The sequence below is a fragment of the Rhipicephalus sanguineus genome, chromosome 2 (genome assembly GCF_013339695.2).
Source record: "Rhipicephalus sanguineus isolate Rsan-2018 chromosome 2, BIME_Rsan_1.4, whole genome shotgun sequence".
Lineage (NCBI taxonomy): Eukaryota > Metazoa > Arthropoda > Arachnida > Ixodida > Ixodidae > Rhipicephalus > Rhipicephalus sanguineus.
The window spans coordinates 74,546,382-74,618,470 of record NC_051177.1 but is presented as its reverse complement, the minus strand read 5'-3'; the positions used below and the strand labels follow the sequence as shown (position 1 = coordinate 74,618,470).

General features: G+C 46.5%; 1 long non-coding RNA gene across 1 annotated transcript; it reads right to left on the bottom strand.

Annotated features, from left to right (window-relative positions):
- Positions 1 to 36,950: 36,950 nt before the first annotated feature.
- On the bottom strand, positions 36,951 to 65,639 carry LOC119383180 (uncharacterized). Its single transcript, XR_005181618.2, has 4 exons — positions 65,515 to 65,639; positions 62,360 to 62,414; positions 41,581 to 41,673; positions 36,951 to 38,890 (listed from the first exon to the last, which is right to left on the bottom strand). It is a non-coding gene; the product is annotated as an uncharacterized LOC119383180 (long non-coding RNA).
- Between the last annotated feature and the right edge of the window lie 6,450 nt (positions 65,640 to 72,089).

Sequence of the window (72,089 nt, the reverse complement as noted above, 5' to 3'; positions counted from 1 at the left end):
TCGAACAATGTTCTTTGCGCGACCCTAAAAGCGATCGTTAAAAGACAGCGAGCGACATACAAAACGGTGTTTCTGAATGAAACGGAGCGACCTTGATAACAATGGTCAGGCAGCGTGCGAAACAAGAAATCTGGGCCGCTCAATCAAAGTGAACGCTTGTCCCGAAATGCGCGAGGCAGGGTCCCGTCTAAGCGCGAACAAAGCGCCGCGTATATGGATTGATAAACGCTACGCTGAATGCCGAAACGAATGTCGTGTGTCATTTTACGGCTGCTCCTCGCCCTTTTAACGATCGTTGTGAAGGCCACGACATTTTCGCTTCGTTCTGCGACCACGTAGGCACATGAGGCTTGTACGTAAGGAAGTTACTAAACGTGGCAAGGCCGGCCCCCTTCGTTCAACGAGTGGGAAGCGATGACGGATGATGCGATGATGCATGGTATGTTAAAGGTCTTGGCCTTAGTGGTCATTGCAGCGAGTTACTGCATTCGTCAACTTCATACCTGTGCACTTTCAGTTTGACGTCTTCATATCAAACTTGTGCTGTTAACGTCAACGTGTTTTGATATGCCGTATTTCGCACGTGTGAGTCGCAGATGCGGAGGGGTTGCTACATACATATTAAACATATTTGTCGACCAGATTCTTTCACTCTCGAACCCGCGTTTAGAGCTGGCGTACATACATAAGCGTGGACAGTTGGGACAGTGCAAAGAAAAAGACGCAAGAAGGGACGAGCCACAGCGCTGCCGTTTGTCCTTTCTGTTCTTGCGTCCTGCCATTCGAGGTGTTTACCTGCAATAATGTTCAGCACAAACAGTTATAACCTGTCGGCGCGGCCAGCACAGGAACAGCGAGCTTAGGCCGCCGTGGCCGGGATTCGATCCCGCGACCTTCAGGTCAGCAGTCGAGCGCCATAACTACTACACCACCGTGGCGGGTTAGGCTGCCAAAAATGAAAGATTCTGGTCTATAGAAAGCAAGGTTAACGACAGAATGATTCTTGAAGAGTGAATGGTGCTCAGTGATTTAAGTAAAAAATGCATATGAAGAACACACACACACACACACACACACACACACACACACACACACACACACACACACACACACACACACACACACACACACACACACACACACACACACACACAAGCTGGAAGTATTTGGGCAGAGAAAGCAAACCTCACATGCTCACATATCTCAAAATTTCATGAAGCTGAAAAGAACAACAATACCCTTCTAACGTGAACGAATTACTTTTGAGTGCATTAATTCCTTGCACTTTGCTTGTTTTTATTCGACGAATTTTAGCGTGGCAAAAGGAACGGAATGATCTCCATGAACGTTGTTATCACGTCGCGTAGCTCTCGAAGGTATTAACGGTTTGTCCATTACTCCGGTGAACCGTGTCACGACAGATTACGTCCCGCGAAAGTGAAATTATAATCGATATTGTTCAAGTGCGATTACGTGCTCATGAGTACCCCAGAGCCTCTTTCGTTCGGGATAAGAGTTGAACAAGAGAACCGATGCGCTCAAATGCAAGTGAAGTGCGACGTGCGGCGGGTGCAACCAAACATTACGATCCCCCCTATTTTGTTTTACAAGACGTGATTGGGCATTACTTTCCCCCGCCGCTACAAAGACGTCATCAAACGGTCAAATAGCCCTAATAGTGAACACTGCCAGACACCTGAAATGCTATAGAGCACATAGTATCGGATTACCCGTGCATATAGACAGACAATGATATAGACTAACAAGATGGGCGCTGAACAATGGTCAGCGTTGGCGGGCAACAACTTTGGAGGCCGCTATTTTCGATTCAGACTTACGGCGATTGCAAAGCCTGCATCGAAAGCGTTACTATAAAGTTATCCCTTATGTTGCCTACCCGAACGGCTTCAGTATGGAGGCTGCCTAATGTGCATAAGTATTCACTCTTGTACTTCCTCGTCATCCATCCGTAAACTCCCATTATTTTTCCTGCATCGCCAGTGCAAAGTAGCTCACTTCAGCAAACCAGCCCAGAACACCCTCTCTGCATTTCTAGTATAAATAGTTTCTCTCTCTTTTGAGAAGCTGATGCCCGAGTCCACAGTCATTGTTCCGCCATATCAGATGCTGACCCTTCCCGATGACGTCATTGTAGGTCTTTAGCCTATCTTGAGAAAGTGCGCTACAAATAAAATCGAGAATTTCCCCATCCCCTTAATCACGACACGTGGGCATGGCAGTAAAGAACATCAGGCGGTTGACTCGGGCGCGACTGAAGTGTACGAGCACAGAAACATGGGATATATATCGCTAACGTCGCGTTAAATTAAAGGAGAATGTGATTTGCATTCCTCTGCATCAACTGCGTAAGGTGTACGCTTTCACATTGCTGCAGATTTTCATTTAGAGGAGAACAAAAATAACTCGCAAACGTGCAGTTTCTGTGGAGATCCTCGCCGAGGGTTGAGATGGAAGGCACGAATGCGAGCGCAATAAAGCGCGAGCTCTGAGCGGGACAAGTCACTTGTAAGGAAATGAGAAAAAGGCTCGCCTTACACTAAAGGGGGCGTTAGGCATGCATAAGTAAGTAAAGGCTTGGAGGTGGTAGGCGGAATGAATTCAGTGCCCGCGCTTCGCTCTCTATCTGCTGGCTTCGCTATGGCCCTGCTGTATACGCGAGTGCCGGGCGACCAAAACAATCGAGGAACGAAAATGATAAAAAAGAAAGAGAAGTTCGACAAAAAAAGGGAGGTAAAAGAAAGAAGAGTACCGACCAGGAAGAGTCGTAAGAGGATGTCGTCGAGTGTTGAGCAAGGCGGAGACATCGTAAAAACAAGAAAGATGGATTGACATAAAAAGCTGGAGATTGTAAATGGTGGCCGAGACAGAGTCGAAGGGCGCCGAAGCGTGCGAGCAAGTGTGTGTGTACGCATTGGAAATCGATGCTGACGCCCGCTGGGACGCCGTCGTTTCGGCTAAACAGCGATTGAGTTTCCCATTCGCGTCCGACGTTCCGCGCCTGAACCGTCCACACGCCGGTCGGGCGACCGTCCGGCCGGCCGGCCAGTCGGACGGCCGGTGGCGCGCCTGCACTGCACTTCTACTTTCTACGAGCGAGATGACGACGAAACACTTCGCCACCGCGACACAAGCCCGAAACACGGACTGGCGCCGTCACCACGCCCCCTTCACTTCTGTCTTTCTTTTTTTCGCGTCTCGTGACTGTGTTGTCTGACGTCTAGCGATCGACTTTCCAGTGTTCTGTTCCCTGGTTGCACCTAACCATACAACCCCGTTCCTTACTTTTGTTTACATTTACTTTCTTGGGGTGTTTCATGCTTGCGATTGCTTACTTACTTTTCCTTTCACTTACCACCGTGTATTCCTGTAGTTGCGATGAAATCAGCTACCTCTCCGCTAGTCGTCGCACGGTCGAGAAAACAGCCCCGCTGATGGAATGTGCGTGGCTCGGCTCGTCGTGCTGCCATCCGCTGCTGGGCGTTTCTCTCTATATTGTTTTCTTGTTTTTTTATATTTTCGTGACCAACACACAAAAAACAAAGCGGAATGATGAAACTGCAAAAGGAAAAAAAAAGTACGTGGACTAAAAGAAGAAAAGGCGGTACTCGTGCAATGGCAGGTAGCAGTCGGCAGCGTAGACCTCTTGATGTCAGCGCCCTACACCGGATAGTCCTTTCTTTTTTTTCTCTGCATGGGTTCTCCCTGGTGTGAAGTATTTCCGACGACGTGCCAGATTAAGTTTTGCTTGCTCCACCGCTTCCTTTCCTCGAGGGTACCTTATCCGGCCCCTTTCCTGCCGCGTAAGGTGGACGGTTGTTATCTTGTCGTCTCCGCGCCGTCCTGTTCTCGCTTTTCTGAGCGCTCTCCCATCCTAGCGTCCAAGTGACTCTTACCGTACGGAGCCTGCTGCAAGTCTGAGGTCTAGCATAAGTTTTCACATACTAAGTTCTCTCGAAGCAGGATATAAGTGGTGTATACTTCACTTCAGTTGGCTAGGGTATGAGTCACCGAACAAACGCGTCATAAACTATAACGTGGACGCGGATAATGGTAAGGACAAGAAGCATGGACGGGTTCCAAAAGTTCGAGGCAGTGCATTGAGTCTGCAGTCGCATGTAGAATAAGCGCAACTCGAAGGCAGCTTACGCGAGTCCAGGTAGATCAGTATGGGGAGAATGTAACGACAGAAGAAGGAGAAACATCAAGAAAACCGGAGACTTAATAAATTAGCTGATTGGCTGATTGAGCAAGGTTGTGGTTCCTGTTACTCGAGAATATGAGCGCTTAACTAAACATGGACAGAAAAAAACAAGGTCTTGTCCCGTTTCCTTGTGTTCTTGTTTAGGCGTGCTCGTATTCCTTAGAAACCAGAGACGCTGACCGAGCATTTCAACGTTATAGGCAAATTGCGTCTGGAACCCATCACGTCTCCAAAACTCGAAGAACGTTAATCTGACTCCGCACAAGACTGTATTTCTAAATAAGTGCAAACACTTTCATTCATGCGGAACGTGCAGGTCATGCGGAACAGCAACGAAGCTCGTTTTCAGTCATAGCGGAGAGTGAGCGGCATGCAACTTTCTACTCCTGTATAGACATGTCCTGTGACTTGTTGCATGTTTTCTAAATGCGTATGTGCCGGTCTTCAAAAGTCGAGTCACGCTGTCTGTAATTACACGCATGACTTCGTTCATCGCTATACGTTTAACTGAACACTTGCGTGCAGAGTTAGGTCTCAGACACGGAAAAAGCGGAAAGCACAAGTGCTAGTTGGTTATAGTATAAGAAGAGGGCAATGGCTTTCGTGTAAGAGACAGCGCAAAGCGCAAGAACGTGGCAATAAAACTTACGCCATCAAAAACGCTACATGCGCGAGTTGTACTATCAGTAAAATTTCGTAGTCATAGTCACGAGAGCCCGGCTTCCTATCGAACTGTTCTTTACTGTCAGTTCAAGCTTACATGTGATGTCCAAGCTAATCGGGACGAACAATGTTTCATTACCGACTCGGCACCCCTTCAATGAAAGCGAGTCCGCTTGAAATCGATGCAGAATGCCAACGGTGAGATTAGAAAAAAAAATTGTCGCTCACTTCTATCCTGCGCACGGATTCTTCCTGTTTATCCTTTTAAAACCATTTTGTTCAGGCTTTCATCATTACTCATACTGTTTTCTACAAGTAAACATCTTCACCTCACGCTCTGCTGCCATTCACTCTTTCTCACTGCGTGGTGCCCCAAACGACAGGGAAAAGAGAGCGAGAGGGAAAGTGACAAAGCATTAGCAGAAAATGATCCACGTGCCGCTGGGCATCACTCACTCCTTTGCTGGGGCCGATGCATCGATTTCCAATGTGTTTCGTGGCTCCTAATGTAGTTGCGCGAACTAATCTTTTTTACGCTGGGCGCAGTAGGAGTCATATCACCGCCTTTCTTGTTTTAGCGTTTGTTTTGTTTTCTTTTTTCTCGCGTTCTCCGTCTGCGTGCTTCCCCTTGGTCCATTGTTTTGTGACAACACGTGTCACTTGGGCGCCTGTCGCTAGGTCGCTCTTGCGGCAGCTGGCGCGCTTAGCGATTGCCTTCCCCTTAGCCGACGCAGATGGCGTGGTGTCTATCGTGTCGTCAAAGCCGACTTCGTCCTCGTCGTTAACTCGAGACGAGCGGAATCGACAATACCACCGCCTCTGAATATACGCAGTCGGGATACTCTCCTTATATCTTTTCATTTCTTTTTTTCGTATAGGAAACAAAGATAAATGGAAAAAGAGGGGCAACAGGGGAATCGATGTGTTGGCCCCGCTCTCATTCACTTGTGCTGTTCGCTTCCGCTTCCGGTGTTCTTGAGGCATTCCTCCTCTCTCGTTGATGAAGATTCATCCCTCCCTCACTGCTGTCTTCCTCGCCCGTACTCGCTTGCCTTTTACTTCTTCATCTTTAATTTGTCATATCCACCAAATTTCTTAATTTTTTGTTATCCCTCCGACGGGAGAACAAAAACGAACGCGAGCATTTCTCTTGTGATGACAAGAGGCTGGCGTCTATACATACGTGCAATACTTTGCTTTCTTGCTCCAATGCTGTTTTCGCAGAGTGGGCAATTCCAAGATAGCAATGTGTACCAAGGACGCTGAAAAAAAAAAAGAATCGAAGTCTGCCTCCCAGCGTACACCGCAATGTCGGAAGGATTTCCAGAGTCCAATGATGCGACGGCTCGGCAACAATCGTTAGAGGCTGGTGGATGCCTCGGCCGCTAAAGAAAAAAAAAACACGAGGCAGAAGAAGCAAAGACCGAATGGGGCGTAGAGACGTCTGGTTGGTCGTTCGACAGGTTGGCCGGCATCGAGAGAGAAAGTCCAGCGTACGAGCCGAAGATGGGCGGGATTCTTGTGACGGGCGGCGGCAGCAAAGAGGAATTCGGTGTCGCAATCCGTTTTAAGTGACGTGGCCACGACCGATGGCGCCGCATCGCCGGTTAGGGTTGCCGATATTAACGTTCGCCTTGTCTCGACTGTTTTGTGCTCTCCCTAATACCACCGGGGCGCGTCGGTTATCCCTCTTATCGTTCTGTTCCCTTCGTCTCGATTCCCCCAATCACTATCGCACCCTTTTTCTCCCAGGCTCACGTCTTTTATTTTCTCTTTCTCCGATCTCGATCCCCGCTTCCGCGCCAAGCCTACGGATCTTTGATTAAATCTCGATTAAGTGCGATTCGCGCTCAGTCGTCCGCCATTGGCTGTTTTCGATCATGACTTTCTCCGCTCTTGCCTTCAGGCTTTACCCTCTTGCGTCTCTTTACATTTTTATCTCAAAGAGCGTGTCTTTCGTTTTGTTACGGAGCTTCGAGTGCTGTTGCAGACAGGCACGACCCTTTCCTAGAGATCCGCTCGCTGGACGTTCGTATATGACGCGGATGCTTCGCTGCCGATTTCCTATAGAAATGACTTTTTCTTCTTCTTTTTCTACTGCGGTATTTATTCTTTCACGTCACTTGTCTTTTTTTTTTCGCTTGCTCTGCGAGGGTAGACGGATTCAACGTGTCCTATATGGGATTTTATCTTCGTGACTCGACATTGCCATCTATTCTTTGTGTTCGTACTGCTTGATGCCGGCTTCATCTGTACTTCTTTCTTTTTCATTACGAAAATTCCTTTTTTTTTTACATCGTAGCAGTCATTTCCACTCTGGCTGTAGTTAAAGTCACTTTTTTGCTCAGCCATGTCAATATTTCTGTTTTTTTTTTCTTTCTCTTTGAAACTTCGGCGAGGTCTAGTTTAAGTAAGGTTACGAACGAATTGCTCGTAAAAACTACTAGCCTGAATATTTAAATTCGTTAAATGCAGTAAAGATAGACTAGAATGCGTAACAAAACGGAAAATTCCGTGCGTAAATTGTGGTAATTTTTGTAAGTTTATCGTGAACAATCTTGATCTCAGATATCATACAGGAAGCCAGACCGTCACAGAAAACATGAGCTGTAACAAGACTGTATTATGCGCTGGGCAAATAAGACATAATTGCCCAGTTGTATTTTTTTTTGAAATAGAAAATAACTGAAGGAGTTGTTGTCACCATTGCTTGGTGACGGCTACCCCTTTCCACATAGTTGTTAGGATAACAAAATAAATAAGAAAAAAAAGAATATATATACATATATACAGTCCTACAAGTTCAAGAACTCAGTAGCCATCGCAAATATTAGTGTCTTCAAGAAAACGCTGGAGCACTTTCATTGCTTCACGGTTTATCCTAGTCGGCCATGGGCCTAGTATTTTCGCCCACACACGCAGTTGTTTTGTTGTTTGTTGTCTTGCCCAATTGCTCTGTCTACGTGACCTTCACGTTTTCCGGCGCGTTTTGGCGCTCACGTAACTATACGCATTAGTGAATAATACATACTCACTTCTGCATGTAAATTAGACGCTGCAGCCGGACGATCGTTATTTATGCATGTAAGGTTAGGAAATTTTAATTCTACCTTATCTTCATAACTTTGCATATTTATCTTCGCAGATTTTGGACACATGATCGTGTACAATTACAATGGCTATCATTGTCATGATTTCTTAGAAGTAAAAATGTCCCGCAAAAAGCGCATGTCACAATCGCTCAATTGAAATGGCATTCAAATAATGCATTGAAACACCGTATTGCTGAAGTTACCTCCATTTGAATTCTGTTGTCATCCTCCCTAGCTTTATCGACTGTGATCCGGCCTTGTTAGGTTGGATGTACTAACTGCATGTAATACTGTGTAGATGGTTTCACATGCTGAATGTCACACAGAGCTTCGACCACGCTTTAAACGTATCTGGAAAGAGCAAAGGTAATGTTAGCAATTGCTTGGAGCAAATCAGTCTTTTTTTCTTTTCTTGACGGGAAACCAGTTTACACAATTTGTAAATTCTGATCGCCCAACTTCTCAGATTTTATAACTCGAGCGGAAGTGTCAAGGAGGAAAATTCTAGAATATTCTTAAAAACTCATGATCCAGCTTTCTGGTGAACTTTATGTGCTACGTAGACTTTTTTGCCAATGCTGAAAGGGAAAACATGGGAAAACGCAACGGTGGGTAGTCGAGAGGCACGTTTCCAGCGTATTGCTGGTTTCGTTTCATGCTTCGTAACAGCCTTTTAGCTTGGTAAAAAAGCTCGGTAAAAAAAGGACGTTTTATACATATCTTGAAGTCATATATCCTGAAAAATTTGAAATCGGTTGCAAAGCGTGCTCTGACCGAACGGGGATGCCGACGACCAACCACACAGGAGCGTGGTCACAAAGCGCACCCGGAAGGAAGTGATATCCCGTCGTGCAACACTCGTCCAACCACAGCTGACGGTTTCACCGGACATCCGGGTAAGTATAAGCCTGAGCAACTACATGGCGACTGCGGAGGGTGAAAGGGAGAGGGGGAGAGACGGCCGGGGATGACGAAACGTCTGCTGCCAGTGGATTAGCCCAAATCCGCGGGCTCCTCTGCACAAATCTCTGTCGCTAATGATGCCGGCCGCGCGGTAACAGTGGAGCCGCGGCCAGTCTCGCTATGGAGGGAGGGCGGAAGAGATTGGCAAGCCAGGCAAGACAACAAAGACACCAGCGTAGTACGTGCGCGAGCGCTAAACGCAGCCATCACGCGCGGATGTGACAGGCTTCGCCGAGCAAGAAAACCGCTCGCTCAAGCCACGCTGCGGGCCGGGAAGCGGCTGGACGCTGTAGGTTATAACAGCGCTGGCTCCTTGATGGCGGAGGGCGAGCACGTATCGCCGTTGGTGCTGGCGCTTAATACGCCTCGGTAGTTTGTGTGTGTAGCTTTGCTTCTGGCAGGGAGGAGCTTGTGCGAGTGACGCGCAGTAAACAAGCGAGCTTCACCTGTTGGAGCTCCTAAGAAATGGAGGAACCAAGTCCTAGAGAACTTAGTTGTTTTATTGAGAAGTGAAAGGAAGTTTCCTTATAGATACTATAAATGGAGCGCAACTTCTAGCCTCTTCATTCCTTCACATTTCAACTCGACGAATCTTGGAAAGCGTTGGCCATCGATCGTTTCTTTTGTTAAGGCGAAAGCCTTAGATGCCTCACCAAAAGCGAAAAGTGACCGTCGGCGTCGGCGGCGTCAACATGAGTGATGCAAAAGAATCATCACTTGATGACGTCAGCGTATGACGTCATTGTGACGTCATATGTCGCCAAAATTTGTCATGTCATGATGACGTCATCCCATGACGTCGTCACTTGGTCAAAGGTGGGCCGATCCCCGAGGCACTGCAAAACCACGGGAGGGGCAAAAATGCTTATATTTCCTCCGATCCCGGAGGCCGTGCAAAGCCACGCTGGGTGCAGAAAAAAATTTAAGGGGCTGGAGGACTGAGGGGAGGGACCAATACAATCGGCTGAGAAGTAAAAGATGGCCTTCGCCTTCGAATCGGCTTAGGCAAATGCACGAGGGATCATGTCCCTTTGATGAATGCATGTGCGCTAATACATTCACTGCTTGTTCGTTTTCGCGCACTTCAAGGAAATCGCGCGGTGCACCGCATGTTGAACATGACGCAGCAAGGCGCGTGTATTGTTCACCTTGATGAAGTTCTTGTCGGCACCATAATGGAGTCCACAGTAGGCTCCCAACCTGCGACCTCAAGCTGTGCAGCGCCAGCGGAGGAATATGTTGCTTCTAGTGTCATCAGCACTGGAAAATAAAAAGTGAATGATGTACGCGAAACGATTTGAAAGTCGGCGATGCGGTTATTGTGCGGAAGAGTTTGTTTCCAAAGGACCGTGTGCACAAACTAAGCAAAAAAAAATACCCTCTTGCACCTTAACCAAGAGTAACGAGAAGCACAAACAAAGAAAGCAATTTACTATGAACATCCACTCACAAAAATTGCTTGAAGTTTCACGTTTGAAACGGAGCAAAAATGTCACCCGGTATTGCTAAAGGGCAGCGTATAGAAAAGAAAGTAAAGTGATTCATGGCTATTCTTTTACTCTTCTGTCTTATAGAGGGCGGCGTTCCTCTCCTAGTAGCGAAATTTTCACTCAATTTGTTCTTTCAATAGGCATACGAGCAATAGGAACGACAAAAAAGGAAGTAAATAATCAAAGTGAACTGAACTTGTTCATGGTTTCACCGTAAGAAGAAAGTAAAGAGTGAAGACACGGATGCAGGAGACGAAAAACTTACATCGCAAACGCCGTTTCCCTTCTGTGGCCGCACATTTTGAATTCTTCTACGATGAAGTCCTGCCAACCACCCCAATTTTATGTCGCTCTAAGTGCATCGTAATTATTCAACACTAAAAAAAAAATAAAAAGTAAGCACTGACTACAAGACAAGCAATGAGCACCAGAAGGCCATCAGGTCACAGGGCTTCGTATTCGTGAAAGCTCGATTTTTTTTTGACGCTGTGGAAACGAGTAATACTGGCTGTATATTAAAGAAAAATGCGTTATCTACATTGCAATAAACATCGTATACGCTTCTTCCTTTCATTTCTTTTTCTTAACGAGCCGTCGTTAACGGAGCACCGTTGCCTAAAGACGAAGCAGACGTGCCGGAATACTTATGCTCCATGTAGCTTCCTGGTGTTCGATATTCTCTGGGCCTCATTCGGGAGAAAGGGAGGGGTGGCGCAAATGTCTCAGGCACGCGCCTATTTTGCAAGCCCACCCACAGCTATTCCGGCCACCTGGTGCCGTAGTCGTCTCCTAGTCGTGAATTATACCACTGACCGTTTAACCCAGCAACCCGCGCTGCTCGAACGCTGCATTTTTCTACATCACTTCCTCCTGCGCCCTGTTAGATTTGCTGAGTCTTCCGTTTTTGCTCGTAAGGAGCTACCGTATCTACGGAGTTAGCTGCCCTTTTAGTCTTATAGCCCATAACTTTCTATCGTAGCGCAGTTGCGTGCAATGAAGCACGTGGGAGTGCATACATTGTTTCTTTCCGTTCCTGGCATGCTGGTGCAATGCAGGCATCCAGATGGCGCGCAGCGTCGGTCTACGGTTATTGTAGAAGCAGCCACTACGTCGGCAAATGCGTACAAAAGAAAACCGCTTTCGGAGATACGAAGTCATATTCTTCCTACATGTTCGAATGGCCGCGGCTACTTGGGGAGCCTTTACTTATTTTATTTTTTTCTAATGTCCGTACTATCCTACTGTTCCCTTTTCTTTCATCTTCTTTAACTCAATTATTCTTTGCTGTAATTACAACACAGTTTGATTAAAAACTACAAATAACGACGCTGTCTGATTTCCCTGGCGTTACGTGGTTTTGCACTACACTCTAAGAAAAAAGAGAGTCAAAAGAGGGTCATGGAACCGTGACTATCCTCGGGTGTCCATCTGACCCTTTTCGGAAGGTACAGGCAGAAAAAAAGAGTTCGCATTTGGGAAGGAGTCACTGGACCCTCCTGAAGCGCGTTTCGATTGGCTTCGGTATACGGAAGAGCCGCCGTATACGCCATACATATCGCACGCTCGCCCTTTGGCGCCGTTGTGGCGCATTGCTCGGCGACGCAGACGGGGTTGGCGCCGGGGTGGCGCGCCGCTCTCCTCTCTCAGTCGTCTTAGGTCTTAGTCTCCTGGTCTATTGGAATGCGTTGCGTGGATGAGTTGGTTGCGCGTCTTCGGTGGTATTGATGCCGGCTCCGTGCACGAAGTGACGCTTGGAGGGCGGAATATTCATGGAGCTGTGGATACGGACAACGGGCGCCAGTTAACGGTGAGTGTACTGCTTTCGTAGGCATTAATCATAGAGCTTTAGCTGGGCGTCTGCAGCAGCTCTGCGGAAGTTATCTGCCAGCCATTTCCAACAGCAGCCTGTGTCCGCGGGGCTGTTGCGGATGGCCAACTATAGCTGTCAGTTAACGAGTTGCCACCGTTATGCGCGTTGCTGTACAAGCTCCCATAAAGTGAGCGATGCAAACAATAATCGAGGGTCATTTCTTGCTGATCGCACGTCGTGTCTGCACTACTGAAGGTGCAAGATGTCGTTTTGAGATGCCCTTTAGTCTACTTCATAATAACATTTCCATCGACCTTGTGTGTGCGGCGTGCTTCCACGCGTGGGAACGTGAAAAAAAAAAAAGCCTGTGTACAGAACGCTCAGACGCACTATATGTAATGGTTTTTGTTGGCTGAAAGACGGTAGTTTGAGGTGCAGATATAGTACGGTGGCTTCCAGAAAGTACGCGGTAGTCATTCAAGTTGGACACGCCTCGCCGGTGAAAGTGAAAAAAGCTCTAGACTTTCGACGGCGCGCGTTGTTGCGGCCGCCGGCGTGCACTCTTTTCCCTCGTTTCTGTTTGCTGTTTTCGTGGTTTGCATACAGTGCGATGACGTTGGGCGTTATAACAGAATCGAGTGAGTGTACGTGATTGTGGGAGTTATGTGCGCTAATTCTAGCATATGACATGTCTGATCTCGACGTAGACGGCGTACGCACGCGCTGGGTGTCGTTCGGGCCCTAGTACTCGCATCTGTTTATCTGAGTATTTAAGGATGGGTTACGTTTGTAAAACGTGCGGTCAATAACCGCTCACGGCATGCCCCTGGCTGCCGGAGGATGTGCTTTGTTGTTTTGTTGTTAGCCTTTATTATGTCTGTGTGAACCACTTATTGTGTAGGTTGTGCAAACCTTTACTGCAATTTCATTTTCTCATCATAATATGACGTTCTGCTTTTCAGATACCGTTTTTCATGGTGCTCACGCTGGACAGGAGCGACAACCTAGCAAGCCACAAGTCTGATGCCTCAAGCCGTCACCACTTTTTGATTTATTCTTAATCACAAGGAATAAATATGGAAACATGATGGCGATTTCTGCTGTTCATTTAGCACCATATGACACTGTGCACATCACAGTCACACATTTTAGTTGGCTATACTCATAGAAGCATGTAAATGAGGAATACCCAAACTTCTTAATTGGAAATCACAGACCATCTTTTCGCGCTTTCTATATAACTTTGTTGGAAAATATGTGTTGTTTGGACGAGTTTTATTAAAATAATGCTAAAACTGAACTATTCTTTTTTTACAGTCGCTGGGCAGAACGGCAAGTATTATTGGACTTGCTTAAAATGAATATTCCACTATTTTCAACAGTAGTCGCGCAAAAGTAGAGCAAGGATCAAATGAGTAGCTTAAAATACTTGTGGAGTCGCTTGATGCTTCGGTGTGGGTCCCTTGACCCCCCTAGGATCGTTACCGGCAAGAGTCGTCTGACTCCCTATGAGTGATAACGTGATCCTCCCGATGAGAGTCTTTGCACTCTTCCTAGAGGGTCAGGGGACTCTCCTAGAGCGAGCCGACCCTGACCCACCAAGAGAGTCACCGTGACTATTTAAAGAGAGTCGTATACGTGGCAAGTCAGAACTCTCCGAAAAGAGTCACGCATACTCTTTTTTTTCTTAGAGTGTATACCTGTGAATAACCCATTCAATGAACAACCAAAAGCACTAGTGTTTAAGGAAGGCGGCGCCACCACCTTCTGTAGTTGGTGTTGGAGTAACATTATTCCGGCATCTTTTCTTTTTATTCGTTTCCTCCGTTTCTGTATGAAACAACGGCCACGCCCTGCGGTTACCAATAGACTGGCCATAAATTACGCCCCAGATAGCTGGATCAAGTGCTATTAAAAAAATATCCGGCAGATCCCACGCATTGTGGGAACGGCGGCTTCACGAAAAGAGACATGGCATGGCGTTGCTTTTCTAAATAAACAAGTAATTAAACAAAACTTTCCAGTGGCAGAACTTAAATTGCACTTGGGGACTCTAGTGTCTGAAGCCCGATGCTTAAACCACTACGTCACAAGCTTTTTTTTTTCTTTCTTTATTATCTCTGTTGAATTTAAACAGTGCGGCAAAATACAGACGTGCCAGCCAAACATAGGCTGAGAAGAACCGCGACCAAAACACAGTCATGTGAATCATCCTCTCTAACCCATTAAACCAGCCTACGCTGCTTAGAGCGTCTACACCTGAATGGCGCATGGCTTGTAAGGCGGAACGGAGCACCTTTAACAACTTCCTGCGTGCAAGCAAGTGCTTTTAGATGTGTGGCTAGTTTTTCGCAGACTGTTTCTCTTTCGCTCGCAGACAAGGGTGTTGGAACGTTCCGCGCGTTTTCACAAGGTTGGAGGCTTGTTGTCTCCAGTGTCATCGCGTTCATGCGCCATCAAGGCGCGAGGCCTGCTCCAACACTGGTGGTACTTTTTGTCTCTCTTGAGCTCCTGAATCCTAATAGAACGTAATGCCACGTAAGTTACTCCTTATATTTTCATGGGACTGGACTGTTACACGCGTAACTATCGCTCGGCGCAGGCCGCGTGCCTGGCAGCCTTCCCGACTCTTCTGACAAGACTGCGCGCGTAACGCGAGTAGCCGAGTTTATTCTGGAACTAACGCGGCCGCCAGCGATAACGCTGGAATCTTCGATACTGCGTGTGTAAAAGCCGATGAGTCGCACCAACGATCAGATTATTCAACCATCGCTGACTGTATACTCGCCGCTTTCGTTGTAGTGTGAGTGTTCGTCGGTTGTACAGTGTGTGTTATACTTGATTTTCGGTGCACAAGTTCACCGAATAAAGTAGCATCTTTACCAGCTTGTGTTCTGCGGACTGCACCGTCACTACGACATGAGAATATTCTAGTATGACCGCACACGCAGGGAGTTTTCTCGTATACATGACACAAATGGGAAGACGCCGGAGTTAAATCGTTTACAAAACGCGCGTTAACGTTCCAGCCTGAACGTCAACGCAAAATACTTACTCGAAGTGAGAGAACCGCAGCACGCGTGGAATTAATTACCAGGCATGTGGCGTAACAGCATTCCTAGCGGAGCAGTTGCGTCACGTTAATGCGTTTATATCGGAAGTGTTTAAACTTCAGTATACACAAGTTTGCTAATGCTGCATACTGTTGTGCTGTTGCACCTGTTGTACTAGCCATGTAAGCTGCACCTGTTGTCCCAGTTATGTAAGCGTCTATGAAAGCTAAGCTCAATGCCAGCAGGTGCAATCTGAAGCAAAATAAGTGAAGGAAGCGGTGCTCGAAGAACGACCCTCACTTAAGTGCGTGTGTTTAGGACGTAACGCTCGAGCGATGCTTTCCGAAATAAAGCTAATGAACCGCGTAAAGCGTTCAATGGCGCGTTCGCACGTTCCTTCCCAGAAGTCCGCTGCTGAGGACAGTTAACGAGGCTCCACGCTTCGTTTATAAAGCATCGGACCCAGATTATAAGACGCGCGAACAGGCTCAAGGTGCAGGCTTTTGGCCTATAATTAGCACATAACTGAATTCGCTGCGTAGATTGAAGCGCGCTATCGCTGCTAGTCACCGAACTGCCGTCTAACATAAACGAAAATTCCCGCCTCAAATTTTATGGGTACTGTTTGTCGGGTTTTACGCTCTTTCTTGGTGCTAACGTTCTTGCAGAGGCAACAGATACAGTCAGATGAGAACTGGTAAAAGTTAATGATCGCTTTAAGAATAAAATAAGAGCTTCTACGGAAAGCCGAAATATATTTCAGTTTACCCTGCATGCCTACCGCTTTAATCGTAATCGTATCGAGGTCTTGGCACGGCAAACCCCACAAATTATTACCGTTTAAACCACGATGAGAATCTGTTTGCAGGTTGTCGAGCGTAATGTTTAGTGCTTGCCCTCTTGAATCTGCAAATATTGTTTGCCTACGTTTTCAAAATGCACAAAACAGCAACATATCACGTTCCTTTGTGGGTAGTTTTGTGTCTACGCTGTCTTATCGCAAGGAAAGAAGACGGACGTCATCAGCCGGTCAGTCCTTATGTGCCTAAAGCCACAACGGCGTTCACGTTGCTTGAAATACCTCGGAAACTGTCATTCAAGTTCTCTTCTTTCTATCAAACTCATGATTTTCTTGCAAACCAATGCCGTTTGCACTTATATTATTACTCGATGGTTTACTTCTGTCCTCGAGGTTGTTGGACGGTGCGATACTTCTGTATGCAACTGGTGATATTAAGCAAGGCGTTGCATTATATCTATGCCTATGTTCGGTTTAATTGCTGTTCCTCAGCAATGCAATCATGCTGACCACCTCGGTGCTTTACAGATGGCCAGGAGGTCGTGGGATCGAATCCCGGCCGCGGCGGACGCATTTAGACGGAGGTAAAACTCTAGACAGCCTTGTGCTTAAATTTAGGTGCAAGTTAAAGAACCCCAGCTGGTCGAAACTTCCGGAGCCCTCCGCTACAAAGTCTCTCGTAATCATATCGTGGTTTTGGGACGTAATACACCAACAATTACTATTATTACGCTGACCACGTTACAGCGCTATAACTCCGAGCGTCCCTACACAATCTTTCTGACACAAATAGAGATGAACCCTGTAAATAAGGTGCTTTGTCACCAAATACTGTTCGAGAAACGTAACTGTCGATCGAATCGAAACAAGAAAGTACGCAGGAATGAGCGAGACAAAGAAACAACTTGAAGGTTTTAACGTTAGACGCCGGGGTTTGAGCAAGCCGTAAATTATGAGACGACGCGGTCGCGGCCGAAAATGCCATGCGTCGGTCTCTTTTCGAACACGACTCGAATGTGACCCGGCTTTCTTCTTCTGTATTCGAGTCGGCTGCGACCCGGAACGACGGAAGCTGTGGGGGCAGAGGATATTCATTGGCTCGCAGTTCGGCATAATTTTCAACTTAACGTCCATTGTATCGGCAATGAAGGCGATACGTTACCCACAGGCCGCGAAGAGGCTTAGGATCACACAGAGCGTCCGCTGCGCTTCTTCATTCGGTCGAGAAAACAAAAAAAAAACACAAAAAGGCGTATAGCTCGTTCGTGGCGCTCTCGCATACTTCGTGGCGCTCTCGCATACAACGGGGAGAGATGCCTTTCGCGCGCCGCATTTTCTTCACCCAGTCCTCCCGAGAGCTTTAACTCCGGCGAGCAGACAGTGTGCGGCAGATTCTCCGAGGATAAGAAATGCCGGAAATGTGACCCCCTCGCCAGAGGCACAGGCTGTGGCAAGCATAACTAAAGAAACAACCTTTATTTTCGCGTTACGCGAGTGTGTTTGTGGACATTGCTATGTTTCTGGTAGCCACAATTGTTTTCCTCTTTCTTACAGTTTATTTAAACTTTCGTTTCATTCTAAGCGTTCGAAAAGTTCTTTTCCTTCGAAGGCTCCACTATGTCATGGGCTGACAGCCGGCATTCTCTAAGAAGCAGTTGCTAAAATTTTGAAAAATAGAGACAAGATATAGGGAGAAAGATTGCAAACTCTGAACAAATAAAGTAGATAAAAATAGGATAAGCGAGAAACTAGCGAATGGAAATCATCCGTTCTTACTTTAAAATTCAATTTCTGCCCCCCTCCCCCTTCCCCCGCACACACGTTCATTCTCCCGCAGCAAGTCGAGTAGTGTATGCAGTACGCTAGAAGCGCCGCATTCACCCTGAGGGTCTGGGTTAATTTACATATCCGTACGTGCTGGAAATGCCGTGGCTGGCAGTGAGGCGCGCGCGCACTCCCATGCCCGGCAGCGCTGCTGTCAGAGGGCGCTGCGCGCACTGTGAATGTGCACAGGCGCGCGAGCAGGCGCGCCCCGCGAAATTTTCGCCGTTAGCACCCACCAGCTGTCCTTCCGTCGTCCTATTTCTCGTTCAGCTTTTTTTAACTCTGCGCCCAGAGAAATCGAACGTGAAGCATAGCTGATGCATCGAGGCCGCACGGAAGAAGAGATGAACTTGCGCACCGGTTTCCACTCATCACACGCCCGCTGTCAAACAAATGCGGCGTTACAACCTCGCTTGTTTTGCACCACTCGTTGTATCGTATGTCTTCTTCCGGTCTTTCACCAAACTCTCACTTTTCTACGGTTTTCATGCTCACCTCCTGGCGATCATTCGTTCCGCCAGTGACCTAATAAACTCGCGCTTTGGGCTGAACGAATGCTCAAGGGAAGTATATGGTTTTATAAGTGGGAACTATCTGTTACGCCTCCCTCCCTCATTCACTTGATTTTGTTTATTTAAAGGAATTTGTAGCGTCTGCACCCTAGCTCTTTCGTTTGATCATTTATTACGTTGGTCTTTGACGTAGATTAAGTCTCTCGATACTTCTAAGCCGCGCAGAGCGCGAGCCTTGATGCTATGCCTTATAGAGGCTGTGGCGCTGTAGCAGCCCCGTAAAACTCTTGGTCGCTTGCTTGCGTGCCCGCTTGTATGCATGCACGGTTTGTCACGCGATGGCTCCCGAATTTCATAGTGCGTCTCCTCCCACGAAGAATCCTCGAGAATCAGGCGGAACCACCCCGTTTTGAATAACGGCCTACACGACACTGTCGCTCTTCTGCATTAGAGGCCGCATTTGAAAACTTAAAAAAAAAGAAGAAGAAAAGAAATGCAGATGTCTTCTTCCTAATTATTTTTCTTTTCACGCTAGCATTATATCCTAAAAACTTCAGCCATAAATGTACGTGAAACAAGCCCGAATCATCCGCGTCTCTTGCACTAATGTTATTTATGACCTCGGGAGTTCGGAGAGTATAGCGGAATTTATGCAGAATATCCCGCGATCACTTACCCGCTCTATTATGGAGGAGCTTAGACTCACTGAGTGCCTCCACGCGGCTTACAAGAAAAAATTTCACCATCTCCCACTAAAGGCAACCATGTGGGGATGCGAAGGAGCGCATGGGTCGACTTAAAGCTCCGTTCATCACGGGGACTTTGCCCGATGTTAACGCGTTCTTGCGTGTGGAGCACACCATGAATTCACTGTAATTGCTGTTGCTGTTACTCGTCCCGAACTCTTGTTGGAGCACGCCACGCGGGTTCATCACGCGCTTGCAGAATCTCGTTCCCTGACGCATTCACGTGATTTCTGAGAGAGTGTAAGGGGGAGAGGCCACAGTGTCTTACTCAGCCCCTTACACAGGCCCGAACGCGCTAGCGCGTGCCAGCAGACGTGGTTTTGTCTGCGTTACGCCAAGCTAGGACAGCATACGGCAGCCCGGGCCCCTAAAGTGCTCTGCACGTATCATCATCAAGGCGGTCGAAAAACGAGACGAAGACTTATTCTTGGCGTGAGCCCGTGCTCAATACGTTACAGATGGCTATGGTAGGTTTTAGAAAGCGGACGGTCGCCATTGGAACTGCGGACAAAGCCCAGCGCAAAAGCTGCTTCGCATCTGAAAGGCAACACTGTCATTTTAGATGCGAAGCAGCTTCTGCTCGGGGCTGTGTCCGTCCTTCCCTCACGCGTCCGCTCCCTACTGCGCATGCGCCAACTCTCCCCCCTCTCCTCGCGTGCGCGCGAGGAGGAGGGGTGGAGGAGGTGGCGTGATCGCTGCCTCCGGTTCTTTTCTACTCTCCCGTTTCTCTCTCTCCGCCAGAGCTGTGCGCTCGTATATAATGCGGCGCGGGCTCGCTCGCATTCCACTCTCCTTCGCAATAGCGCTGAGGACGCTCGCGAAGCTGAACGTAAACGGCAACGCCGGCAAGCGAATCTCGAAGCTGCGAGGCAACGCGAAGCCGAAGCGCAACAGAAACATCGAGCTGGGGGGGGGGGGGGGGAGTAACATAAGCGGTAAACAACATATACACAAGTCCACACACAAATGAAACATACATGGAAACATGCAAATGGAACAACAGTGGAAACACAAGTGAACACCCAGCGCTGCTTCGCATCTCTACATGGTTCCCTTTAGTGGGAGATGGTGTAATTTTTTACTCTCTTTTTGGGTCTATGATTCGGCTGCTTCAAGAGATGCGTCTGGAACAGATGTTTCCAGTAAATCGCCCTCGATTCCACGCGCTTTTGCGACCTCGCACTCTTCGCTTTTATCTGCGCAAGCTAAAAAGGTGTCCTTTCATATCTATTTGCTTCCTGTTTCGTTAACACATAGCGCTACAAACTACGAGTGTATCCATGCATCTGTACAGAATTCGCCCCTCCAAGACACTCCAGGATCCAGTCAAAATGTTCAGACATCTCCCCATCGCCATCGCTTCGTGTTCCTCTGGCGCTAACAACCCGTATCCCGTGCAAACTTTTCATACTTGCCCATGCATAGTGTATGCATAGTATGCATAGCCACGGCCGATTGTCCAGATATCGAAACGCTGCAGCTTATGCCGGCGAGGGCGCGATGACAAGGCAAGCCCATCTTTTGCCTAAATTGTGCGACATATCCTTGGGAAGTCCCATCTACACTTGCGCGCCTTACGAAACAGCATTGCCTTTCCATGCCGCTATAAGGGATGAGCATATATCGGGACCAGATAAAGGCGGAGAGAAGGCGAGTGAAAAGAGAAAATATAGAGACGCAGCTATGCGAACAAAACAGTCGATGAACATGCTTCTACAGAAAGATCACAGACGCGGACGCGATGAAAAAAAAAAAAGAGCTTCGTCGGCATTTCGAACCAAAGAAGGGCTCCGGTTTGCATGCAGTTTCGCGATAACGCCGGAAAGTTCAGAACGAGAGAGAGGGAGAATAGGGGAGAGGGGCACAATGTGGAAAGGAAAAAATAAAACAGCGATGGTGCAGAGAGAGCACAAAGCGTCTACACTCACGTTATGTTCCTTCATTTTCATGGTGTTTTCTGTGGAATATGCAGGTTTATGACCGCTTCTGCCACTTTCTTTTATGCAACGCTGCATGTCCAACGCCCCGAGATTGCTTTCAAGTATTTATTTATTTATCTTCTAGCAAGACTGACTCCTACCGCGTTTCTCTCAGATCTACTCAACGTGGTACATCTGCAACTTCTCTCTCTTTCTATCTCTCTCGTAGTATTAGCGTTAATATTATTATTATTATTATTATCGCCTACTCATCCTTGCACGCTTCCGCGAAAATCCCATTCCCTCGTCGCCAGCGAGTTCTGCATTCTAGGCGGCCTAGCGTTCCGCCGGCCCCTGGAGTGCCTCAGTCGTTCACGGTCTTTCGTTCGCTCGCTCTCTTTGCTGGCGCAAAAGAGCGGCGCTCGCAGCAATGAGCTTTTTTGAACTGGAGAACAGTTAAGGAGCTGTGTTCAGCCGCGAGATTAAATTCTGAGAGCGGTGCCGCGGCGACGGTTCTCGCTTCGCCTGCGAGTCACGCGGCCTATTTTGTCCCATATACCTAATGCGAAAAAAATGAAATAAATAAGATGCCTTCGTTCTGCCCTCATCCGAATATACCTTATCCCTACATTCATTTTGTATTCTTTACCTCGCTTCTTGATTCACTCTCGCATGCCCTGCCATGCACTTTGCCGCAGCGCTTCCTCTCTGCATGCCATTAAAGACTTACGCGCTAGCTCCTGTTGATTGTGTGCCACGCTGTAGTATGTCTTGTTCGTTCGGTTTTCTAGTGTTCTGTTTCTTGTAGAATTTTTTCGTCTTCTTTTTTTTTTCTCGCCTTTTTGCTTTGTTTTCACAGACGCGAGCGTTTCGTTGCCGCAGCTGCCGTCCTTGGTTTGAACTGAACTCATGCATATCTTATGGGAGACAATAAGTTTACGTAACAGCGGGCAGGTGTTGTTCGCATCCTTGTGGTAGTTCCTGGTGCGCTCCTTCCTTATTTCCTCTTTCTAGACTCAGCGTCAGAACTTTAGGGACCACGCTACTTAAGAAAAAAACTGAATATACCCCCTTCTTCAGCCGGCAGACTTGATTTTTATATTTTCGACCGGTTCTAAAATGCGCTGAAAACATGTACTGTGCAGTTCGAACGAATACAGTCACAAATTGCTGGGAAATTTAAAGCTTGACCTAGTGGTCCCTGAACTTATGACACCGACTGTAATTTGTCCGTTTCATTATGCGTACATGTTTTTACGTCTAATAGATATAATAATAGGCTTATTGGAGTTCGTTAATTATGCACATACTTTGTTTATGAATTTAATGCGCGCGCCGAGTACTTCATCACGTACAGCGCCATATCATATAGTTCAAAGAGTTCAGAGTTGAAATATTCTCGGTCTGGGGGTTAAGAGGTACACGACAAGAACTTACAGCAGAGTCTTTCCCTGTTGTAGAGTTCAACGAGAGTTATACCGTGTGGCGCAAAAAACGTTCCCGTATTTATGAATATTTAAGTGCCCATGCGCCGGCGAGCATTCGTCCAGCTCCCCAAGTTTGTAACATGGGAGAAATGCGAAGGAAGCGCGGGGAGTAAAATTTCATACCTAACGCACCTTATTATCTTGCCTCAGTAAACTTCCATACACGTTATACGTTCCTTTCGTTCCATATATAGAGTGCATTGTACGAACGTTCGACTCAATCACGAAAACGCTCGCGTTTGAAACCAGGATTTTGTAGATGTTGCCGCGCGCAGTAGCAGGGAACACAGTAGACTTGATAATGGCGAGCCCTGTTATGTAGCTGTACTGCGAGTGAGAAACACGAACTGCAGTGCCGGCCGGTATTGGGCAAAGCGCTTCTTTAGAATTCGATACGAGCACAGCCGAGATGGATGTTTCGCCACTTCATTTCAAAGGTTGCCTTGCCTCGCCAACGGGTTTTCGCGTTTAATTTTCGTTTTCACCCTGACCAGTGCGTTGATACAGCGTCTCGTGGTCGGAGTACAAACTCCTTTACGCCCGCCTATTATCCTTCTTTAAAGCCACTGGTTCAGCGGTCGCATTTCGATGGAGGTGAATTGTTAAGAGGCCCGTGTACTTGGGTGCACGTTAAGGAACCTCAGGTGGTCGAAATTTCCGGAGCCTCCCACTACGGCGTGCCTCATAATCATATCGTGGTTTTGGCATATGATGCCCCCGATATTATCAACAGCATTGCGGGGAAGCAGTTATACGAACCTCTAGAACTTTCGTCGGGTTTCTTAGTTCAAACAGCTTTAATGCTCAGCGTTGCCACTGCTAAAACGGAGTATTGAAATGAGACTCGACGTGTAAGATGGGACCGTCTATAACGCGAACTTTCGATGCCGTCAAGTTTCTTGCCTTCACGTCCGCTACAGTTACGGTCACAGTAACCGTTTTCAGAGCAACCTTTTTGTCATAGAATTTGCACTGCAAAACGGAATATCCTGCGCAGTTTAAATGTATTACAATTTTTTTCTCGAGCAGGATGACGATTTTTCCACGTCAAAAAAAGAAAAGAAAACCAAGTGCATTCATTCCCTCGTTTGGCTTCTTCAAAAATTCTGTAAAGTTCTGGCACCTCAGATACTTTCCTATTTTTTTTTCAGTGCCGGAACAGAGCTGATTGAATTGTGCTCAAGGGGCTTATGCAAAATCACACGCATGCGAATGAAAGCTCAGCTTTATATTCTTTTTTTTTTCGGTCTTCTAGTCCGAATAAAAAAAAGAGATATTGTACTAGTGCTTCTGCAAAGGCACCGTGAACTGCGCTTCTCTTTATTAGCATCCCGAGCCTAGGCTGCGAATTGTTGAAATGTCACCGGAATACGTTTCGAGCCAGCCGCAACAGTGGAGAAAGAAGTAACGCGAAAGGAAAAGCGAGAAATTCGCTTACCCTTTATCTGCCGACGTTCTTCTCTGAGTGTTTGCTTAAGAAACATCAATGAGAAGAAAAAGAAAACGCTGCAACAATGGGAACGACGCCTGTGTTACTTTGTGGCAGACGCAGGGATGTTGACAAAAAGAAAAAAAAAAAGAAATGGAGAGAATAGAGAAGGCGTACTACGTTGCAGCGCCAACTAATTCACTTAGTCCTCGGCTGCATCTTCTCTCGATTGTCTGAATTATTGGTTACTGTGACTTGTACATGAAAGGGGAGAAGGAAGATAATCTCAAGTGCGGTGTATAGGAGCTACGTTGACTAGGCGAACAAGAACAGGAAAAATGTAAGGGAGAGAGAAGAGAAGAGGGAGAAAGGAAAGACAGGGAGGTTAACCAGAAGCAGTCTCCTGTTTGCTACCCTGCACGTGGGAAGGGGAAAGGGTATGTAAAAGAATGAAAGAGAAGAAGAAGAGTTTGTGACGACAGCACGCGACAAAATACAACAACAACAAAAAAACAAAACGAAGTCATAACCGCAATCCAAGTACTACACAGCAACATTTTCTTCCAGCAGTCACAGTTTGACCTTGAGTCCGGTTGCTTGGAGAAACCGCAACAACGCCCTCAGAGATGTAAGGGAACACTGAGTCTCAAGGGGCTTCATTGAACATTGCAGTGTGGCAGGCATGGTTGCGGCAAAAAGCAAAAAGCAGTACCAGAGACAAAACAGGCGTTACGGGTCACGTTACTACGTGATGTCGTGACGAAGGATTCTCCGACGCACGCAGAGAGGACGAAAACGATGACGTATTCGAAGTCGTATGCAGGTCTTTGCGTTAAGTCTTGTTCCTCTGGTTGCTCCTTCGGCTCTGTACATAAAAGAGCAGGGCAAATGGCTCGGTGACGTCACTCTTTGCTTTCTCCCGCATGTTTATTTCGGGTATGGTCACTTCGCTTATTTCTGTTTCTACTCTTTCCTCTAGCGGAGCCCGGCCATGGTGGCCGTGCCGTGCAATGCGGGCTTTGTCTGCCAGCATGGCTGTAGTGCGGGTCTGCCCACCATCCAGGCCGGAGCGCTCGCCGTCGGCTTCCTCTGCCGAGCCAAGCGGTCGAGTCGAGCCTTTTTACGACCGATGTTCGCGCTCACGGTATAACGGAAAGCCGCCTTCGCAGCGAGAGACAGCAATAGACCTTAGTGTACAGAGCTTGTTCGGACTCCGGCAGCAAGTTTTCTTCTTTTTGTTTGCCGATGCTGGTGCTTTTTGCTGCCGGCACTGCTACGCACTTCCACCGCTGCTTCAGGGAGACACACGCCACTCCCGCATTCCGCCCTCCCTTCTTTCCTCTTTCCTTTCTGTTCGCTAGAGTGTACGGTGTACCCTGGTGCTATCGGTTTTAACGTCGCTGCGCGTTTTCGCTCAACCAGCACGCTACGTATTGTAAATGCCTCTCCCGCTCTCCGTCTTCTATTACTACTTTTTTTTTATACTAAAGAACCAAGAGAAAAGAATGGGCTTGTGTGATTCGTGAATGTAGGGGTATAGCCAGTGGCGAGCTTCTTTTCGGCGTTTCATTTATTAACTTGTTTGCTTTTTTTTTACGGGGCCCAGTTGCCGTCCTCGGTTCACTAACGCTCGTTCACTTCATACATGCGCTCAGCCGTGTATCACCGAGTCCCCAGAGGGTTACCATATATATATTGCCGCCAGCATCCACTGCGGCGGCCGGCTCCTGCAAGCCGGCGCTGCATTTTCCCGCTGTATCCTTCTCGTATATGGGCTACAGCCACGGATGGAGTCCGGAGAACGACTCTAGGGCGGCGGAAAGCGTGGCGCTGCCTTTCGCCAACGTGCGGCCTGTGGTAATACGCTGTCTTTTCTCGTCCTTGGCTTTTTTTTTATCATTTCATCACGCGAAGCGCCGCTTCACTGTGGTCACTCTTCGTCTCTCTCCTCCACCTCCTACGCCGGTTACATTTTCCGTGGTGCAGCATTCTGCTGGCAGAGAAAGTAGGGTTCTTTACATTTGGACTTCTCATATTCAAACAGGCTCTCTCGTCGCTGGTTTCTGGATTTACGCGATGCTGCTGCGTTGTGCGCGTCGTCTTTCGTGGATGAAGCCTCTCCTAGGGACGTTTATAGAAGTCGTTTGAATTACTCTTCACCGAAGAAGCTGCGTGAACGCTGAGGAAAATGCGTAGTTACGCTGCGAGAGTGCGTACGCGACCATGAGTATCCTTGGGCCAGGCCATTTTCGTTGCGGGAGTGGTGCTGTATGGCGGAAGGTTCTAGAATAGTTCTGTTTACTACAGGCTGCGTCGTGAAGGCTGTGTAGCCCGAAACACTAGCTGTAAGTAGGTCTGCCGGAGAAATTTGGCGATATGGCAGCATTTTATTTATTTTTTTTTTTTTGCGAACATGTTGCTGTTAGCCTAGTATAAGGAATATCCGAGACATAGTGAAAATTATCGTCATAAATTATAGAGCTTTTTCCTTTGACTTTTTTTTAATTTTAATATCGAGCAACGTAATGTGACGCGCATGATGCAGGCAATAAGACGTGGTGCACATCTTCCTGCGTTCTACTTTATCTCGAGAATACTGGTTGGGTATGAACCCTTGTAAACATGGCTCAATGTTTCGCCGCTAGCGTTCTCGTATTTCTTCCTTCTTTCCACAGTAGTTCCTGTATGTACAGCAGCGCCATCTTTTCCATCAGAAGGTTTAATAGTTTAACACATTTCGGCCAACGAAAGCGGTGTCGAATGATTGTAAGTACACCTGATAAAATAAAAGACAGCAAATGTTTTTTTTTTTTCACACAACGCTCTAAGACGGACATGCTATGACAATAACTATATGTTAGCGCGAACACCACTAACACATATTTCGCGCACAGTTGCATGACGCGCCATGTTGATTCTTCTCACTTACCTCCTCTTCCTTACTGAAGGAATACTTCAGCGTCCTTTCCGTCTCAGAACTTCCCCAGAATAGGATACGTTGCTCAGAGGAGTCACAAAAACGCTCGTACGCTTATTATAGCTTTTGGGTACTCTCTAAACAACTCAATGCGGTAAAAATTACTCGGAAGGTTTCAAAAGCAGTGTCTACAAAAGCTCTACACCAGACACTAAAATCACCAGACCGGGCCCAATAGAAACACCAAGACATGCACACTAGAAACACACCGGACCTAGCCCACCTGGAGCACCAGTCCGGCATATGAATTCACGTTCTGGTGTGAACGGCCAAAAATACCACTTACAGGCTGTTGTATTTTTCGACTGAGAGCCCTATATAGCGTAATTTTCTTTTCCGCGACGTTAGCCTAAACATCGATAATTTTCATATAGCGGGGACACAAAATGTACGATACGCGATACTCCTTACGCTCAGCTACTCTCAGTGAAACTTGGTGAGAGTACACAAAGATGCGCCTCAGCGTTGCCTTTGAACGAACTAAAAGGCTTTGAAAGGGGGCATAAAATTGGGCACTGCGAGGGCAGCGATTCGCAGGGGGAGGAGGAAGAAGGGAAGATGCCCAATAGAGTGAAAAGCATAGGAAGCATGTGTGATGCGTGTGTGTGTATATATACCAGGTCGGGCGAACGCGTGTGAGTGGAGATGGTGGTGGTGGTTGTAGCGATCGGCTGCTGTGGCGCAGCCATTTCGAGCTCCCGATCAATCTTTATTACCTCTCGGCGGTCTTTAATAAGGGCGGTTTACGACCGCCAACCGCGTTTCTCTCGCTGCCCTCCGCGCGGCTGCCGCTTGTTTGCAGTCTGCCCCGCAGCAGCATCACCTTTTCCGAGAAAAAGCGAGGATGGCTCGTCCCTACAGCTGCCCAATGGGGAAGTCAGCAGCGTCGACAAAGGCGCCATGTCGCCCGTAAATGCTCTCGTTTTTTTTTTCTTTGCCTTTTTATTGGCTGATACTACTACTGCTATTGATGAGTATGTGCTTGTAGCGCTGCATGTCATTGTTTTTTTTTGTTCTTTCTTCGAACAACCTGGGTAGGCGCTATGTCAATAAGATAGCGGCTGTCGGTCTATAGGACACAAAGACATTGTTGCGGGTATATGGACGGAGGAGAGAAATCGTATCGAGGTGGTAACACGTAAATTGGATCATGGAGTTATTTGGGCGTGAAAATCCTCGCGCTGTGTAGTCGTGACGGCCGCTGCTCCAATAAAAGCTTAATTTATTTGGACAACAGGATAAAGTCAAGTAGCTCAGGGACACGGCCTCAACAAAACATACAAAGTGGTGTATTAGCTGTGCTGATATATATACCTTGTGGCCCAAATCAGATTGTCCGTGCTTTGAGTAGTTTTTTATCACAGGCCAGATTTTCCTTGCGTCGACTTTTTGTTAACAGCCACCACCACCACTGCCATGTCGCAGTTATAACGCAGCATTTTTAACGATGCCGCCACAGTTAATCTGCCACTCTTTATTTCAGAGAAGCGAGATTAACTCAGCTGACTGAGCGCGTATGTGCGTCGATCGATGTCTGATTTACAAACGAGCTGACTCTCGAAACGTTATTAATATTTTTGAGGTGAGCGAAAGAGCCCTAGAATTATGAAACTTCGTTAGATTTCGGTTAAAGCACCTTTTCTCCGCTGTAATTATGCTGTGCTTAAACGTATGCTACACACCACGCTTTCACGTACATGTGATTATTCACAGGGACCTGTGGAATATCGAATGCTTAGAATAACAGAGAGCTGAGCTAGTTGGTAAGTATTCATTCTAAAAAGAGAGGGCGTGCAAACACGGACACAAGAAAGCAGTCAGTCGCTTGTTGTGTCCTGACTTCTTTGTTGCGTCCGTGCTTGCACGCCCTGTCTTGTTAGATCGGATGCTTTACGCGGTCTAGCCTAAGCACCTAGTTTATCCCTGATCTACTTTAGAAAAGAAAAACAAGTAATAAAAGATCACGCGGCCGATTCACACGGTCGATTCAGACGGCGCTTAAGACGACTTGAAGACGAAAGCCACCTCCTCCTTTTCTTTTCAGCCGAATATATTATCTCCACCCCTCCCTAGGCTTTGTGCACCTAACGTGGTTTTGCGCTGCCTCCGGGATCGGCCCGCCTTTTGCCAAGCCATGATGTCACGTGATGACATCATCGCGTGCCGTCACGTCATCACGACATCATAACGTGATGATGACGCCACAGATTTTGGCAATCTGTGGAGCCATGATCGCGTCATGACGCGGCGTCATCGCCCATAGAAGGTCAAGTGAGTTTTTGAACGGAGCCTTGCGAGACCTTGCGAGACTTCACCAGATCTTACGGTCTCACAATGTCTCGGGCAAGTCCCGCGGACGGGTGCGGCAACATAGGTATTTAAGGCTTTCGCCTTAATACGGTGTTCCGAAGTTAAGCTATTCGAAGTTCTCTAGGAAGGTACAATAAAAAAATCAGTCATTCCATCATTACTCTGCGCGTTCATTTATTCACGTTATTCATATTAAAATAATCTGCCATTGCGTTTATAACAAGCTCTTTTATACACTAAATTTATTTGTATAATCATCTTTCAGACAGTTTAGTGCATAATCTATTATTGGGGAACGCGCCGAGTCATTGGCCAGGAGTCATTGACCATGCATGAAAGAAAAACACTGCGAATGAGCCTCTGGAGGCATATTTGCAAATGACCCTTACGATCCCCTTGATTACAAGCTTGTCTAATGATGCTTTCCATTACAATAAAAAGCACAGAGACAGCCAGAGGCAAGATTTCAGGAAGCCTCCTTTGTGATAAAATGACCAGTCAAAAGCATAAGCAGTTTAACATAGGAAAATGGGGTGTTTTCACATTTCCGTACATTGACACACCAGACGTGGATATCGCGTGTGGCTTTTCAAACTTTATTGATACCATCAGGTCATATTTATTTTTTATATTTGGTTGTATTACCTGAAGAAAAATTCAATAAAACCCCTCTGCAGTGGGCTGCTCCTTCGAGGTATTAGTACATTCTTCCCTCTTCTTTCTTTTGTTTGATCCCTTCATCCCTTCCCCCAGTGCATGGTAGCAAACCGGACGCGCGTCTATTGAGCCCCCTGCCTTTCCTTCCTTTCTTTTCTCCTCCTCCTCCTTGCTAATTCCATGTCACTACACGTAGCTGTTAGTCCATAGGAGAACCTAGACTAACCTGATCGTCTTGAGTAAGCAAGCAAGCTCTTTCAGCAGGGATGACCTAGAGCAAATATTATTTCTGCCCCGAGCATCACTGAGGGCCCCGGTGTGGTCTCACTATCGGTTTCTTATAACCGCACCGACGCCACCTGTGTGGCTCCTGCTTTCATCAATGTTGCGGCCCACGCGGCAGCAGGCGATGCTCACTGCCACAGCAGCAAAAAAAAAAAATCGATAAAGCTCAATGATGACGGTGGATCCACCGGGTGGGGAACAGCCGCTGCCATGAGCTAAGTCTCGCAGAACAGAAACCACAACGGTTGCATGTCTTCTCAGAGTTTTAAAGCGCACCACCTTCATAAAAGCTGTTCGGAGTTAAGGCGTGCGCCGTGGTAGGAGAAGACGCCCGAGACGGGGCGCTGTTTGGGTCAAATGAGCAGCACTTACGCTATCAAACGGCACACAGCTTGACTATTACTCGAACCTGTCGGTCTTCAGTTCTGTTTTCTTTTCTTTCCTCTTTTTTCTTTCTTTTAGAGGGTTAGAGAGATGAAAGTAAGGGTATAAAAGAGAAGCGTTGACCAGAAGAGGGCATAGTTGGCTATCTGACGCTGGGGAATGTGAAAAAGCCAATGGGAAATGAAGTCGAGAGTTTGAGGAAAGCACGTTTCCTCCTGTTTGTTCTCTGAAACCAGGTAGACGAAAATACAAGGGTTTTCGGTTCACCAAACAACTTGTATTTGCCTACACTTCGCACATCTCGTTTTTAGTGCTGATCATCGATGAGAATAGAAGAGACATTCTAGTACAGACAGCATACCTACACGTTGTCGGACTCGAACACAATTTTTATTGCTTTTATTCTATGGGGGCTCTAGCTTTTTAAACTAACTTAATACAAATTTAGAGTGGGCATAAGGACGCTCATCGTCAGGATCGTAAGGTGATACACTAGAGCCCATGTAACAGATAAGAATTGCTACAAATGGAGGAAGCATCGTGCCAATAACAGGGACCTTGCAATCTGTCATTAAAACGTTTCCTGCGATAAAACTGCTTGTAAGCGGACGCACGTTAGCACGTTATAAATATAGGCGTACTATTTGCGAACAACTGTCGCACAATGGCAGACAGGACAGTTCCACAAAAAGCAACGTGAATCGAGGCTCCGGTATATTGAACTCACGTTTCATGCCGTGGTGTAACAACACTTACCTGGCTTGTTCATTTAAGTTAATGGCTGTAAGAAACGACACAACATTTTACAGCGCATAGAAACGTAGATACTTCAGGTAAAACAATTTTCAAAATGATCACCCGTTTCCTGCGCCGCAAAACATAAAAAGCGTGCGAAAGGTAAATAAATCCTTCGTGGAACCATGGTTAGGGGCGACGAACGAAGCGACGCAAGGCAAACAATTTTCTCGCGAGAGTGTAATCAAAGCGTTCCTTTGCTCCATACCGCAGCAAACAGAAAATCTTTCGCCATCGCCTGCCATGATTAACACCACGATGAATGCTTTACTTGCGGTATACGGATTGACACTGGCCGCTTCGGCTTGCTCTCAATTAAGGACGTACACTTGCCATAGCAAGCTATGCGCGCCTGATAAAAGAATATAGCGAGCTGCGCTGCGCAGAGAATACTTGTTTATGTTGCGTTCCCAGTCCTCGTTCCTAGGTATATCTTCATCACTTAAATACGACAGAATGAAGAGAAAGATACAAAGAGAACTAGGGCGCTTACGATTCACAAACAAGCGTTGCACAAACTCTATTAGGGAAGATCCCGTGTCCGATGATCAGAAGGCCCTTTAGCAAAGCGGCTTAGTTGACTCAAGCCACACAGTGCTACCACGTTTCCAGCAACGTCGGCTGAAAACGCGTTGGTGTATAAGCGAAACCAGCTAAGGCAAGCTCTAACACTCGCAGGAAGCAACTGTAATGAAGCACATAAAAACAACCAAAAGAGCGAGTAGCGGTGGTAAACGATCTATATTTCTCTGCCGCTCAAGCTAACATGTAGCAGAGAGATGAAAGATGAAAGGGGACTCTTAGTGATGTCGGCAAACAAGTTGTTTCGATGATGGTGGTAGGCTCCCTGCCTCATCGTGTATCGGATTCTGACGGCTTGACCGTTTTGGGCTCTTGACGGCTTGACACCATAGTTTAACGCAATATATCTTACATCAGTCTCAATCTCACCGCTGTGGCAACGATACTCTTCTTTGCAAATGCTTCTAGTGTAGGTGAAATAAAGGCACGCGAATTAAAGCCTTCCAACCTCTCAATTTAATGCCACCGCTAATTCTTATATGGTTATGAAACATATCAGTAATATAATAAATCTTTTTTTTTTTCATCATTCGATGCATCATCACCAAAGTTCTAAGGCTCATATTAATTCATTTCTATCATATCGTTCTTTACCTCATCAGTCAAGCTTACTTGTGTTTCTTGACAAAGAGAGAGAAAAAAATTCGGCAGATCCCACGTACCGTGAGAATCGATGTATTGCGAAGCATGCGCGGTATGGTGACTGCGGCGTAATTTTTCACATTGAGCGAAACGTTACGGAATGACCCTAGAGAGATGTGGAAGTGGTATGCGCACACTCACATTTTGAAGAGTCGCATATGTATTATACAGCTAGTTTACAGTTGCGTAACGATGCCAACAGCAACATTAGTGTTACCAACTACCAGACGCAGTAAGCTATATGTAGTGCTTATAATCTTCAGTACTGAATAGCGCGAATTCGAACAGGACAAAGAAGGAACACAGACGCACAGGATAGGCGTTACTCGCAACTAAGCTTCATTTAGGAAAGTTTCCCTAGATATATGGTACGCAGCCGAGCCGCACTCACGTGCAGGCGCACTGCACGTACGTTACAGTCACAGTTGCAGTTGTTACAGTTGCGTTACAGTTGTTATGCTTATACTTGTCCGTTATGACGGAGAACGCACGCACGTTTCACGAACCTGTGTGTATGTGTAGGAGGGGTTCTTGACAGTTCTTGAACAAGGTCATCATCACCGTTATCAGTGAACACCAGCAGCTGGACCAGACTTGTTATCGGATCCGTTCGTGATCGCGGCTACGAGGGGTCTAAGTGTAGTGAAGTGTGAGGTATAGTGCAGCCGGTGTAAATGCTGAATGCCTCTTACGATGAAATGATCTATTATGCCTCCTCTCCTGGGCGCGGCAGCGAGGTCTTTTGATGCTCTGTCCACATCCAAGCCGTCTTTCACGCAGTATGAGGACCAGGTGTTGTTGAGTCTTGATAAGTCAATGTTGAAGTTACCGGTAATGATGAGAGGCCTAGTTCTCTCGGCAGATTTATTGTAGGGAAACATTCACCCCGTTTTTTTAACACAAAAGTGTTTTATGCCGGGGTCAACCAAGATTTCAGTGACGTATTTCCGTCACGGAAATGACGTCGAAAAAATATACACAATCAGATGGCAAAGAAAAGAAGGTACCGTCAACGGGCATCGAAACCACGACCGCTCGGTCCGCAACAACAGATGCCGGGCACGCTATCCACTGCGCCATGGTCACAGACTCTGGAAGCTTTACGAACGCGCCTTTGATATCTACCACTCTCCCGGTCTTCTGGGGGGTGTTGACCTCTGGGAGTGGTAAGGTAAAGTAATTCGTCATTGCTGTCGCCTCCGCGACTAGCACCTCCAACGCGTTTACGCGTCTGTCCCATTCGGCGTGTTTTCAATAGAAGTTGAATTTTGTCAATGCCTTAACACACCGCGAAGTGGCGACCTTTGCCCAAGCGTCGTAAAAGCGTCGGCCTCGCTCAGCATCACGCTAATACAAACCAAAAATAGCTCTGCGACGAGCGCCTGCCTCACTGGCTGTAACACCGCGTTCCATGCTCACGCGCTCGCCCCGAGAAAAATCGCGGCCAGGCTACCGGGGCGGCACGACGCGCTTTGCGTTTCCCTCTAGTCCGGCCGTGGTGTTCAATCACACTTTAACATGCCGCGGGATGGCGACCAAGTTCTGCGTCTAATATGCGACGCTCTTCTGGCTATCACACCTCGTTCTCTGATTACGCTTTCACAGTTAACTACTACACTCTAAGCCCGGTAACTCATACTGCAACCCATACGCAGTTTTAACCCATAAAACAAGGGTTACAACGAGAGCTGTTTTGCCTTTTTAATGTTTTCCGCGACGTTTAAGGGATACGGGGTCCATCCGCTCAGAAAATATAGGTTTCGGAGCACTTTTATAGGTTACATTAGCAAAAACTAAAGTGTAACCCTTACACAGTAACCTATACTCGGCGGCGCAACGTCCTCACGCAATAAAAGCGCTAGAGAGGCTCGCTTGTTCCCTCGCGAAGGTTCAACAGGAGACGCCATTTTGTCTGTTTCATCTGTCCTTGATGCTTTGTTTTCCTGCTTTATGGGAAGCGTGATATTATGGCGGCGTGGTGGTTGTGCGTTTCGCGCCTCGTGGATTAGTTTTCGGTGGTTTGGGGTACCTCTCTCCGCATCCATGGCCTTCACGAACAAGGACATGTTCGCCGTTTTACGAGGCCGATGTAACAACGATTGCCCGGGAGTCCACGGGAAGATACTCCAACTTGGTAAGTGCCGTTTGTTCAAACTACATGTGCTTGCGCGTAGCATTTCGAATGCCGGTAGCGCTTGCAAGCTCTTCTGTGTTGTGGACTGCGTCCTTAACTCTTACACGAATAGTTTCTCTAGTAGCACAGTGCGACATTGCTATGCACCGTAGCCTCCTGTCAATGAGGCTGTGTCTGTTTACGCATGGTGCACGTGGAGGTGAAGTGGGCGCGCGTTTACAGTTTCGGCTTTGTGAAGACGCCGCCGCCGGCGCCCTCCGCATTCGAGCTTGGTAGATAGATTGTGTTCATTACGTGTTGCGTGTCCGCTTACAGATAAGGTTTCTCTATGTTATGCCCGCTCGCCTTTCTTTGCGGCTCCTGTTGCTTTTCGAAGCGGAGCCGTCGTTTGCGCCTGCTGGTTATGCAATTACGAAATGCCTTCACGAATCTCGTCTTGCCGCGATGTAATATGTATCTTGTTGAAATTTTCTCTGTGTTACTTCGCACAAACTCATGTTTTCATCACTATCTTTTGCAATAAAGAGTACATCATTTGCTCAGGAATTACTGAAGTGGCTGCTTGAAAGCTTGCCATCGTTTTCGGAATGTGTACAGCCACTGCTGCAAGGGAAAGCTAGGTCGGAAAGCCAATATAACAGGTTGTGTCGCCAGCTTCGAGCTTAAATTGCTATATTCTTAGAGTAAGCCGTATCGTTTTGATCTCTGGTCTTCTGATTTAGCTGTGAATTATTACCTAGTCATGATGCTTGCGCGTTATGTATTTATTGAAACTAAACGAAAATCGTTATTGTTATGAAATAAAAATTGAGTTCAGTGTATTGAACATTTTCAGTGAAAATCAGATTATTACGAGCTGCAACACAGCAGAGTGCCGCTGGCAGTATGATGCGCTTGGGGAGGCACTTTCTAAAATGTACCCACGGTTCATGTGGGAGTATCCAAAACCAGGTAGCCGTCTTTAGCAGACACGAAGCCATGTCCATGTAAGTCAAAGACTAAACATGAGCTAATAAGTGTAGTCACGTACAAGTTGTTTAGCCGAGTTTGTGCAATATTAAATTCATCAATTTTCAGCTTGAATATAGTTTTCCTTGAAATTAATCTATTTTTTAAAACTATTCAACACCTATGGATAGAAGTGTGTACTTGCTACCCTTACAAAAATTCTCATTGAAAAACCATAGAGAAGTTATTGAGCAATGTCAACAGATGGCACTGAAAATACATTGCGGATCAATAGAAAAACTGTTGAGAAAACTGTTGACCAGTGTTGAAAATTGGCCCGCGACTTTCAATTGAAAGACCATTACGTAAGTCAACATCGATATATCGTTGAGAGGAAAAGAAACGTCAATTGAAAATACATTGTGGATCAATAGAAAAACCGTTGAGCAAGCTATTGACCAGTATTGAAAATTGGCCCGCGACTTTCAATTGAAAGACCATTATGCAAATCAACATTGATTTATCATTGAGAGGAAAAGAAACATCAATTGAAAATACGTTGTGGATCAAGTGAAATTTCGTTGAGCTAGCTGTTGACCAGTATTGAAAATTGGCCCACGACTTTCAATTGAACGACCATTAAGGAAATCAATATTGATTTATCGTTGAAAAAACAGTGAACGTCAAATTGAAGCATTGTTGATAGGGTTTTCACATAGCCTGACTGAGATCATTCTTGATTTGGGAAAACGGCCAAATGTAAATGTAAGTACATGTGCACTGCAGGCCTAGCTAGGTCACCTTGGGCCTGCAGTACTTAAGTGCCTACATTTTCATTTGCCCATTCTTTCAAAACAACAATAATCTCAATTACGCGACATAGCTTCAGATTGCTGCCAGCTGGAATAAAACCTTTAACATCATCGTTTATGAATACACCGCTTGTTTTTCACACACTGTAAGGTGCAGCAAAGGAGGTAATGTTTAAAACTTACTCAAATCTGTATTATATCTCAAACTCTATCACAGCCAAAGCTATATACCAGTCTCCTCTACCAACAGATATTCACACAGGTCATATTTTAGCAGTGTACATGGCTCCCTTTGTCCAGTCAGGTAGTGTTTGCAGGGTGCAAACACCTGTGAGTAAACGCCACTTATACTTGCACTTGAGGTTGGCGACACCAAGGCACATGCCAAGCATCAACACATTAACGCTGCCATGAACTTCTGTTCTTCTCTATCAGCTTGTTTTAATGGACACTAGCCGAGTTTCCGTGTAACTTGGGAAGAAAGAAGAGAACAGTTTTCTAAGTAAAATATTTATTTTTAAGCAACAACTTTTGTTGAAGTTCCTAAGTATTTGTGGTTTGACATAGCGAGAACTTCCCACTGTAATGTGCAAACTGCATCCAAGTTGACAAAATAAGTTAAACACTATGTAAAGCACCACTCTAATAAATAAATTTTAGACAACTACAGGTATCAGAAGGTAAAAAAGAGCATAAACACTGTTGACAAGGCACACACACTACGGGAAGAAATGTGCTGAAGGAGTGAACAAGGCTCATACTGGTTTCAAAGCCCAAATTCAAGGATCTTCAAGGATTCCTATAGAAGGTTCTTGGAGGATGGAAGGCAGCATCACAAGTATCAATTTTCTGCTCTAACAAAGTTTCCAAAACAATACGGGCAGCTTTAAGCATTTGAAGTAAAAAATGGGATTCAGCCAAGTGAGAACCTAGAGACAATGAAGCCAAGGAAAGTATAAAGCACATAATTCGTAGGCTTTAACTGTAGAGTAGTAATTATGACATAAATGGAAAGGAATTAAAGAGGATGAAAAATCAACTTGCTGCTGATAGGGACCAAATCTACAACCTTGAGATAATGCGTCCGATACTCTACCTGATCATATTAGCTTCCTGCTTTGCACAAAATTCACAGCATTGATGCAGCTGCTGGGACATCTTTTATATTAGATAAGTAATCTTGTTCAGTTCCCCCGTCTCACTTTTTCAGGCATTGAGAAACTGTTCAGTTTTATGACGGTGATGTACGACGCTTCTACTTTTTCCAAGTACTGACCTGCTAAACAAAATAGTAATGACTGCTTCAAAATTTTATCCCCAATTTTTACAATTTGATCGTTGAATACATTTTTGACTCCATGCAGTCATCATGCTTCTCCTGTTTTTGGGCTTTGATAACAATTGAGTCAAGTGCGAATTGGATTTATGCCAGTAGAGCAATCAACTTAGCAAATATCCTCTACATATAAAGTCAAGGTTCTTGCCTACACAAAAGAGCAATAACAATCACTACATGGGAGTCAATCATTAAGCCTGAGCAGCAATGCCATCAGCTTTAGTCAGAAGTACTTGGTTTCTAGCACGAAGCATCAACTTTTTTTTTCACATTTTGCCTGCATTATAGGACAGTGGATGTTTGTAGAGCTAGAAGATCTTTCACACGTAGTGAGCTTGCTATAGAAGAAGAGAAGCTAGGCGCTGGAAGTGAAGTCGAGTCCCGAGGAGCCAAATCAAGAGAAAGGGGGAGAAGGCAGAGCGACACTTGCGGAAACGAAATGAATGATCGGTCAAGCAGTGATGCAAGCAAGGTAAACACAGTAGCGGAATCATCATTGAGCACGACATGTTCCCTCAGTTTGCTAGACAAATGTTTACAGAACACAGAAAGAAATTAGTATTGTCAATATTGGCCACTATATGCTAAGAAATTCCAAAGGTTTTCAAGGGTTTCAGGGCTTTAAAAATGTACTTTTACTTTTTCAAGGGTTTTCAATCGTTTCAAGGACCTGCATGCACCCTCAGTAAAGGAGCAGATCACAATTTAAAGTGGAATGTGCGCCCTATGAATACCACCAAAATATGGGATTGCAAACTTGAAGCTTGATTGAGCGCTCACTTAATGCAACTGCACATAAACTTACACATTACAATATTGCAACACTTGACTAGTGAATGCAATTAATGTTAAATTAGCGTAACGCGATTGTTCGTACACTTGCACATTATAAAATCACAGTCGTTCACTATTGGTAGCACCACCGCTCTTCATCTGTTCAGGCAACTTCGGTTCCCTCGACAGAAGTGGGGCCAAGGTGTTCTTTACATTCGTGGCCAGCGATTTGTGACAGATGAAGCCTGCGACAGAAGGACAGGACACTTATAACTAAAAGTTCCACGAGAAAAATATAACAAACTTTGCACACGTCACGATGAAATTATTTGATTAGTTCTGTATGGGTATAACTGCAGTGCATGACCAGCACATTGCGTTCCCCAGTAAAAATGCAAAAGAGGGCAAGAACGAAAAGCACGCTGTGGCAGAGCTTTATGAACACCTTCTATGTCAAAGGTGTGAACCATACTTTACCACTTTGGCTGCAGCATAATTTCCAGCTAGACATATAACAAACATAAGAGGAGAGACAGGGCAGAGCTCTTGCCTTCAACTGCTGAAATTCATTCACAAACCCAGAATATCCCCAGTAGACAAACAAATGATCCAACAAGTGTGCCAGAAATAACATTCAAGCAGGCCAGCAAAAAAATTTCACTGGCGACAGAAGTCATTGTTGGTAAGCTTCTTAAGACATGCCACTTCTTGCCCAACGAGTTCAAAAATGGCACACTTACATATTTATCACCAGCCATGAAAATGCAGCAGTCTTACTGCCTGTCTGTCTAGAGAGCAGTCAGAGCCCCCATATCTAGTTAAAAAGGTTTTTAGTTTTGACAGTCAAATAAATAGAGTGCATTGCTCAGTGGATTTGCTTGCACGTAAAGTGACTTCCTTGCATGTCTGATTGTTTCAATTTCGTCAGCTGAAGCCTAGTGCTCTCTGGCAGTTGAGCTGCCAAACAGATTGAGCTGCCTCTGCCCCTTCACTCTTCATTTTCCTGTTCAGCATAGGCGTTAAGAGATATGTCACAGCTAAAGCAATCACACAAACTAGCCCAACTCTCTTATTTAACTTTGCCTACTGAGTAACAATATGTTTACTAAGAAAACTTACAAAAACTACGAGACATTTTGAAGTAATTTTGTCTGTTTACCCAAGTGAGATGCAAACAGCTTTTGGAAGTTCGTATCATGTAGCATATTTTCATTGCTCCTAAACAAAATTCCACCACGCCACAAGAATTAAGAGTCGCTTCAATTTAAGTTGCATCGTACAAGCTGATATGCTGTTAAGTGCATTTTGTATGTCATAATTACTTTCATAGGCTTCTCTACAAACAAACGCTAACACGGCTGACCAATGCAGTGTGTTTTCAAACTTCAGAACACCATTTTACTTTGGCTTTACTGCAGTTATGCAAGCTGGTTAGACTAAAGCCTGCAGAACACAACAGCTATCAGAAATGTTCTGTTTCAAAAGTGGCATATTCACTGTGGGATATACTTGTAAGAATATTATTTTTTTTATAACTATAAACCCACACTTACTGACAAGCAGTCTACGACAGCCAAATGCTCCTTTTGAAGTAAGAAATCACGAAAGAGTTGAACAGTTTCACAGTGGGATTCTAAGGTACATGTCACAGTTTGTAAGAAGCGAAAAATAGCAGACATCAAACGCCTATTCAGAGCTGTTTGATTTAGTCAGCATGTTGAAAAAAGTTAAACACGTTTTCCCTAACTTAGCAGCGAAGTTGATTGATGGCGTGTTATAAATGGGCTAGGTGCTTACTGGCAAACAAGCACCAAACATCACATGCAAATATAAGGGGACCACCAATCACACAGGACATCGAATAACTCATCTGGAATACAATATCCTATTAGCTTGTAGTGAAGTTTTAAACAGCAGACGGGACAATGTTAACGCCCAAGCTATGGAACGCGCAAAAAATGTCATAATATCCGGGGTTTAACGACCCAAAACCACGATATGATTATGAGAGATGCCGTAGTGGAGGACTCCGGAAATTTCGAACACCTGGGGTTCTTTAACGTGCACCTAAATCTAAGTACACGGGCCTCAAACATTTTCGCCTCCATCGAAAATGCAGCCGCCGCGACCGGGATTCGATCCCGCAAACTTCGTGCCAGCAGTCGGGCGCCATAACCACTAGACCACCGTGGCAGGGGCCAAACAATGTAAAAAAGAATATGGAAGTCACTGAGCATTACAGTACAAGGAGCGTGCATGCAAAAATTTGCTTCATCTGGTGACAAGATAGTCGGCACACCATTAATAGATATGGCAGCAGAAGTAACATTGCTCAATGATAAGACACCTCATGTGTCCCTTTTTTCCTTTCCTCTGTGAAAATTACTTTTTGAAACTGCAATATATTGCTGGATTTTACTAATAACATTCAGTTCGTAGTCAGCACTCTGGCTGTGCTCTACCAGTCTTGCTCTTCGTTATTGCTGTTTTACACATAAATGTAAAGAATAATACTTGAATGCCATAGTCCGCTGCCAGTTCATTGGCACAACTTGGTTAGGGCAAATACAATGCCTAAGACGGCACTCTAACACACAAGCATGCATACCTTACAACTTGTTTTACCAAGTTTTACTTCATCATGAAACTCTGAAAATCAATTTAATTCTGCCTCGCATAGATGTCCCAAGTTTCCTCAAACAGTGAGATATCCTGCTATGGCGCTGTGCAGGTAGCTGACAACATATTTTTTCAGCACATCCTACCAGAAGCAGGTGGCCACAAGCATGAATGGCCAAGTGGAACATGTATATGACATGCACTTGCTATTACATATTGTTTCCTGTCTTGGAGTTGCTCACAATATAGGAGCAATAAGTCTCTCAATTGAAAAGGTCTAAACTGTCGATTTGTAGTGATGGAAACAAATAAATACCATTTAATATGGCCTTGTCCAGACTTGCAGGAAGAATGCTTCCATCTTTCACAGCAAGCTGTCCACCACTTGTCTCTTGAGCAGCTGTCTATGCTGGATACATGCATAACAGATAACAAAAAGTTCCGTCAACTTGCGCACAGAGTCCTTACAGTACAGAAGTAGTAATATTAAGCATGATGGCTTAACACAGGCATATCATTCATTATATAATTGTCCTCGAAAATAGGCCCAGGATGCATTAAGAACAAGTATTAGAGTAGTAGTGGGTCACTGCAAATAATTGTAATTTGCATTGGGTGTCGAATTTTTCCTACAATTGTGTATTACAAAAGGGTGAGATATACAGCTTGCCATATAGGTAATTTGAACACAAGAAAACTCCAGGAGCACTCCCACCAAAATATTAAATAAATATACGTGTGGTCAATTTGCAGAATGGATGACAATGAGCCCATTTATTGTATGACATCATGAATGTGGAGATTTCAAAAAAGCTTAAGATTCAGTAAAAGAGCAAGAATGCCAGATGGGACAGAAAAGATTGAGCACTGTGTCAGTTTTTCTGTCCCTCTGCTGTTCTTACTTTCATTAAATCTTGGGCACGCTTTAGCAACATGCCCAATTTCCTCTCTCTGAAACAACTATCCTTGCTGTACTAAAGTCCATTCATGTGCAGACCTGGTCCTTTGCACTAGAAGTGCCTGTTCAATTTAATGAGCCCTTGATCCACTCCCGTTCTTTTGTTCTTTAATAGCGAGGGCCTCGTGCCAGCAAACTTGATGCCCTCAGGTAGCACATGACGGTTTATTGATCAGCTACCAGCTCGTAGATTTCACGGGCTATGCGACACCAGCATGACTACGAATGCTGGTGTGGCACTGCCAGGATTACACACACAGAAGTGCCCAGTGGGGTGGATGAGAGAACGACTATGTCGTAGCTAGAGTGGTGGAGTATGAGATGCAACACTTTGTTGTAGGTTCAGGCCCTGGCAGCAGAATGTTTGTATTTTTGTCTACATTATTTCCTCTTTATGTCATAATTACTACACTACTTTTAAAAACTACAAATAATCTCCCCTATACCTGCCTTGGCTTCATCAGGTTTTGTCGAACAAAAAAACTGAGCCCCTTGATCTATTCCATTTTTTTTTAGTTTGTTCAATTTCTCAGTGCTGTAATCACGCCTGAGAACCAGTAACCTCACTGTGATCTGCAAACACGTATACAGATATCAGAAATTGCGTTCTCTAATTAATTACTTCATAAACTAAAGCAGCATTGTCACCAGTTTCACTGAATGCTAGATCTTAGTTGTGCATCCTGCAAATAAGAACCCCCTTTCAATTTCCTCTTTCTTTAGCAAAGCACGAAGGAAAACAAGAACTATACAGTACAACACAATCAAGTAGTGTTCAATGCACCAGCGCAGCCTAATAAACCATTTACCATTTGGGATAAGAAGCTTTTGCAATGGTGCTATTCCCTGTTACAAGAATTTGTATTAGAATGTGTATGGTTCATCAAAGAAAATATGAAATGGCATGTCAGATATCTGACCCAATTTTTATCACACAAACACAGCAACAAAAAGAGCATGTAATTGTTAATAAGCTTAATTGAACTGACACTAAATATCAAGCACTCATTACCTACTTTTTAATTGCTGACTTGAGTGAAGTTGTTTATATTAGAAAGTTGTGGTGCATGACAATTTAGCACATACCAAGTTTTGCTTGAAATGTCGTCCCTTCCTTGTCACGTGCAGTTCAGACACGCCGCGTGTCCCGCGCCAGTTTCGATATCAACCTTAAAATTGGAAGTTGAATATCTCGGATAACGTGCAACTCTCGCGATTTCAAAAAAAAAAAAAAAACGGCATGCCACAACTTGGCACGCACAATATCTTTTTAATATAAACTACCTCCCTAAATAATTTAAAAGTGATGAACGAGTTGTTAATAACAGCGTAAATGTAATTTTGCTTGCGGCAAAGTATTTCCGCCTCGACTTCAAGTTCATGAGCGAAAATGACAGGAGCCTGACTGTCACACAACGTTTATAAAAAATATGTAATGTCCAAAAAGAAAACACACACACTACATGCATGCTGTGCGACTTCCCGTTAAGTTTGATGTGTGTACGTCCTGTTACTACCAGTATCCATAGCGTGATTCACACAAATGCATTGCTTCAAATGGGCATCCAGCACACATCTAGGTGCTACGAGCCGCGACCTTGCGCATTTACACCACAGAAAGGGTGTGGAACGACCAGTATGTTTAAAAGCGGACCCACTTTTACGGCGACAAGGCAATGTGCAAGTCGCTCCAAGCGACGATCTCGTGCAGCTAAGTTATAACGGCTCAACAACACAAGGCGTGCGTGGCAGGAGCACAGAATCCCGTAATGGAACGCGCATTCTTTCAGCTTGTTTTCAACTGTAATCAACGCACACGGCAACCGCTCCATAGAAAGGTATAACGAAGAGCACAGAAAGCAGCGATACTAGCACAATGCATACTTTTTTAGCAGGCCCTTGCTCTTGCGCAGCATCCCTTCTGTGGTAACTGGCCGCCCGCCCAGGCACTCTTACCTGCATAAAAGTTTTCCATGCACTAAGGTAACTCAGTAACGCAATTTGGTAACATTCTTGAACTCACGAGGTGTTGTATCCGCCGCGGCGACTGTCTCGTCAAACGGCCCGCGCTTGCGATCTTGTTCAAAGCTCGCGTCCGTTGGTTGGTGCCGCGACGACGCATCGCCCGCCGTCGATTCCATGTCAAACAACGACCCGAACGTCCCGACACGCGATGTAAGTAGTACGTGTTCATTCAACAACGATAACCGCACGTAATATTGATAAACACGGTAAAAATAAATGCGCGAAACACCACTTCGTTCGCAGCGAGCGCAGGCAGCCTTTCAACGGAACCCGTTTGAACCACGTCACGTGTTTCACTGACGTCTCTGCGCGTGCGCGTTCTTCGGTTTGAACTGATTGGCTCTCTCGCTCAGCGGGCGATTTGAATCCTTGAACTGAGTTGCGGCAACTCTCTCTCCCTTCCGTCTACTGCATCTCCCTGTCATGGCCTCCGATACGCCGGCGCGCAATCTTAGAGCCATGCTTATTCACCACTTCTTTCTCGGACGCGCGCCTGTATCTGTACTGTACAATCGGGCGGCCGCAATGTGTCAACCGCGTTCTGATCGTTCTTACTACGACTACTACTACTACTACTACTGCGCTTTTGCTGTTAAAAATATACAGCATCTGTACACGAGTGGTGCGTTTTAATTACTGCTAAAGTAAACAGCTGCTGTCTTTACCGGCTGGCTAAGTGTGCACGTCCGTGCGTGTGCCAAAACAAGGAGCACGTCGAAAAACCGGGGCCTTTTGGCAACAAGTGTTCACTGTGCTACTTAATACCTTCGCAGGCACGTAGCAAGCCCCCCCCCCGAAAAAAAAAAATCGTTTCTACGTGCCTGCCTCTTCGTATGAGCAACGAACCAATGGTACCATCAATGCCTCGCCCTTAGTGTGATTCAGCTGCAGCTTCTTTCTTATTGATGTACTTTGTTAGCCTTAATTGATATATTCTAAGTTGGGCATGTAAGCAAGTTACTATCAATTTGAAACTGCCCATTTAAAGGGCCCCTCACCAGGTTTGACAATTTTGAGCTAACGAGCGCAATGCATACACTGGGCGTTCACGAACACGTCTGCCAAAATTTGCAACGCTACGCGCCGCGGAAATGGGTCAAATTTCAAGGTGAACGCTGCTTGCCCTTCCTCTCACGGGCGCGCGCTTTAGAGAATGAGGGGATGACGTACATGAGAAAATGGCCCTACGTAGATGGTAGTGCTGTGATGTTGCTCCTCTACGTAGATGACTGTGCTCTGACGTAGCCAACAGTAGCACGTGACACTGCGATAATTATTTGACACGACACGTGTAGTTTGTGTAATTTGTTGCTTGAATAGAATAATAAAACTTGAGAGAAATAATTAGACACACAAAGGGAATGTGTGCGTCTTTTTCATTTTTTTTTTCGTGCATTGCAGCGAGATGCGGGGCTAATGTGCCTCCCTTTCCCATGCGTTCGTGTCCCCGCGGTTAGCGCATCGAGCAGACGCCAGCCCTGGAAACGAAAGTAATGTTCTGGCGCGTTCGAGCACTCGTTATGCTCATTTATTCTAGCGCGTCCAAGTAAACGTTGATGCGGCACTGGCTCATGATACCGCCACTCTCGTGCCCGTACAAATGTCTCAACTTTCATGCCCGTCGCGCAGAAAGAGGCAGTACACCACAGAGAACGCCGACAAAACGCCCACGGCCGCTACATAAAAACAAAAGTAGCGGCCGTGCAACGCCGCTCGCGGCCGCTCTCGTGCTCGGGCTGGCTCGGGCACGTCGTGCGCACGTGACCATGCATGCGCATGACGTGTTCATGCGTATGTGTCAAGTGAAGAGGGCAGGGAAGGGATTTGGCTTGCTAAGGCTACACTGGGCGAGTGGCAAGGGTTTGAAATTTTGCTCCTCGCATCATGGTTTCGCGCCGCTACAAATTATTGTTTTTCTCAGCTCGTAATGAACCGATTTGAAAAATTCTTGCGGCATGCTGCTCTTCATTCGGCACACAACAACTTCCAGCGTCTAACTAAAATTTGCTATGTGGCCTGGTGAGGGGCCCTTTAAACACTATTCAAAAGTACATTGCACGTCGTCGTAATAAAAGCAGGAGAAAATACTGATTTGTTGAAAGGCGGCAGCTAATCGACAAAACAGTAGTTTAACAAACTTCGTTTATGGGCAAGTTCGTTTATATTCGAAAAGAAAGCCAACGTACTGTGTATACTGAATAGTAACAGAAACAGCAATACTTGCACTGAATTCCACTATTTATGTCTTGAAAGAGGCTGTTTTCCTGTGCGTGACCGTTGATCCCGCTTCGACATTGCGCTTTGCAGTATTCCATGAAATACGTTGTCCTTGGCAAGGGACAAACGAAGGCGGAAAGACCATACGGTCCTTGCAGTTATATTAGTTTCTTTTGTGAGTTACTGTGTTCGTTAAAAGTGCGATCTATAAATATAAGACAAGATTTACAAGTTTCGATTCGTTTTTATAGCATCATTGATCCCAGGAGGGTTAGAGTCAAAGAACCCGTGCATACACAAAAACTGTTCTCAGATGGTTAAAGAAGACATTAGTGGTAAATAACGATGTGAACGACCGACACGTACACGACCGGCGAAACCAGGGGGGAGGGGCGGGGGGCCGCGGAGCGAGCGCACGCCTCCAGACCGGCCGTGGTTTTACAATAAAGGATCGGTCGAGAAGAGCGAACTGCGACGAATGTTCACAAAAGAAACGTGGAGTTTCAAAGGTAAGGGCGCGAGGAAGTTCTGTAGGTCCGGTGCACATATGGTTGGAGAAATGAAAGGGCGTACTTACGAAAACTGCATGCATTATACTGGTTTGTGAACGTTTTACAGCCTTCGTGACGACTTCGACCAGCGCGCACCCGCGTTTGTGTGTGTGTGTGTGTGTGTGTGTGTGTGTGTGTGTGTGTGTGTGTGTGTGTGTGTGTGTGTGTGTGTGTGTGTGTGTGTGTGTGTGTGTGTGTGTGTGTGTGTGTGTGTGTGTGTGTTTGGACTGACCTGCATGCAGTATCAAAATTTATGAGGCATTGATTGCACCAAGTTCCACTGGCAGTGAATAATGCCTCGATGGTATTTCGACATAATTGCGTCAATGACATTTTTATTCCAAACTATACTCAACAGAAATACTGTTGGTGAGATATTTCCTCAATTGTATTTCAAAATAATTGCGTCAATGAAATTTTTATTGCAAAGTGCTCAAGAGAAATATTCTTTACGAATTATGTCCTCAATGGTATTTCGATAGAAATGAGTCAATAAAATTTTTATTGCAAAATGGTCAACAGAAATATTGTTTGCGAATTATGTCCTCAATGGTATTTCGGTAAAAATGAGTCAATGAAATTTTTATTGCAAAATGGTCAACAGAATTATTGTTGATGAAATATTCCCTCAATGGTATTTCGATTGAAATGAGTCAATGAAATATTTATTGCCAAGTGCTCAACAGAATTATTGTTGACCAAATATTCCCTCAACGGTATTTCGATAGAAATGAGTCAATGATATTTTATTGCGAACTGCTCAACAGAAATGTTGTTGACGAAGAATTGAAGCAAGTCAATGAGTATTGCGGAATCATTGATAATCAATAAAGTCAATAATTCGATCATACTCCGGCAATGGAAAATCAACAGTCATTTTCATAAGGGTAGGGCATTAGTGGTAAATAACGATGAGACTGAACGACACACACATCACAGGTGTAACCATGTGGCTGGCGGATTGAGGGGGGGCCGGGCGGGGCGGAGGAGAGCGCGCGCCTCCAGACCGGCCGTGGTTTTACAAATAAAGGATCGGTCGAGAAGAGAGCACTGCGAAGAGTGTTCACAAAAGAAACGTGGAGTTTCAAAGGTAAGGTACGAGGAAGTTCTGTAGATCCGGTACACATATGGTTGGAGAAATGAAAGGGCGTACTTACGAAAATTGCGTGCATTTTACTGGTTTGTGAACGTTTGGCCGTGGCACAGCCTTCTTCAGTCAAAACTTTGATCAGTGCGCACCGCGCATGTGCGCGTGTGTTTGCGCGTGCGTGTGTGTATTTGCATGTGTGCGTGCGTGCGCGCGCGCGCGTGGTGTGTGTGCGTGTGTGTGTGTGCGTGCGTGTGTGTGTGTGTGTGTGTGTGTGTTGTGTGTGTGTGTGTGTTGTGTGTGTGTGTGTGTTTTGGACTGACCTGCATGCAGTATCAAAATTTATGAGCATTGATTGCACCAAGTTCCACTGGCAGTGATAATGCTTCGATGGTATTTCGACATAATTGTGTCAATGACATTTTTATTTCCAAAACTATACTCAACAGAATACTGTTGGTGAGATATTTCCTCAATTGTATTTCAAAATAATTGCGTCAATGAAATTTTCATTGCAAAGTGCTCAAGAGAAATATTGTTTACGAATTATGTCCTCAATGGTATTTCGATAGAAATGAGTCAATGAAATTTTTATTGCAAAATGGTCACAGAATTATTGTTGGGGAAATATTCCCTCAATGGTACTTCGATTGAAATGATCAATGAAATATTTATACCAAGTGCTCAACAGAATTATTGTTGACGAAATATTCCCTCAACGGTATTTCGATAAAAATGAGTGAATGATATTTTTATTGCGAACTTCTCAACAGAAATGTTGTTGACGAAGTATTGAAGCAAGTCAATGAGTATTGCGGAATCATTGATAATCAATAAAGTCAATAATTCGATCATACTCCGGCAATGGAAAATCAACAGTCATTTCATAAGGGTTGCCTTCTCGAGTTGCGCTTGCCAGTGATAGGGAAACTTATGGGCAGGCAATAAATGAAACAGAGGAAATTACACCAAGTCGCAAGCGTGCTTTGTAAGCGAGAACGGGAGACTGGTGGCATTTTGTCTGAACAACTTTATTTACAGCGGAGCCAAAGGCACTTCGAGAGCTATTTCTAGCTGTGCGTTTCCAGCTTTCCCTTCTTTGATTTCGATTTAGCTTCTAAAACCATTTCTTGCGGCTAAAGACTTCTATCAGATGATCCGTGCTGCACTGCAACACTTGCTTCAGAACCAGCTGTCGTATGTCCATCGTCGCAGGTATAAAAATCTGACGACTCGTCGTTGTTAGGAGCTCCACGGTGAGGTCTGTAAGCAGTTGGTGCTGGTTCGAGAACTTTAAAGCACTTCTTGTTTGACGATTTCTCCAGGACTGCATAAGTATATGCGACAGCATTTACGACAAACAGCGCTAAAAGCAGGAGACTTCCTCGGTCCATTGCTCTGCGAGGTCGGTGCTTCTCTGCAACCCAAACTGAAAGTTCTTATTTACTGTCATTGCTTCTTACATTTCTCACTCTTGAGTTTCTTCAAGGCGGCGTAGACAGCATACCCTGCCATATACACCAACACCGGGATAATGTCCGTCATCTTTTATAGCGTTTCCTCAGTGACAACTACGTTGCGGCCAGGCCGTGAATGGTTTGCTTCACTCTGAAGGTCATGCCATTCCTCATCCTCGTCACTGGCGTTTCTAGAAATGGCGACTGTCGTACTTCTAATCACGCTCGGAAGTATACGTAGAATATTCTGCAGGAAAACTCACCCTAAGGTTCTGTGAAGGAGTGAAGTTGTCACACGAAATCACGCTTAGCCATTTTCAGCGCAGCTCCGCGTCTAGGAAAATCGAAAAACGAACACCTTGCACTTCAAGCCATAATTGCTACTGCACTGAAGGACACAGAACTTGTTCGGTATGACGAATTCAATGCCCCACACACGCTGCAGCACGCACGTTCTCACAATTTCGAAAAAACGGCACACTGCACTGACAGGACCGACGTACCGCGTGTGGCAGCAAGAAGCAAACTGACGTGCCGGTGTGCCGCCGCACTACTTGCCCTCCGTCATTAAATATAGCGCGCTTTTGAGTAGAACGTTTTCTCGCTAGGTGCTGATATGCCATTTAAAGATAACTGTCATAGGGTTATTCCAGGTTTCTTCCACTGATTGTATTTCTTTATTCAGAAAAATGGTGGGACATTTTTAATGACGACCAGTGACACGTGTTTCGAGTTGTATCCATCCGCGTTTGAGCGGGCCACCGGAACGGGGGAAACCGGATTCCCGCTGTCGTAGCCGCCTCCACTTGGTGACGTCAGCACTTCGAATGCGGAGAGCGCTTCGGCCTTAGAGTCTAGAGTGTGTTGGCTCGAGCGCATGCGCGTCCCCTCCCCTTCTCTCTCCTCTCCTACGCTGCCCCCCTCTCGCCCGCCTGTCGACCGCGTTCCCTGCTCGCCCTGTGAGAATTGACGGCCAGGCTAGATGGAAGATACGACGCGCGTAGCGTCCCTCTTCGCGTTCCACGACGCGAGGTCGGTAGTATGCCCAACGAACGCCAACGGAACGCGATCGTGCAAGTGCTCCGGCTTCGCATCGCTTCATGGTCCCCTTTAGCGGGAGATGGTGTAATTTTTTTGAAGGAAAGGAAAAGAGAAGGTAATGAATCAGTCAGGTTCGCAGTGGTGACGTATCGTGTGTCAAACAGTTCTTCTCGGCTCATTCGCTTGAGCAAGGAAAGAAGAGAGTGGGGAAACAAGCGCCGTTTCGGGGAGTGGAGGAGGTGCCGTAGATACGGGCAAAAATAAATAAATAAATAAATAAATAAATAAATGAAAAAATAGGCTCATAAATAAAAAATGCAGAAAGGAAACAAAAAAAATTACACGATCTCCCGCTAAAGCGGACCATGAGGCGATGCGAAGCAGCGTTTCGGCATGTCGAGCTCGCGTTTCATCCGTAGCAGTTTCGCGCGGACGTTGCCGTTTGCGCTGGGCTTCCCTAGCCCGGAGCTCGGGGTCCGCTTGCCGACGTTTACGTTACGCTTCGGCGCGTCGAGCCTTTCGCTGCTCCACCCGCTGCTCCTTGATCTCGGCAGGCGTTAAGGTATTACTGCAACTGGCGCCGACTAGTCGTTGGAACTCATGACACCGGCGCAGCCGGCGCAGTGTCTGAGCGAGTGTACGACCTAACGCGAGACTTTTATGAGAATCCTTCAATGCTTTTCTGGTCACGAAACTCCTCCGTAACTGTATGGGGAGAGCTTGCTATGTCGCCGGAGCGGCAGCGCGGCGGCGCTAGGAGCGCGCGGGGGGCTTGGCAGGGGGCAATGAAGAGAGCTTCGCTGCCAGGGGCGTAGCCAGAAATTTTTTTCGGGGGGGGGGTTCAACCATACTTTATATATGTTCGTGTGTGCGTTTGTATGTGTGCGTGCCTATATACGCAAGCAAAACTGAAAAATTTCGGGGGGGTTTGAACCCCCCCAACCCCCCCCCTTGGCTACGCCCCTGTTCGCTGCGTAGGGATAGCTGGGGGCCCGAGGAATCCGGCGGCGTCGGCGTTCAGTTTTCCTCGTTGTTTCTTAATTTGTGTGACTGACAGGAGTGAGAAATGTGTGCAAGGACACGCATGGTGTACGTGAGTGACGACGCCGAAGACTTGCTGCGTACCGGGTTGTTGCTCCGGCTAGAGAAGTACGAGCGGAAAGGTGCCGTTGTTTAGTTTGCCGAGGGACGGCAATGAGAGGGATGAATAGAAACGTGCAATACCGCGACAGGAAGCCGGCGCATTTACCTTCGATTCTAAACACGTTAGGATGTGGGAGAAACATTTTGACGCCACCGACATTATTCGAACGGGTGACTTCATAGTGAATGGAAAAAATTGTGTCTTTGCAACGCGAGAAGGCATAGTTGCGGGCCGGCGCTGTTTCTTTCGCTGCTAGCTAGGTTTTTTTAGAATAACGGAGAGCTGAGCTAGTTGGTTAGTATTCGTTCTAAAAAGAATCGTGACTTCTTTCTTGTGTCTGTGTTTGCACGCGCTGTCTTTTTAGAATAGTTTTTACGTTCTTTCCAGACTATTAAGTGACTTGCATTGTTTGTTTGCCGCTGTTAAAAAAAGTGCATTTTTTAAATTTTGATTGACTGAATGTCAACTAAGCTGTTTTTTTTTTAATTTTTATGTTGCGCTTCAGAGTTTTCCTTGTTTTTTGCATTAGCTTGCTCCCTCAATGTACTGGCCGTGCATAGAGTTTCCCTACGCTAGGAAACTGTCGCTCGTAGGTTTCTGTTTTTTGAGGTATTTTTACGATAAATGTTTTTCTGTGTTTCTCTTTCACGCGTAGCATTCTTGCTTTGTTTACTGTAAATTAGTGTCTCGACAGTGTGATGTTCTCAAATATGTCCATTGAAATAAGCAATTATAGTGAAGTATGGACGCAAACGGCAGTCGTGTTTCCTCACCATTGACACGCTTTTGGTTATTTCGCCCCGTGTTACGTTTTCTGCGTTCCGAATAACTCGAAAGCGCAACAGAGCTCTGCTTGTGAACACATGTGCTTATTTTCTCGAGAATAGCGAAACGCGGTTTCGTTACAGTTATTCAAGTCTCCCCTGTGCAGTCTTGATGAAGAAAATCATTGAATAATGCGGTGCAGACGTAGTCCATCTAAGCAGTCGAAGTAACGCACGTTGTGATTTGTGAAGGTGCCACGAGCGCGAAAATTAGAAATACGCGAGTGCCTTTGCGACGCTGCACAATGTAAAGTGCGACACACTTTCTCTCGCGCGTTGTCCACGTAACTAGAAATTGTCAAAGTTACTCGCAGAAAATGGACAAAACATGGTTACAAACTCGAAGTTAGGGCTAGATTAGGTCCTAGAGATCAGCTGGTGTTCACGCGGCACACGGACATTATACCGCGCGGAAGCTTCGTCACTCCCGATTTCAAGTGTTGCCGAAGCTCTGTGAGATAGGCTGCAGCGGAGTGAAGTTAGCTTTTCTAAACTGTAAACACAGGAATGTAGAGCTTTTCTTTTTTGTAATGCGGCCGTGTTAAACTCCCGCGACATAGACGGCCTGATTGTAAATAGTGCGAGCGGCGCTGGCTCAACTCCCGCTACGAGACTTCAGTTTGCGAGTGGGGGGGGTAAATTCTAGGTAAATATCCCATGCCTGAATAAATACTCTCGTTCTCCACTGCCTGAGGTAAGGAACCTCGCTGGAACAACATATACAGCGAATATTGCTGCGTCGGCACGACTGTATCCAACGCAGCCTGGATATTGTTTATAAAAAACTCCAAAGTAAGTTTTTCTTACACGCGTATGCGACTAACACATCGTATGTCAGGTGAAGTATGAAGTGGTAGTTCAAATATTGCGGTTTGGGTGCAGGCTAAACGATTGCCTGAAATTGGCACAGCATTCAGCCGAGCGCAGAACGCGCGCACGAATGCCCCCGCGTTGACCGCGGCGACCCTAGCGGCCGCCTCTGTCCCTGTATGAAACTGTGGGCGGAGTTTCGTGACCAGGAACGCATTGAAGGAAGGACTCTGCTTTTATCTAAACGAGGAGGGGAGCGGAGAGGAGGAGTGTAGAGGGGGTCTGCGCATGCGCAGTAAGGGTGGTCACGCCGCACACCATTACCGCATTGAACTCCGCCATAAGATCATTCGCATCTAAAAGCGTAGTGCGCCAATTGCAGCGAGAGTGTTGATAGATCGTTGGTACAGACGTATAAAGACAGTTTGCAGACATTCTTTTGATCGTTGGTAGGTTCTAGTAACAATTGTCTTTAGACTGTGAACTTAATGTTACCAGATATTTTGTAAGGGTATACTGCCTGGAGCACCTATGCCACCATTCGCATACGTACGAAGGGGTGTAGCAACGTTCCTGGATGGAATGCAGTGGTATGCTCATTGATGTTTTCGAGCAAGTTCCGCATGGCGCGATCACCGTTGCGCGACAGACGGGTCTCGATATGTCAACCACTTCGACGGGTCAGCTTTGTCCTGCAATATCCAGCCAGCTCTCTTCGATCTAGCTCGTGAGCTGCACCAGGTTCATTTGTGCCCGGCAGCCCCTCCACGGACAGCTGCGACGGTGCAGCTTTGCCCTGCACACATTGAGATTCTGAGGGGCACAAACCAACTTGTCATGTGTGGCCTGCAATTCCTGCACAGAAGGCCGCCCGGCAGACAGAAGCCGCGAGCAAAGTTTCCCGCCAAGTATCTCGAATTTCATTACGTTACCGGGAATGAGGACCACCTTCTTGCAGGTACCAGTATCTCTTGTGCCTTTCCCGCCGTTCGCGAAGATACCGGAAGAGCCCATGGCGCACATCACTGCGCTCGCCGACGCCCCAGAGCCGCTCCTGCTACTTCGAAGAAAGTTGCCCTGTCGCTAATCCCACAGGCCCTTGACGTACCAACTTCTTTCCCAAAGGAGTCTGCGCTAGAACCTCCAGCCAAGGCATCCGGTGTGCCTTCTCGGATGCTGTTCCGGCAACCTTCGCCGGGCGTGCCGCGTACGAGGCTTACTCCTCAACACAGCCGACGCCCGCCACCAGATGTGTTTGGCAGCTGTCCACAAAATCTCCCTGCGTGGCCCAGACTGACCACCGCCCTGCAGCCAGTCTCGTCCTCCACTTACAATTCTGGCAGATCCGCGAACCAAATCGCCGCGTCGCCTTGGCATACCAACAAGGTGTAGTCAGTGAGAGCCACCAGAGGAGTCATTGGCAAAGCACCAAGCCAAGCCCCAACGTTGTAGCGACCGAGCACAGCGACACAGCCAGCACCGGCGACCAGAGACATTGTCGGCAGCCCCGGGATCTCGCAGTCATGGCTGAGTGTTACGACGAAGAGCGGTATAGGGGCTCGGGCGCGCGATTGGCTAGGGCGAGGGCAGAGAAAGACAAAGTCAGAATATAACAGCTGGCCCAGCGTGCGGGCGTTGTATCTCGTTGTATCTCTTCTTTACAATATATGCGCGTGTTTGTTTGCTTGTTTCTTCATGTATCAGGCGCCCCCAAATCTGATCTACGCCCAACACCGGGAAGCGTACATCTATGCCATATTGGACCATCAAAGCAGCCACAGGCAGCCAGGATTACAGCCAGAATGCAGAGCCCCTTCGAAACCAGTCCAGGATGCAGCTGCGTAGGTGTGCGTTCTGCTTTTTGGACGTGGTGAAGATGCTTCCCCATATCTCAATATCGTAAATCATGGCGTACAGGCCATTTCGAAGCAGCCTTTGCCCTACGATGTTAAGGTAATATTTATTGTAGAGATAGGAGCAGGGGTCGGCCTGGAGTGCACGCCGCAATACTCCATTTCATAAGCTGGTGGTCTAGCCTACCCTGTTTCAGCATCTCGATGAGCAGGCAAACCTCCCACGAATCACCACTTACAGACTCGAAAGGGTAGCGCGATGAATGAGACAGGTTTGCCGCGTTCAGCAATGGCAACAGTGAAGACAAGCTGCGCCATGCCTCTTTTGCTCTGGCAGATAAGGAAGAGTCAACCCTGACAGCAATCGACATTTTCACATCACATATTGGGCCGCCTTCACGAGCATCGTACGCAAAGAGAGGGGCGAAATTCCGCTGGAAACACGCGTCAAGCTCCCAAATAAAAACTTTGCCCTGACATTTCCGCCACGCCAACCGTGACCTGGCTGAAATGGAAGTTCGGTTCATGATGCGAGTAAAGCAGGCGCGCTTCGCTAAGCTGATGCGAAACCCACCGAACACTATGCAATAATATGTCTCTAGGCGAGGACAATTCGGAGGAAGGTGAAAAAAATCGTCGCTTCATTCCTGACAGCTCAGGAGTCTAAGGACTGTGGAATACAACCCCGCGCAAGCACCTGCGCAATACAACCCGCGCTATTACGCCAGAAGCCTAGTAAAAGCTGCCACCAACCTCGCAGCCTCAAATGACGTGGTTCAGTGAAATTGTACGTGAGCAAATCTAATAGTCATTGTGTGTTCCTGAGCCAGCAATGCCGCAGCCTCGACCTATGCTGCAGTCCTCCGCCACGTTGCGCAAATACGCCGAAATGCCGAAATGTATGGCAACGCTGGCCACCGCCACCACACCGCACGTTTCTAGGCCAACTATACAGCCTAAGTAACCTTGATATAGCGCGCCACGAAATAGGGGCACGAGAAGGAACATGAGAACACGAAACAGCGCTGTAGAAACAGAAAGTGTGCACAGCCTACGACTCTAAGTAGTGGAAGTCAAGGAAGTTACCGAGTTGACTGTGTGTCTGGTATCTCGCGTTCGCTCATAATTCCTACGCGCAAACGTCCTTGTCCCATCTGTCAAATCGGAGTCGTGGAGTGCGTCTTCGCACCAAAAACAACGTCATGGTAAAAACAATATGAGCCTTTTCTCTTACAGCCCTTCATAGGAGCCCTTCAATTGTTGGAAAATCACATACTCAAATACCTGAGTGGCCAGCGAACCTTCGAGGGCATCGTTCGTGTACACCTGCATTTCTGTACACTCGCCCGTGCCGGCTTCTTCGTAAACTGTGCTGCCGCCACCACCGATATCTGACTCCTCAACGTTTCGCTTAAAAATTTAGGGGCCCTTTAATTTCACCTAACGGCGCTATGAACAATCCGTCGTGCTTTGAGAAAAAACATCTTGCGGAAAGCAGACACTGCTATTCCAAATCTTGCAGTCGTGCCGAGCAATGACTAGCGCAGCATGAAGTGGCCCATTTTTTTCGGCGCTCTCTTTTCATACAGAGGCTTGTGCTCACTTTCTTTAGGGAAGCTGGCGCCTGCTGTTTCACGTCAAACAACAAATGGCGTGATACTCTCCAATAGGCGAGAAAATCAAGAAAGGCGGTAAGATCAGACGCACCATATTCTGTCCAGCCCGGCTCCTCCAACGCCACCTGGTCAGAGTAAAATTTGTTCCGCCCCCTCTCTCCAGTCTGCTAATATTACATAGCCACACTAACGCCCACGTGAATCACACCTGGAGAAAGTGATCATGTTTCCCGTCAGGCGCTCAAGGTCATAAAGCGCGCTGGCGCAACTTTCTTTGTGCCATCCCTCCTTGTGCATCTTCCAGTGCACCTGTGACGAGAGAAGTGAAATCTTACAGGGTCGCTTAGGCGTTCGCCTAAAAGTATTCGAAGGCAGAAGCCATCTTCTTCATCTCAGTTGATGCAATGATCTTCCTCCGCGCCCCTCCGAAAGCTTTCTGCTCCTAACTTACTTTAGAAAAGCCTCCAGGATCGGAGGCATTGCGAACTTTGTGCGCCTCACCTGGTTCGGCACTGCCTCCGTGATCAGGCAAACTTTCACCAAGCGACGGTGCCATGTGATGAGTTCATCATTTCATGTCACAGTGCGTGACGTCATAGTGCCATCATGATGACGTCACAGTTATTGCCATCTGCAACGTCATTATGACGTCCTATGGTGGCGTCATCACGTGATGATGATTTTTGCATCACTCGTGTTGACGCCGACGGTCTATTTTTCTGCTTGAAAAGGCACCTGAGGGCTTTCACCGAAAAAGAAAATAAAGTGTGCGACAAATCTCAGTACCTCGACTCGTTTTCGACGGTTTCGAGAAATGTTTGCGGCAATCGATTGGTGAGGCAACAAACTGCGATATTGAGGTCAGTCCAAGATTACTTGGAAAAGTGGTTCATGACCTCTTTATATGCGTTGAATGGCACTAGTCCCTATCGTTTTGTGCGCGGAGGAGGGCGAGGAAGGCGCCAAGCGATCGCCACCGCCCTATAGTGGCTAGAAAGCCACTACAGACACGTGGAGGAGGCTGGTACGCAGCTACGGGCGCGCCACACGAAGATCGCGGTACCACGATCACGGCGCGCTGAGGAGCGAGGGGGAGGCTGAGGCAGAGACTGGCTACGTACCCACAAAACTTTCCTGTTTTCACACAGGGCTGATAAATATGTTTGCTTCTGAAATTTCGATGCGCATCTATGATCATTGAATTGACTTTTATTAGTTGTCCGGGTGGTAAGAGTGTCTTCAAGCGTGTCCTTTCATGCACGTGGCCACCGCAATGAGTTGAGAAAGCGCTCCTCCGTTCTGCAGAAGCGATTGCAGAGGCGCATGTAAAGAAGCGCGTGGTCGGGTCTGCTCTGCCAAGCCACTCAATTGATATTCATTAATTATCTTGGCAGTTAACTTGCCCTTACTTTAAGTATTTGTATGCGCTGATATTATACGTGTACAACTCGTAACGTGAACCATTACCTCTCTTTTAATATTATTTTGGCTTCTGATCGACGCACAATCATGCATTTCAACTTCCGGTTTACAAGAAGCGAACCGAGTCGCTTGTCAAGGGCCGCAAATATCGCTAGATGCAAGCGCCATAAAAAGACTATGGAATTACTCGACCAGGCCCTCAAACCCACAATTCTGCGTGGCGATGAAGTATTTACCTCAGAGCCACGCCAGTACATGAACCTGCTACGGAAAACAAAGCTTGCAGGAGCACCATATAGAACGAGCATTCACGGCGTGTTGACGTGTGATACTGGTGTATTGATATAGCGTTATGGACATATAACATCGCGTTGCAGAAAGGCAGAATAAGAATAGGCGTAACGTCATGTTAATTGCGCGACGGGAGGGTTAAAAGCTTACCAGCCATTACAAAGGTGCTCAGTCATAATGCATATTTATCATCAAGGGATAGCGAGCCAACGCCTTTGGCAGGATGGCCACCACCAGGACATCTTGGAAGGAAACGAAGAGAAACACATTGGCTTTTATCCTGAGACACTGTCGATCCCTTTGCCAGCCGTTGCAGATCGTGTGTGTGCTATGGACGTGCCATCATACTCAAGCGTTCCATTTTTCATTGCATTATTTCCATGTTTTCGTACGGATTCCATATGTTTTTAATTATAACTTCTATGTACTTGTGTTATATGTCCGCAAGAAACGTATGGATACATATTGAATTATTGTAATGGCGAACGGAACATTATAGTAGAGAGGCCCATCTGGAGATCTGGACGCCGAGGTCGAAGCGATGATCATGGAGCAGCGGTGCAACCAGCGCAAGGCCAAGGCCGAGTGGACCAACCCCGAGGTCGTCGCCAAGCGAGTTCAACAATGGTGGCAAAAAAGACCTGGGCGCCTCGTGCCCAGAAGACTCCAGAGGAGCGTGCTGTGCGACTTCCCGCAAGCTGGATGTATTACGCCAGCAAGACCGTGATGCTTGATAACTCAACAGCGTACAACTTGTTTGAAACCTCAGGGCAGTGTCATTCCCGAAGCGCGGACGCGCAAGGGCGAAAAGAATACCCCGTTACCAGTGCGACAGCCTAATGAGTTGGTAAACGTTTCAAAGACCCACAATCTCCCGCTATGACGAGGTAGCTACTGAAAATGAGCCTCGTAGGCTTTTGTAGATGCGAAACATCTTATAGCGGAGTTCAAACCGGTGGTTGTGTTGTGCGGCGTGACCACCCTTACTGCGCATGCGCATACCCTCTCCACACTCCTCCTCTCCACTCACCGTCTCCTCTCCCCGCCCACTTCCCCCTCTCCACTTTCCCACTCCCTTCCCCTCTCCCTCCCGCGCTCCACTCTTCCTCTGAAACGCGGTCTAGACATGCCGAAATTCTCTCCCGCGCAACGCCGCGATGAGCGCCAGCGCATGCGCGTCCCTTCCCCCTCTCTCTCCTCTCCTACACTGCCCCCTTCTCGCGCGCCTGTCGACTGCGTTCTCCGCTCGCCCTGTGAGAATTAACGGCCAGGCTAGAGGGAAGACAAAACGCGCGTAGCGTTCCTCTTCGCGTTTTACGACGCGAGGTCGGTAGCATGCCCAACGAACGCCAACGGAACGCGATCGTGCAAGTGCTCCTGCTTCGCATTGCCTCATGGTCCCCTTTAACGGGAAATGGTGTAATTTTTTTTTTCGTGCGGTGATAAAGCTTGGCGATTTCTTACGTAAGCTGTTTGTGGCATCTGCGTCGGAGAATTGAGTGCATGCACTGTAATGTCAGTTTCTAGTCGGTAAACACAGCCCATTTGCTCGGTCTCTGAAGTGATGTACCTGAGGACACTGCACAGAGCCGTAAGTTCTACCGCCGTGGACGCGGTGACATGTGATACCTTGAGTCGCAGAGTCATTTCTCGTGCTGGTATTTCTCGTACTGGGCACCGTGGTAGAGCCATCGGTGTAGATGTGCACGTGGGTATGCAAGGTTTCATGCAAGATTAATAGACTCAATTTTTTTTGCGCTGGATCACATAAATGTGAATTCTTCTGCAGTCGTAGAACTGTTAGACGTACGTGTGGAAGGTACAAGCACCACGGAGGAAACATCGGCTGCTCTGAAGGCGCGTAGCCCGACGTAAGCGATGCACGATGCACGCCGCCAGAATGTAGGACATTGCAACGCGGTCGGTACAACAGCTATGTTGTACGTGGTCATTCTCTCTGGCGTCTGGTGCAGGTATCGGGACAAATAGGCAAAAAGGAGGGTTAAAGCTTGAACTGAACCAAGGATCACAATGGTAGTTCTGGTAATCAACCACTCACCGACAGAGACACGCCAGTGTTTGATACTGAGTAGAAAAAACATGGCTGATCCCTCTGTCATAGGAATCGGTATAACACGAAAGTAAAAAGTGTCTTCACAGACGTAGTTGAGCGTTTGTTGTGCATTGTTTCGCTGCGGTGGCGATATAATGAATGCTATAGCAACAAGTAGTAATGTCACGCGAAGAACGGAACGGCAAGCAGCTCGAAACTTGCAATGCGCTGCTGAAGCAGAAAGGACGCAGGGAACGAACATACACATGATGAGCGCGAAACTGTCACAGTTGTAACTTATTTTTGTCTGAGCAGCGCGCTCTTTCGCAAAAGCGGCCGTTCAGCGAAGTGACCTTGGCGCCCTCAAAGCAAACTTGCGACGAGGGCCCAAGACGTACAAACCACCGCGATCAAGAGAGAAGCGCGCGCACGAGCGACCACGCCCTGTAGAGGCGCGCACTCATAGCGTCGCGCGGGGCGTCGATCTTTTAAGCGCGCTCTTCGAGCTGGTCGCGCCATCTCGCTAGTGATAACAAAAACACCCTGATACCCCGATCTCGGAGTACCGCCACCGGCAAATGGTGTATATAAATAGCACGCCGTTAGTATTACGAAGATGGTGCCGTCTGTGGCGGAGTCGTTTCGCGATAGGCGCTGGGGATCGAGGGGTCGCAAGTTCGACTCCCGGTGACAGAACATCTTCTTCCAGTTTTTTTCTTTTCTATATGTTATTAGTTAGTATTTGTTATTCACAACGTCATATCCGTGACGGAAATGCGTCAGTGGAGCCGTGGTGGACCCCGGCATAAAACACTTTCGTGTTAAAAATATCTAATAATGGCGCCACGTCAGATGAGCCCTAGAATTAGCGGTTCTCGAAACATTGCTTAATAGAAGTGCAGAATCTCACTAGGCCTCACACAGTCTGAATTCATAAGGAGTGGGTGATTTAAAGCCGGCACTCTATTCCAAAGGGCTTAGCCTTAACGCCTAACCATGATTGGGCACAATATACACAAAGTGTGCAGCAATGTTAGTGTACATATTGCCTGGCAGATGAGTCGTGGGTACTTCAATTAAAAAATTATCCCTAAATAATCTGCACTTGTAGGAGTGCGGGCCGCTTCCATCCCTTTAAGGAGTAGGCCTAAACGCGAGTTTACAGGTGGCTCTAAAAAGGCCTCTATTCCATCTTAAGCTGTTACCGTACTGCGCAGCTCTGGAACTTTTTTACCTTTTCTCATGCTGCGTAGTATGCGCATGAGCAAGCTGTGACATGTGACGGAGCGTAATCGAAAAGCGTAGCGATTTGGGATAGTTGGTACAGCTTTATCTTCAAACAACGCACGCACACGAAGACACAGTAGAACATTTGAGAACGTTTATTGGAACATTTGAAATATATGTTTTTTTTTCTTAGCAAATTTCGGTATTCGCAATACACCAGAAAAGCTCGAAATACGCCACCACTAACTAGTTCGGGAATTTAAAACAGCTGGAGTCTTCGGCAGCAGCGGACGAAAAAGACGCACAAAATAGCGCAAAATATAACGGCACAAGGCACTCGAGCCTCATGCACTCATACCAGACGTGAAGTTGAACTACTTGCCGAATTGGCAGTTGCGGTAATCATGACGGCAGTAAGAGGCTGACTAATGTGTTCTGTGGTTCCCAGCATGTTTTTCGTCCAGATTTCTCCATAAAAAGATGAACCATAATTCCCTTGTCGCTTCTACATCAACTTACCTCGCAATTACTGGCGTAAACATTCATCCCGGGGAAATTTCCAGACCACAGGTTCCTATAACAAAAGAATTTCTTGAATAGAAGTGCTAACAATTCATTTTCTTATCAGATGAGAATTCGAATAAAAATCGCAGTTTTCCGGCAAGGGCGAAGCTATGAATTCGATAGTGATATTTGGGAGGTTGTTCGATGTGACTAGCAGCTAACACTTGTGGATCCAATCTCGCGCAACTGAAGACAGAGCTGGTTTAAGGGAGTACGGCCGCTGCAGGTAACCAAGCGGTTTTCAAGCTGTCAGTCCTCTAAACGCGTTAGCACAGCAAGTTTACGAACCGTCTCCTGATGTCGGTCCTCGAGTTGATCCTTGAGCGACGCAGCTTCCACACTCCCCCACTGACGCCCGTTCGCGCGACGAAAGAAGGCCGGTTCGTTTTCTCTCTGCTTGTAGAGCAATCGAGTGCAGGCCTCGCACGCTGGTCGATGTTATATCAGGCATCCTTCGCGCATTCATAGCTCGCGCGTACAGCATACGAGGCGCCGGGCAATGTTATAGATTTGTCATTTATACTGAACATGACGGGGTGATGGCAATGAATAAACCAGCGAAGAGTGTTCTTGTAATAGATATAGCAATGAACTCCCTTATGCATTGTGCATGCACGGTTCGGATTAGCAAAAAAAAAAAACAGCTTTTTAAGTTTAGGGCAGAGTGGGCGATTTTACATGATGAAGCATTCGGACGCCGACTCGATGAGTAAGCTGTGTAAAGTTAATCTACAAAATGAATTTTCACTGACGGTATAGAAACTTGGGGTGAACAATGAGAGGGTGAGTGTCTTACTGACTGGGCTGCACACCCACACGAGTGAAATGAGAGTATACCTAAACAAATTGAATGCAGTGTACCAGCAATGTAAAAAAAAAAGGTAAGACGGGACAGTTTTTACGAAGTGCTAGTTCAATCATCTTGCAAGGGTAGAGCGAAGGCCCTATCTTCGGCAATATGTAAAACAGACCTGCAGCATTCTACACAAAAGTAATATTCCGGCACTGGAAATTTTCACACCCCGTATGTGTCGGCAATCGCAGTATGGTCTTTTCGCTGGACCATTCCAGACCATGACGAACGCTTGAAAAAAGAAGAAACACACCTTGCTGATGTCAGCATAGATATAATGTACATTTGCTCAGTCATATTTCACCGTTTGTCGACTCAAACATGAATGCGCAGAATGCGCAGGTGGCACATTCTTGTATTGCTGCGTAACGGTTTTCGTGTTGAGCTACTGATCATGTTTGAGGGAAGCAAGTATTAATGGTTAATGTGATCATCTGATATCAGAAATTCAATAGAACGAGGCTGAGCTACGGATCTTTGCATTTAAACAAACTTGCTAGCTACCGAGCCTGTCGCAATGAAACGACATATTGTACCTAAAGGAGGAAACAACTTGCAAGGGTACTGCCACGGTGCATCCTAAAGTTACTGCGGAATATTGAAAACAGAGCAACCGGTCTATTCTAGGATGAGCAACAATATGGTGGACACGGCATGAGAGCTGTAGCTTGAGAATTTAAAATGAAAGAAGAGAAAAACATTCCGCAGATCCCACGCGTTGTCGGAATCGTTTTGTGCGAAGCAGTCAGCAAGTACTTCTATGCTGAATTTTAGGGCATTGAGCCAAGCGTTACAAGGTGGTCAACATGTTTTGGTATGTGTAGTAGCTCTGCGCACATCGTGGGCTTACTAGGCACGTCGACAACAATGGCGTTTAAAGGGTAACTTATGGTGCGGAGTAAAGTTAGCCCTAACGTTAAAGTACATACGTTAGTATTGTTGAACTAAGCACACTGAGTGCTGCAATCAGGTGAAAATCATACGTAACATTCGTTAATATACTCACCCGAGGTCGAGCAATGCTTCAATATAGCTTTCTGGATCGTAGGAATATAAATGTAAAGTTCATTACCCTGCTATAATAGCAGAGCCCACACTGGACCAAAAAAAGAATATAGTTTCATCTTGAAGATTACCCCATGGTTCGTTTAGACTAGACCTCTCGTCGTGGTTGCTTAGCAGTATTTATTACTTCAAAAACTCTTCATTGGGGTAAAATTATGTATCGAGTAATGCATTCAGTCAGTTACTTTTGAGATTCAGATGACTGTCTTCCGGGAAGCCTTCTCTTTTCATAGGTCAAAGAATATTTTCCAGCAGGTGTTCAGAATTGCAGTGTTCTAGGTTCCGTAACATCCTCGTGCAGGAAAGAAATTATATTGACGGGAGACTAATTCTTATCACACTTCATTGGATTTTTAGAACCTATATGAGTGGAAAGCGTTAATACGATTGGCCGGCCAAGAATAATTTATCATATATTAACACAAGAGCATCTAAGTTGGTTTGCAACTAGCCTCCTTCCTCAATAGAAGTTACTTGTAGTCCTAGCCTCTCTATGTCTACACGGTATGTTTTTGCGGAGGTACAAGTAATGAACATTTTTCTTTATTGTTTGAGATTCTATGCCTGTTGGCTTCACTAAGGAGACACTGTACTACTAATGTAAAATTTAGTGCATTTGAAAAGTTCTTCACTGCGGCGAACTGCAGTTGACGAACCGGATTGATGAAAATACTGTGAATTTAAGTTATAATATAAAAGACTCGTTTAGTAACTCTGGAGCATTTGAAGCTAATAAAGTCGCTTAACAAGGCAGTATAAACATTATATATCAACTCCCATGACTCAGTAAGCTGTATTCAAATGTTGCATGTCCCCGGAAGAATACTCCAACGAATGGCACGTTTGATGTTCATATCACCACACCGTAGCCTGCATTTCGTTACAATAAAACTGACGTTTGTGCTCTAATATGAGTGTCAGGCCATAAGTCATACGTTCAACGCCAGTGAAGTCAACGTGCTTGGTAAGCGCACTATATGTGCGTAGCTACTCCATTTACAAAAAACACATCGATCCACCTCGCATCACACAAACCCCCCGATGCCCACATAGGAACCAATTCTCCCAATGCGTGGGATATGCCGATTTCTTTTTTGATATGAAGCTATGCGCCAATGAAAAACAGATTATCATAGTATATAAAACGAAACTTCTGTGTTTTTTCATGAAAAATCTTCGGCTAAATACTTACTGCAAGGCGATACTTAAAAATGAAAAGCGCAATAGAGCCTTCATAGTCAAAACTAATGGTAGTTTCAATGCAGTTGTCAGCTACTGTGTGCTTCAGACATCAGTTTGATTGCACCACCTGCAAAAACATTTGTGCACTGTGAGGGAAATGAGTTCGAAAACCTGTACATCATACGTTTAACTTTGGTGACACATAGGCTGTCGCAGTTATGTTTGTACGAGCGTAAAGAAAAGAGAGTTGAAATTTGCACAATAGTGTTCGGTCATGTATTCGCATTCTAACACTCTGGAACGCTCAGAGCATCCATCCATTCATCTATAACAAAACGCTGTAGTCTACTGAAGTACTTGGATGGTGAGAGCAAAACTTTCCATACACGTTGTTTAATATCCACACTGCCACTTCTATGTCATGAGGCGTCGCTCAGTTTTCGTTTTTTAACAGTGAAATGCTTTTAGCTTCTATGTAGGCGGCATTCAAGTGACCTTCAGAGTAACGAAGAGAAATAAATAAAAAGAGAGACAAAGAAAGAAATAGAAAAAACCTATACAAAAAAGAGACACAAGAAGTAGAGAGACACAGAAAGAAAGAACCGAAAGAAAAGAATAAACAGAAACAAGGAGGGCAACCCAGATGCGCTCTTCCTTCAGGCATGCCACCACTAGTGCGAAGCAGTCGTAATTTTTCCTTAATGTTCGTTCATAACATCACTGATCCTAACTCTTATAATACGCTAGTTTTATTTGCGATTTCTAATAGCGACGTTTGAAACGCAGATACAGCATACAATACTCTTGATCGTCCTTTTTTCACGCTGAGACGGGATGTCTATGATGGTGCGCCTCCGAGAGATGGCGTCACGCTTGCTCTCCAAGCCGCGCGGATAGTGTCTTCTCGTGACAAGACTTAGAACGAAGTTTTAGTTCAAAACAAGTTCATTCCGCCTTAGTTCGGCTCATTTTAGCGCATTACGGCTTTCAAGCCTGCGTCGCGTCTTGGGAACATAAGCTAGGCGAAGCCAGTGTGTTATCTCGTACATTACAGGAAACAATCGCGTCCACATAACGCCAAGATTTCTCTCGAAACCAGCAGCACTGATAAACACAGGAATGCAAAAAGGAACTATGTTATGGTTTGCACTTTTGTCGGTCCTCATTACTGCCCTACAATTCACGTACTAACGAGCACCCGAATTGAACCTAATGGGCATGATGTCATTCGCCTAAAGACGAGCAAGAATACATATCCCACTATACGAGCGCACAAAAAACTCACATTCACAATCCTGGCGTTATGATCAGCAAAAAAGATTACACCATCTCTCGCTAAAGGGAACCATGTATAGATGCGAAGAAGCGGGGAGATCGTCAGCTTGAGCGGGAGATGGTATAATTTTTTAAAGACGATAGTATTTCTTGGGGAACTTCAACGCAGAAATTTTGGTCTGTTTGTCTTTCTGTTTGCCTGTCTGTCACACGATTCAGACACGCGGCCAAAGTTTAACCACTTGCTCAACGCCCAGCCATCTTGAACTGTTGGCTAAGTTGATACTTGTGAACATGGTCGATCAAAAAGGAAATATTATGCATATCTCAGGCGCGATATCTATAAATAATAATTAGGTGGTTTGTTTCTTGTAGAAGAAAATACATAGATACATAATTGTAAAGCCCTAGCGTTTCTTAGGCTGCGCGGAAAATGCGGTTGCGCTGAAAATGCGCCGCTAGGCACAAAAGAGCCCACTGCCGACAATATGGTGCTGCCACGGGTTTCCTGACGTATTGCAAGATGGCGTCCATATCTCACGCAGCGCCTCATCTATCGTTTTTCGACGACATTTGCAGCAAAGCACGCATTTTTTTTGCGTTCTCGAGCCTCTGCCTCCTCTGGCGTAGAATCAGCAGTGTCTTCCAGTCTCCATCCAGCTCCCGCTGCGTGGAACTGCCGGCGTCCGTGGTATTCGACTCCCGCAAAGTCGCGAGATCATGTGCGCCTGCCTCTCTGCAGTCGATGCCATTGGTGTCGTCCTGGGATTCTTCAGCGAGGGAAGGGGAGCACGAGCGCCCCGCGTCTAGAGCCACAGAAGCACAGGCGGCCATCGGCCGCTCGTGCCACGTCAACATGCCGGAGGCGTCGCTGCTGCCTACTCGTCGTAGGAGAGAATGAGGAGCGCGAGAGGGGTAGTGGAGGGAGGGCGAGGAGTGAGAGAAGGGAGTGGAGAGGAGGTTGTGGAGAGGGTTTGCGCATGCGCAGTAAGGGTGGTCACGCCGCACACCACCACCACCGGATTGAACTCCGCCATAAGATGCTTCGCATCTGAATTAAAATGTCGTGCACGCAGCACGTTGCGTTTACGCATTTTCGAGGCTAAAGCAAAACTGAGTTGCAACGTGACCCGTGGGCGTTATTGCAGACAGCGCACGACACCAAGCGAATCATCTCGGCTCACTGAAGGTTTCGAACCGCCAGGTTTTTTCGTTTTTGCGAGATAAGGCATGCGCGCAGCTTTTCCCGACATATAGGCATCGGGCTCTGGCCAGGCGGCACTGCGAAAAAACCGCCACTAGCGCCCTCATCGCGGCTCTGGCCCTAACTGGGTAGTGCAAAGAGAGCCGTTAGCAAACGAATCTGCATAGGCCACAACAGACCCCCATCTTTCGTTTATGTTAAGGCAGGGTTTCCTGAAAATCAGGGACCTGAAAAGCTTCTTTCGACAATCCGCGCTTAAGAAAACTACACAGCTCATCAAAGCGAACAGCGGGAACGATACAAAGAATATTTCGGTTATTTCGACGCGCTGCAACTCGCAAGTACAAACAAGCATCGCACGACAACAAGTTCGACGCAAGCCCTCTGATATCTGTTCTCTAGAGCCTAAATGCGTTAAACTTGGATATATGCATAATGGCGACGATGGCACATGCTACTGCATAATGGCACCCAGAAGTCAAATTTCGTATGCCTCACAACCTAAAGCGAAGCAGAGATACGTGACGGCGGCCGATAAAGCCGTGTCGTCATCGCAGCTTTATTCAGATGCCGACGAAGCGAAGCGGTAGCGGCTGCCGCGTCCACCCAGATCAAGAGCCCGAGCTTTCTAACTACCTCGCGGCTCGCGCATCTCGGGCCACGCGGCTCTCCTCTTCTTTTGCCGCGCCTGCCATGGTGCAACGTAGGCCCTCCTCCTAGCGTGTTGCGCGATTGAAAGTACAGATACAAGCGAGAATGGAAAACAGTACATATGTACAGACGAGTCCACTGTTAAATGGAACACTTGCGTGCAGGACATGCTTGGAATTCGCCCTCCTGTAAAAACATAGTGGCTTAAATTTGCATAAAACCACTGGTCGCTGAGAGTTCTGCCTCCTTTTGACAGACTTGTGCAGTGCATGAACAATGTTTCCCTGTTCACTTGTTAGGGGGCCAGCGAAATGAAAGGTGCTCATTGGAGTGTTCCCTTTAACAGTGTACCGTACTGTACATGTGCGGCTGGTCGTAAAGTGTCCGTTAACAGGTCCAGAAAGAAACCGTGTTCAGGCGAACGAGCCGTGAAACTACCCTGGAGGCCGCGGCTGATAGTGTCATTGTAGACGTGTGGCTCGAGGAACAGTGGGGCAGGAACGACTGCAAGCAGGCCATGCACTCCACTACACTGAGCTGCGCAGTCTTGAGCTGCCTGTATCCCCGCATACAGCGCGGCAGAACTCTCCTTGTGGGCTCCAGTGCGACGCGCGCTGGACCAGACCGGTAACACGTCGACGGAAAGTGCTGCAGACGCGAACAGACCTGACGACAACGATGACGACGCCGTCGGATGTCTCCCGACGCTGGCACGGAGAAGCCAGAAGCACTGCATTCTGTAGTTTTCATTGTCGAGCGCTGGTGTGCGGGTCCAGCCGAGGACAGGAGCCGATTGGTAGGCGGTCGGTGAAGGCGATTGTCATGACCAGCGTCCTGGTAAGTTTGAGACAGTTCAGGCACCGCGTCTCTATCTCTTGAAGGGCGCTGATCGCCGGTGCCGAACTGATCGGGGCTGCCCTCTGAGCTGCCCGGCAGAAGGTTGGCAGCCGGAGAATTTGAGTGGAAAGGGGAAGGGCAGGATTCGATCGCACCGACTGCCTCGCCCTTACCGGCGTACGGGCACCAAAGCTCCGCGTCATGCTGAAGGTCTTCGGCCTCGAGATCGGTAGCAGTAGATGCAGAATGCAGTGAACGCAGCCCGTCTTCACGGAGTGGACAGTCAGATGACATAGATGGCGATGTCTCTGGAATCGGTGGACGAGCAGAATCCGACACGTTATCCGCGATATGGTGCACGGCGTACGGCATGGTAGCCGGCGTGGAGTCTGCGGGCTCCACGCCGGCTACCATGCCGCGGGTCTCGATATGCAGAAACACGCGGAAATTTCAGGCCTGTGTGATGGAACATGGGCCGCGGACTCCGGAGTAGTGCATCTCTCGGTAGGCGTGCCGGTGTATGGACGATTATGGCCTTCCTCGTGGTGGTGGCTGGGCACAGCACGACAGGCGCTCGAGACCAAGCGGGAGGTAGACTCGGTCGAGATCAGCGGTGGCGACAAGGCAGGTATTATGCGGGCGGTCTCCTGACAGGGGCAACGCTTGCCGCCGTAGAACTGCAGGATTGCGTCCCGTAGCTCGTCGTAAGGACGCGGGCCCGTCCAGAATTAGGTGACGCGGAGTTTGAGGTAAGGTAGGTAAACTTACTCGAGTACCTCTTTTTTTTTATTGATGTGATATATAAGGAGATGTTGGCGCACAATTATGGCGCCGGCTACTCCTTAGCCCTTGAGTGAAACTTGAACACATATCTTAAAGTAAAACATACAAGGCAGTTCATGTAAAGTAGAACACTCGGGCACACATATGCAAAAACACACTTATAGGCACATATCACAACAAAATGATAAAGAAATGTTCCAAAGACAGCGAATGAAGTCTCTGATAATGTCCGTCGTTAATATTTGGTCCGACCAGCACACAACAGCAGAGCACACGTCTGGTCTTTAAGAAGATGTATTCGCTCGTGAGTACATAACAGTCGATACGTTATTCACTTCAGCACACACATATGATGGGTGTGATATGAGACTGCGCATAATAAGTATGACATGTGTTATACAAATGAAAGTTCGGTATTTCTTAGTACCTGTCAGCAATGCCGCTGTCTTGTAAGAAACGTGTTAACGCTTTTAAAGCTTGCGTCTGTAAAACTCTAGTTGGCCACGGGCCCAGAAGTTTCCTCAAGCTAAACGGTCTGCGGTCTAATGCCAACAGTTCCGATTTAAGACGGCGTCGTTGCGTGTCATGATGTGGACAGTCTATGAGAAGGTGACATGCGTCTTCATCTATAAATCCACATTCGCATTCGGGAGTTTCAGTTCTACCAGTTCTGTGCAAAAAATGTTTTGTGTATGCGGTGCCTAGCCTCAATCGGTGAATAAGAGTTTCCATACTTCTATGTAATGCTATCGTAATTTTGAATTCAATGAATGGATCGATGTGATATAAATCACAGCTCTTTGTACTTTGGTCAAACCAAGCAGTTTTGTTCATCCTGAAAGTTGTAGCCTTTATAAGACCACACAATTCATTTTTCGAAATTGGTAAAGAAATAGTAACATCTTTACGATGTGCTTGTCGTGCCGCTTCATCGGCAGCTGTGTTTCCAGGAATGTTGCAATGGCCAGGTATCCATTGGAATTTGATTTCATGTTGTGCCTTGCTTGCTTTGGTGAGCTCTTTCAGCGTTTCGTATATCATGCTATCACTAATTACCGTGGTGTTTGTACTCGAGAGTGACCTTAATGCGGCCTGTGAGTCGCTGAAAAGTACCCATTTTCTCGCGTCTGCTGCCGAGTTTATAAACCTTTATAGCATACAGAATAGCGAAAAGCTCTGCTGTATTAGATGACGTTGTACGACATACTTTAAATGATTCCTGAATATTGGAGCTGTGGTATGATAAATGCCGATGTTGGAAGACGTTGTGATACTTGAGCCATCTGTGTAAAACCTGTATGTACCCTGGATACCGCATGTGTATCTGATAAGCGCTAGTTGTTGAGCAGCTTGGATGAACATGTCTCTCTTTCTGATAATGCCATCTACTGAGAATTCAATGCTCGGTATTGCAAGTAGCCATGGAGGATAGTCCATTTCAGAGCTCCAAATTTCATTTCATGGTATATATGTACATTACTCTGTATTTCTGCATGAGCATTGCTTTTATCCCTTCGTAAAATCTCCAGTGCCAATGGGTGGTCCTTGTGTGCGTCTGTAAGCGAAAAAAATGGCGGCATGTTTTTGATTGTTCTCATGATTGGAAAGGGTGCTTGTCGAGTCTCAGCTATGACCAAGGCTGCTGTAAGTCGCTCGCGGAACACCTAGGCAGACGCGCAGTCCCCTAGCTAATAGTCTTTGAAGTCGCTCCCTCTGAAGTGCGCGAAAGGCCATGTAAGACTGCTGCAGAATATGCAACTTTTTGTCGTATTAACGCATTGTGAACAGCGAGCATGGATGATACAGATCCGGCCCCATGATGTCCCAGCAATTCT